Raw genomic sequence first — 72,089 nt, 5'->3', positions numbered from 1 at the left:
GTGCGTGAAAGCAAACTTTCCTACGCCCGAACTTCTTCGGGCGGGCAAGGAGCCTCACTGAGCCATTCAAGCTAACATTTTGGGGAAGAAGAAAAAATATGAAAACATTAGGGGAGCAATGCGCAAGCAGCTTGCAGTCTGTCGCTGGAGCAGTTCTGCAGATCCAATCACTGAAATTACCTTAACCAACAGTCTGCTTACCTCTCAACTGACCTATGTAGCACTAACTGACAAGATCTCTCTCAGTTCAGTGATCTAAGACAAGAGGTATGATATTTTTTAGTGCCTCTTGCTATGCACGTAGGGCCTGCTTGATTAAGCTGGTGGCTCTTATTGGCAGAGCATTCATACTCAGGGCTATATGTTAAAAAGAGGGACTTGGCAGTTTTTAAGACCTCCTGTTTTGCAGGCAGCGACTAGGGCATCCTCTTCACAGCCAAAACAGGTTACAAAATGCAAAAAGCCTAGGGAGAGTTGTCCCTAAGAATGCTGAGGCACACTGCACATGCCTGGAGGCTCATAGAAAGGCACCTTGAGAGTTACTGGCTCCCAGCCCCACATGATGATGCTGACGGCTCTGACTGGTAGGCAGAGCCTTACCCAGAGCCCTTCACTGAGTGGGGATAGAATGGGGATTTGCCAGCTCTTTGAGCCTCTTACTCTCCAGGCAGAGACAGCAGCAACCCCATAGCTGGATCATCAGGCTGCTAATTCAGGAAGAAAAGACTAGGAGAGAGGCTCCCAGAAAATGGACTCTCTCATTGTCAGAGTCTGCAAATGCTAACAAGCCTCAAGTACCAACGAGACTGAAGCCTAATATATGACATCGCAATAGAGACTTATCAATTGCAAATCTCTACCTAAGCATGCCACAGAGGCAGAGCCTGGGGTACAGAGCCACTGACCAGGAAGAGAAAAAAGAAAGAAAAAGGAAGAGAACATCTCAAAATCAAGAAAAATCCACAGACTTTATAACTTTTTCCACTTTTTTTGTTTCTTTCAACATCTTATCTCTATTATTATTTTTCTTCCACTTTGGTCCTTTTATTCTCTGCCCATCTTATTCTTTCCACTTCTTGAACTACACTACCCATAAGTGTTAAATTTCCCATTTTTTTTCTTTTCTTCTTTCTTTCTCTCTATGAGGGTTACACTTCAAAACACTTAACTCTGTCTCTCTTTTTCTTTTTTTCTTTTTTCTCTTTTTTTTCTCCCTCTGCATTAGTTTCTTCTTTCCTCCTTTACTTTTCCTCTCATTCAATCCTCAATCATGAACAAATTATTTTATTTGGGACTCAAATTTTTCTTTGTGGCATTTTGGGTGCTTTTTACTTCACTTTTTAACTCATTAGCATTCCCCCCAAACACAGTTCTCCATTCTATCTAGTTTTTGCTCCACTTAATACAATATTATTTTTTTTCTTTTTCCTGCTTTCCTCTTATCCATGTCATTATATCTCTCAGTTGACCATCACTTAAAAGCAAATCATTTTATTCTTGATCCAAGTTTTTTTTCTTTTTTTGCACTTGTGGGTCCCTACCTACTTTTTTGCCCCTTTATCACTTCTCCCCAACTGCAGCCCTATTTTATAGGTAGTTTTTGTTCCATTTAGCAAAATATAATTCACATTTATTACAATATTTTCTCAAGAAGGAGGAGAGAGTAGAAAAAAAGGAAATAATATTTTTTTCATTTTATTTTCTTTTTCTTTTTTTACTTTTTATTCTTTATTAATTCTCATTAGTACTATCAAAAAAACCACCCTCAGATGCCATTAAGGAAAGAAAATCAAATATACTGGCTCCAAAGAAAAAGATGTAGCACAGATAAATGAGGAAAAATCTATAGAGAAAAAAATATATTGGAAGTCTTGGATCTAAATGATAGAGAATTTAAAATATAAATCCAAAAAATACTCAGAGATATACAAGAAAACACAGAAAGGCAATTTAGGGAGCTCAGCAAACAACTCAAAGAACACAAAGAATATATTACCAAGAAAATTGAAACTATAAAAACAAATCAAACAGGACTCTTCAACCAAGGAACACTGAAGAAGCCACACCGAGACTGGTAGGAAAAGCGGAAACACAAAGAGGGCTTCCCAGCTCCCCGGAATGAATGGCAGCTGGGAGAGACTCAAGTGGTGGGAAGTGAGTTTAGCAGAGAGGGGAGGCTCCTGAGCCCCAGGAAAAAAGCTCCAGCCTGCAGCCCCAGAGCCCAGAAGGGGTGTAAGGACAGTATTTAGCTGGAAACGAGTCAGGATACTGTTTGTAAGAAAGAGTTTGATTTCTCAGACCCAGGATCCTTCTTAAAGGGACCACACAAAACATCTCTCTCACAACCACTCACCCAGGGCTCCTGGGGACAGGGAGAGAGGAGAGAACCAGAGTAACAGGAAGAGAGTGTAATATAGGAGGCACAGGGAGAAATATTTTGGGAGACAGCCACCCTAACCCACGAGATGAGTCACTCCCCAAAGTTGAAGTGAATATTTCCCCTGGAAACAGCAATACCAGCAAAGGGAAGCAGGAGAGCAGCCAAACAAGCTCCCCCATGGCACTCAGAGCAGAGTTGCATAGAAGGAGGGAGCTTTTGGGTCTACAGTAGTGAGTCTTAGGGTCCGAGCTGCAACGCCCCCACCCACTCGGCTGAGGGTTTGCAGGAGGGTGGGCGGCAGCAGGAGACAAAAGCGTGGTTCTGCTGGCAGGGGCGGAAGCCATCTGGCCACCACTGGGCTCAGATGTAAGCTCAATCTTGCCCGGTTGGGGAGAAAGGGGTGTGAAAAAGCGATCAAGCTCAGCTGCCGGCAGCCTGTAATCCAGCCTGTGGGAGAAGAGTGGGAACCCTGGAAAGGGTGGAAACCAGCCACTGAGCACAGGAACACAGCCTTGCCCCACCCGTGCAACCCAGGCTTGTGGTCTGATGTGGTAGCTGGCTCCTCCCACGGGGGTGGAGCCAAAAACCTAGAAGAAGCGGAGTTCCGTTACTGAGCTGAGTTTGGGTATGCAGTCCTGCCCGGTGGTAGAGCCAAGGCTAACAGCCGTTCCTTGAGTGGGCTGCACCTGCAAGGGCAGGGCAAAAGCTCAGAAACAGGCGGAGACCCACAGCTGAGCAAAGGTGGTCGCCAGTGCCCTCAGGACCGAGCATAACGTCACACATGGGGGTGGAGCAAAGGCCAAGGCCACCAATGCTTGTGCACCCAAGTGCATGATCACAGCCACTCCCGTGAAGAGAAAATGTGGAGGCTGAGAAATACAACACAAATAAACCAAAAGAAATCCGCAGAAAAGTACCTAAGTGAATCAAATATAACCAAATTACCAGATGCAGAGTTTAAAATAATGATTGTTGGAATGCTCAAAGATATTAGAACTACCATAGATGACAATTACAAAAACCTAAATAAAGAGATAACAAATATAAAAAAGGACATTCATATTATAAAAAAGAATCAGTCAGAAATGACAAATACAATATCTGAAATAAAGAATACAATGGAAGTAATTAAAAGCAGGATGGATGAAGCAGAGAATCAAATCAGCGAGTTAGAGGACACAATAAATAAAGGTACGGAAGCAGAGCAGAAAAAAGAAAAGAGACTCAAAAAGTCTGAGGAAACTCTAACAGAGCTCTGTGACAACATGAAGAGAAATAACATCCACATCATAGGGGTTCCTGAAGATGAAGAGAAAGAACAAGGGATAGAGACTTTGTTCAAACATATCATAGTGGAAAACTTCCCCCAATTAAGGCAGGAAAACATTTCACATGTTCAGGAAGCACAGAGACCTCCATTAAGGAGAAATCCAAAGAAACCAACACCAAGACACATCGTAATTAAAATACCAAAGCTAAATGATAAAGAGAAAATATTAAAAGCTGCTAGAGAAAAAAAGACTATCGCCTACAAAGGAGCCCCCATAGGATGACTTCTGACTTCTCAACAGAAACACTTGAGGCCAGAAGGAAATGGCAAGAAATATTCAAAGTAATACAAAACAAGAACCTACGACCAAGAATACTCTATCCAGCAAGGCTATCATTCAAAATTGAAGGGGAAATAAGAAGCTTCACAGACAAAAAAACAACAACAAAAAACACAAGGAATTCACTGCAACCAAACCAAGGCTGCAAGAAATGCTAAGGGACCTGCTGTAAACAGATCAAACGAAAAAAAGAATATAGCAAAAGAGGAATACAGTTTTAAAGAAAAAAACGGCAATAAACAATTACATATCAGCAATAACCTGAAATGTTAATGGATTAAATGATCCGATCAAAAACCATAAGGTAGCTGCATGGATAAGAACACAGGACCCATACATATGCTGTCTACAAGAGACACACCTTAAATTAAAAGATGCACACAGACTGAAGATAAAAGGATGGAAAAAAATATTTCCCGCAAATGGAAATGAAAAAAAAGCTGAGGGTAGCAATACTTATATCAGACAAAATGGACTTTAAAATAAAGACCATAGTTAGCGATAAAGAAGGTCACTACATAATGATAAAGGGAGCAATCCAAAAGGAAGATATAACCATTATAAATATCTACGCACCTAATATAGGAGCACCTAAATATATAAAGCAGACTTTGATGGACTTAAAGGGTGAGATCAACAGCAATACCATAATAGTAGGGGATTTTAATACCCCATTAACATCATTAGATAGATCCTCAAGAAAGAAAATTAACAAAGAAACAGCAGACTTAAAGAACATATTAGATCAACTCTATTTAATAGATATCTTCAGAATCTTTCACCCTAAAACAGCAGAATATATTAATACATTCTTTTCATGCACTCATGGTACATTCTCTAGAAAAGACCAATTATTAGGGCACAAAAGCGGTCTCAACAAATTTAAGAAGATTGAAATCATATCGAGCACTTTCTCTGATCACAATGGAATTAAACTAGAAATTAATCACAATAGAAAAATTGAAAAACACTCAAACACTTGGAAACTAAATAGCATGTTATTAAATAACGAATGGGTTAACATTGAGATCAAAGAAGAAATTAAAAATTTCCTAGAAACAAATGATAATGAGCATACATCAACTCAAAATTTATGGGACACAGCAAAAGCAGTCCTGAGAGTGAAGTTTATAGCTTTACAGGCATACCTCAAGAAGCTAGAAAAAGCTCAAATAAACAAGTTAACCCTGCATCTAAAAGAACTAGAAAAAAAACAGCAAATAAAGCCCAGAGCTAGTAGAAGAAAGGAAATAATAAAGATCAGAGCAGAAATAAATGACATAGAGGCTAAAGAAACAATACAGAGGATTAATGAAATCAGGAGCTGGTTCTTTGTAAAGGTAAATAAGATCGATGAACCTTTAACGAGACTCACCAAGAAAAAGAGAGAGAGGACTCAAATAAAATTAGAAACGAGAATGGAGAAATAACAACTGACAGAACAGAAATAAAAAATATTGTAAGAAAATATTATAAAGAACTGTACGCCAAAAAACTAGACAACCTAGATGAAATGGACAAATTCCTTGAATCATATAATCTTCCAAAAATCAATCTGGAAGAATCAGAAAACCTAAACAGACCAATTACAACAAATGAGATTGAAACAGCTATCAAAAAACTCCCCAAAAAGAAACGTCCTGGGCCTAATGGCTTCACAAGTGAATTATACCAAATATTCAAAGAAGAACTAACTCCTATCCTTCTCAAGCTATTTCAAAAAATTCAAGAGGAAGGAAGACTTCCAAACTCCTTTTATGAGGCGAGCAGAATTCTGATTACAAAATCAGGCAAAGACAACACAAAAAAAGAAAATTATAGGCCAATATCCCTGATGAACTTAGATGCAAAAATCCTCAACAAAATATTAGCAAACCAGATCCAGCAATATATGTAAAAAATCATACACCATGATCAAGTGGGATTTATTCTTGGGAGGCAAGGCTGGTACAATATTCACAAATCAAGCAATGTGATTCATCACATAAACAAAAGGAAGGAGAAAAACCATGTGATAATTTCAATAGATGCAGAAAAAGCATTTGATAAAATCCAGCACCCATTCATGATCAAAACTCTCAGCAAAGTGGGAATACAGGGAACGTACCTCAACATGATAAAGGCCATCTATGACAAACCCACAGCCAACATCATAGTTAATGGGCAAAAATTTAAAGCAATCCCCTTAAGATCAGGAACAAGGCAGGGTGCCCCCTTTCACCACTCTTATTCAACATAGTTCTGAAAGTCCTAGCCACAGCAATCAGACAAGAAAAAGAAAAAAAAAGTATCCAAATTGGAAAAGAAGAAGTAAAACTATCATTATTTGCAGATGATATGATATTGTATATAGAAAACCCTAAAGTCTCAGTCAAAAAACTGCTAGACCTGATAAATGAATTTGGCAAGGCAGCAGGATATAAAATCAATAGTCAGAAATCAGAGGCATTTTTATACTCTAATAATGAACTGTCAGAAAGAGAAATCAAGGAATCAATCCCCTTTACCATTGCAACCAAAAAAATAAAGTACCTAGGAATAAATCTAACTAAGGAGATTAAAGACTTGTACTTAGAAAATTATAAAACATTGATAAAAGAAATCAGGGAAGATACAAATAAGTGGAAGCATATACTCTGCTTATGGTTAGGAAAAATAAACATCATCGAAATGTCTATGTTACCCAAAGCAATTGATAAATTCAATGCAATAACGATTCAAATATCAATGACTTACTTCAAAGATATAGAACACATACTCCAAAAATTTATATGGAACCAAAAGAGAACACGAATAGCTTCGGCAATCTTGAAAAGGAAGAATAAAGGGGAGGTATCACACTTCCGGATATCAAGTTATATTATAAGGCCATTGTACTCAAAACAGCCTGGTACCGGCATAATAACAGGCACATAGATCAATGGAACAGAACAGAGAACCCAGAAATGAACCCCTAGCTCTATGGACAACTTATATTTGAAAAAGGAGGTAAGGAAATACAATGGAGTTAAGACAGCCTCTTTAGCAAATGGTGTTGGGAAAATTGGACAGCTACCTGCAAAAAAAAAGAATCTAGACCACCAACTTACACCACTCACAAAAATAAACTCAAAATGGAAAAAAGACTTAAATGTAAGCCGTGAAACCATAAGCATCTTAGAAGAAAACATAGGCAGTAAGTTCTCTGACATCTATCGCAGCAATATATTTGCTGATTTATCTCCACAGGCAAGTGAAATAAAAGACACAATAAACAAATGGGACTTTATCAAACTGAAAAGCTTCTGCACAGCTAAAGACAATAAGAACAGAATAAAAAGACAAACTACACAATGGGAGAATATACTTGACATTGTGTCTGATAAGGGGTTAATAACCAAATGTATAAAGAACTTGTAAAACAATATCAGGAAGACAAACAATCCAATTCAAAAATGGGCAAAAGAAATGAATAGACACTTCCCCAAAGAAGACACACAGATGGCCAATAGGCATATGAAAAAATGTTCAACATCACTAATGATTAGAGAAATTCAAATTAAAACCACAATGAGATATCTCTTCACACCAGTCAGAATGGTACTTATCAATAAAACAACACAGAATAAGTGCTGGCGAGGATGTGGAGAACAGGGAACCCTCCTGCACTACTAATGGGAATGCAGACTGGTGCAGCCACTGTGGAAAACAGTATGGAGATTCCTCAAGAAATTAAAAATCGAACTGCCTTTTGACCCAGCTATACCCCTGTTAGGAATATACCCCAAGAATACTATAGCACTGTTTGAAAAGAAGAAATGCACCCCCAAGTTTATGGCAGCATTGTTCACAATAGCAAAGATCTGGAAACAGCCCAAGTTTCCATCAGAGGACGAGTGGATTAAAAAGCTTTGGTATATATATACTATGGAATACTACTCAGCCATAAGAAATGATGCCATGGGATCTTTTACAACAACATGGATGGGCCTTGATAACATTATACTGAGCGAAAGAAGTAAATCAGAAAAAACTAAGAACTATATGATTCCATACATAGGTGGGACATAAAGATGAGACTCAGAGTCATGGACAACAGGGTTTGGGTTACAGGGTGGGAGGAGGAGAGGGAGGGGGTTGGGGGAGGGGAGGGGCACAGAGATCATGGTTTTTCAGCATTTGCCGTATTTCCCCTTTAATGTATAGACAGACAGCAAATATTTAATTATGGTGTTTCCACTATAAAGACTGCTGTCTTAGGGACAAATGCTGATGAACTATTTCAGCAGTTCCTCCTTCTTCAAAGACTTATATATGTCAACATAGAGCTCCATGTTTCATAGGACATACTCAAGCTCACTCCATGCTTCCTGGAGCTTTAGCACAAAGGAATGCCTTTTTTTTTTCCTTTCCTTTTCTTTTTTTTTTTTCTATTTTTCTCTCTTTTTTTGTTGTATTTTTCCTTTTATTTATTTATTTTTTGTATTTTTCTGAAGATGGAAATGGGAATCAGTCAGACAGACTCCCGCATGCGCCTGACCGGAATCCACCTGGCTTGCCTACCAGGGGGGAATGCTCTGCCCATCTGGGGTGTTGCTCTGTTACAACCAGCGCCATTTTAGCAACTGAGGCAGAGGCAATGGGGCCATCCTTGGTGTCCGGGGTGGCTTTGCTCCAGTGGAGCCTTGGCTGTGGGAGGGGAAGGGAGTGACAGAGAGGAAGGAGAGGGGGAGGGGTGTAGAAGTAGATGGGCGCTTCTTTTGTGTGCTCTGACTGGGAATTGAACTGAGGAATCCTGCACACTTGGCCATTGCTCTACCACTGAGCCAACTGGCCAGGGCCTAGGAATGCCCTTGTTGATCAAAGTACTCAAAAGATAGTTTTATGGAGCAACCATAACAGACCAAGCAAGTCAGTCTCATACTATTCATCACCAGAATGCTGCAGCCCGGTGTAAACAGTTTCAACTTTCTCCGGAAGCAGCACAGCAGATTGGGAAATCCTGTCCAAAGGGGTCCTATACTGCACCTTCATTTGGAGTTAACCCTCTAGGACCCCTACCAGGACAACTTTGGCAGATGGATGTTACTCATATACCTTCATTTGGGAAACAGTCGTATGTCCACATTACAGTGGATACATATTCCGGATCTATAATAACCTCTGTCAGAACAGGAGAGGCTGCTAAGCCTGTTATATCTCATTGTCTGTATGCACTGTTCTATTATTGGATTTCCTAAACTAGCTAAACTGAAAATGTTCCTGCATATGTAGCAAAAGCATTTACTGTATTTTGTCATGCTTACAATCTTTAAAGTTAAAGTATTATTTAAGTGTACTCAGCAAACATTTTAAGGTTAATTTAAAAAAAATTTAAAGGGGGTAGTCATATCCTGGAACTCCTACAGGTATACCATATCATGCTTTTTACATAAAAAAAATTACATTTCTTTTGAATGCTGATGAACGGGAGACACCAAATCTTTTTCGCCTGCATACTACTACCCTCTTTATTAGATCCAGCTAATAACACTGTTTTTTCTTTTTCAAATAGCTCCAGATATATGGAAAAGATTTATATAGGCAGATATGGATCCTCAAACCCCGCAGAGAGAGCTTCTGAGCATGGCTTTTAAGATAACTAGAGGCAGAAAAAGCCCAATAGAGATCAGGGGAACTACCAGCTTTTAGCATACACCCTTAAAGGCTCCAACACCCCAAAGGGGTCTCATAGGATGCCATCTGGGTCCTGCTTCAATACTGGAAAGGAAGGTCATTGAGCTAAAGCCTGCCAGGCTTACATGCCTCTGCTGTGAGGAAACAGGGACACTGGAAGGTAGGCTTCCCCCTCGCTCCTCTAAGGGAGGGTTCAGTCTCTTCCAGCCCTGCTCCAGCCACCTATGATCTATCCTTGCCCAAAAAGCTGGGGTTTGCCACTGAAGGCTGAAGGTGCCCAGGGCTGTTGGTCCCATCTACGACACTGTGGACGAGCCTAGGGTATTTTTTCCAAGAAGCAGGTAAACTGATCTCATTTGCACAAGGGCCACTTAACTATGTTTTGCCTGAATAGTCAGGTTTTTTATTCTTCCCTCAAAGATCTCTGTTGTGGGTGTTGATAGTCGTATTTCCTGCTGCTTTGTTTAATATATAGTGTTTCCTTTACTCCTCCTACCTCAATGCCCCACTCATATTTCAGGCTGGGACTTACTCTTAAATTAGAGTTCTCTTTCCCCTTTTCCCAACTTCTATTATGACTCTACCTTTGCCACCCAGCTTAGTGTATCCCAAGGTTCTTTTTACCATGCCACAGTCACAGAGCTCCAGGGAAAAGCAACCTGGTCTCATGTCTCCAGGCAGAGGAGAACAGAAGCTCCATATCCATGCATGCTGCAAATGGCTTTTCCAGTCTACCTGAATCATTACCAGCTACAAACAGCAGTCATTGGGACTTGGGACATGAGCTGCAAAGTATAGAATGGTGACAACAATTCCAGTGCCATGCAGACCTTTCCTGGATGTGGACTTTTCCTGGACTCCTGCTTCCTGTGACAGCTCTTAACAGACTGAACTGTGGTTGGGTTGCATTTTTCAGGGATTTGGTATGGTGATGGGCCAACTTGGACTTGGTGAACATGTTAAGGAAACTACTCTTTTATGGATTCTTGCTGTATGGGCCAAGAGTTTGCTTAAGGGCTTTTAATCACTGTAAAAAAAATAGAAGACTGGATAAAGAAGATGGGACACATATACACCATGGTATACTATTCAGCTAGAAGAAATGATGACATCGGATCACTTACAGCAGAATGGAGGAATCTTGATAACATTATGCGGAGTGAAATAAGTGAATCAGAAAAAAACAAGAACTGCAGGTTTTCATATATTGGTGGGACATAAAAGCTAAATTAAGAGACATGGACAGGAGTGTGATGGTTATGGGAGGTAGGGGGAGGGAGGGAGGGATAGGGGGAGGGGGAGGGGTACAAAGAAAACTGGATAGAGGGTGACGGAGGTCGATCTCTCTTTGGGGGATGGGTATGCAACAGAACTAAATGACAAGATAACCTGAAAATATTTTCTTTGAATATTTGTACCCTGATTTATTGATGTCACCCCATTAAAATAAAAATTTATTAAAAAAAACAAATCAAACAGATATTAAAAACTCAATTCACAAAATGAAAAATGAGGTAAAAAGCTTAGCTAATAGAACAGGCCAGATAGAGGGTAGGATTAGTGACATTGAAGACAAGCAACTTGAAGCACAAGATAGAGAAGAGAAAGACTCAAGAAAAAAAATGAGAAAGCACTACAGGAATTGTCTGACTCCATCGAAAAGTATAACATAAGAATAATAGGAATATCAGAAGAACAGAGAGAAAATGGAATAGAGAACATATTTAAACAAAAAATAGGTGAGAACTTCCCAAGTCTGTGGAAAGAACTAAAGCCTCTAATTCAAGAAGCAAAAAGAATATCGAGTTTTTTTAACTGCAACAAACCTACTACAAGGCACATCATCACGAACTTGGCACAAACCAACGACAAAGAAAAAATTCTCAAGAAATCCAGGAAAAAGAAAAATACAACATATAAAGGAAGGCCTATTAGATGATCATCGGATTTCTCAGCAGAAACTCTAGAAACGAGAAGAGACTGGACCCCAATTTTTAAAGTCCTGAAAGAGAGGAACGTTCAGCCAAGAATACTAAGCCCATCAAAGCTATCCTTCAAATACGAAGGAGAAATAAAAACATTCACAGATACAGAAAAGATGAGAGAACTTGTCATCAGAAAACCACCACTCCGGGAAAAACTAAAGATGTTTTTCCAACCAGATACAAAGAACAAAACAAAACAAAACCACAAGTAAAAGCTCCACCAAGAACACAATAAAACCAAATTACACTGTGACAATAAAAAGGGTGGAGAGGACGGAGATTAACAGTAGCAAAGGACTATGGAGTACAGAAGCTTTCATAAGATAGTGTACTACAATGAACAAGGTAGGTACATTTTTCATTACTTAATGGTAACCACCCTTAAAAAACCACCACAGAAGCACATGACTTAAAAAAGGTAGCAACAGGGGCACTGGCTGGTTGGCTCAGTGGTACAGCCTGTCGTACAGAAGTCCCAGGTTCGATTCCCAGCCAGGGCACACAGTAGAAGCGCCCATTTGCTTCTCCACCTCTCCCCCTCTCCTTCCTCTCTTTCTCTTTCTTCCCCTCCAGCAGCTGAGGCTCCATTGGAGCAAGGATGGCCCGGGCGCTAGGGATGGCTCCTTGGCCTCTTCCCCAGGCGCTAGAGTGGCTCTGGTTGAAACAGAGCAACACCCCGGAGGGGCAGAGCATCGCCCCTGGTGGGCAGAGCGTCGTCTCTGGTGGGCGTGCCGGGTGGATCCCGGTCGGGTGCATGTGGGAGTCTGTCTGACTGTCTCTCCCCATTTCCAGCTTCAGAAAAGTATGGAAAAAAAGGTAGCAACAGAAGAAAGAAGTACAGAATATAACCAAACAAAAATAAGTGATAAAAAAAGAGAAGAATCAAACAAGAATCAAAACTAACAGAAAGCAATTTATAAAATGGCAATAGGGAACCCACAACTGTCAAAATTACACTAAATGTAAATGGATTAAACTCAACAATAAAAAGACACAGAATAGCAGAATGGATTAAAAAAGAAAACCCAAATGTATGCTGCCTACAAGAAATACATCTAAGCATCAAGGATAAAAACAAATTCAAAGTGAAAGGCTGGAAAAAATACTCCAAGTAAATAACATCCAAAAAAACCCAAGTGTAGCAATATTTATATCTAATAATGCTGACTACAAGACAGCAAAAGTAATCAGAGAAAAAAATGGTCATTTCATAATGATTAAGGGGACACTGAATCAAGAAGACATAACAATTGTTAATATATACGCACCTAACCAAGGAGCACCAAAATATATAAGACAGCTACTTATTGACCTTAAAACAAAAACTGCCCTGGCTGGTTGGCTCAGTGGTAGAGCATCGGCCTGGCATGCAGAAGTCCCAGGTTCGATTTCCGGCCAGGGCACACAGGAGAAGCGCCCATCTGCTTCCCCACCCCTCCCCCTCTCCTTCCTCTCTGTCTCTCTCTTCCCCTCCTGCAGCCGAGGCTCCACTGGAGCAAAGATGGCCCCGGCACTGGGGATGGCTCCTCGGCCTCTGCCCCAGGCGCTAGAGTGGCTCTAGTCGCAACAGAGTGATGCCCCGGAGGGGCAGACCATCGCCCCCTGGTGGGCAAAGCATCGCCCCCTGGTGGGCGTGCCGGGTGGATCCCAGTCGGGCGCATGCAGGAGTCTGTCTGACTGTCTCTCCCCATTTCAAGCTTCAGAAAAATACAGAGAAAAAAAAACCCCAAAACTGACAAAAATACAACCATACTTGGAGACATCAATACACCACTGATGGCTCTAGATCATTCATCCATAAAGAAAATCAATGAAGATGTATTGGCCTTAAACAAAACACTAGAGCAACTGGATATTATAGACATCAACAAGACATTTCATCCCAAAGCGACAGACTATACATTTTTTTCTAGTGTACATGAAACATTCTCAAAAATTGACCATATGCTGAGCCACAAAAATAACATCAGCAAATTCAGAAAAATTGAAATTTATCCAAGTATATTTTCTGATCATAAAGCCTTGAAACTAGAATTCAACTACGAAAAAGAAGAGAAAAAAAAATCCAAGTGTGGAAACTAAACAACATATTTTTAAAAAATGAATGGGTCAAAGAAGAAATCAGCACAGAGGTCAAAAGATATATACAAACAAATGAAAATGACCATATGACATATCAGAATCTCTGGGATGCTGTAATAAAAGTTCATGTCACTTCAGGCCTATATGAACAAACAAGAGAGAGCCCAAGTAAACCACTTAACTTTATACCTTATAAAACCAAAAAAAGAAGAAGGAAGACAACCCAAAACTAGCCAAAGGAAGGAAAAAATAACAATCAGAGCAGAAATTAATGAAATAGAGAACAGACAAATTATAGAAAAACTTAATAAAACAAGGAGCTGGTTCTTTGAAAAGATCAACAAAATTGACAAACCCTTGGCAAGACTCACCAAAGAAAAAAGAGAAATGACTCATATAAACAAAATCTAAAATGAAAGAGGAGAAATCACCACAGACACCAAAAACATACAAAGAATTATTGTAGAATACTACAAAAAACTATATTCTACCAAATTTAGCAATCTAGAAGAAATGGATAAATTCATAGAACAATATAACCTTCCTAGACTGAGTCATGAAGAAACAGAAAGCCTAAACTGACCAATTAGCAGGGAGGAAATAGAAAAAAATATTAAAAACCTCCCCAAAAATAAAAGTTCAGGCCCAGACGGTTGTACTAGTGAATTCTATCAAACATTCAAAGAAGACTTGGTTCCTATTTTACTCAAAGATTTCCAAAAAATTGAAGAGGAAGCAATACTTCCAAACACATTTTATGAGGCCAACATAACCCTCATATCAAAACTTGACAAGGACGGCACAAAAAAAGAAAACTACAGACCAATATCTCTGTAAAATACAGATGCTAAAATACTAAACAAAATACTAGGAAATCAAATATAACAACATATTAAAAAAATAATACATCATGATCAAGTGGGATTCATCCCAGAATCTCAAGGATGGTTTAACATACGTAAAATGGTTAATGAAATACACCATATCAACAAAACAAGAACAAAACCACATGATCTTATCAATAGATGCAGAAAAGGCATTCATTAAAATACAACACAACTTTATGTTTAAGACTCTCAAAAAAGTGGGTATAGAAGGAAAATATCTCAACATGATAAAGGCCATATATGATAAACCATCAGCTAACATCATATTAAATGGCATAAAACTGAGGACTTTCCAACTTAAATCAGGAACAAGACAGGGTTGTCCACTCTCTCCAATCTTATTTAACATGGTACTAGAAGTTCTAGCCAGAGCAATCAGAGAAGATAAAGAAATAAAAATCATTCATATTGAAAAAGAATAAATAAAGGTATCACTTTTTGCAGATAATATGATCCTATACATCAAAAACCACAAAGATTCCACAAAAAGATTACTAAAAACAATAAACCAATACAGTAAGTTTGCAGGATACAAAATTAATATACAGAAGTCCATATCCTTTCTATATGCCAACAATGAAACATTAGAAAAGAAACTCAAAAAAATAATTCCCTTCATGATTGCAACAAAAAAAAATAAAATACCTAGGAATAAACATAACAAAGAATGTAAAGGACCTATATAACAAAAACTACAAAGCAGTATTAATGGAAATCGAAAAAGATACAATGAAATGGAAAAAAATATTCCTTGTTCTTGAATAGAAGGAATAAATATAATAAAAATGGCCATATTCCCCAAAGCAATATACAAATTTAATGCAATTCCAATCAAAATCCCAGTAACATTTTTTTAAGAAATGTAACAAAAAATCATCAGATTTATATGGAACTATAAAAAACCTCGAATAGCCAAAGCAATTCTAAGAAAAAACAAAGAAGCTGGGGCCATTACAGTACCTGACTTCAAACTATATTATAAAGCCACGACAAAGCAGCATGGTATTGGCAGAAAAATAGACACTCAGACCAATGGAACAGAGTAGAAAGTCCATAAATAAAACCACATATATATGGTCAAATAATTTTCAATAAAGGGGCCAACAACACACAATGAATAGAAGAAAGCCTCTTCAACAAATGGTGCTGGGAAAACTGGTAAGGCACATGCAGAAGAATGAAACTCGACTACAGTTTGTTCCCTTGTACTAAAATTAATTCAAAATGGATCAAAGGCCTAAATATATAAGACCTGAAACAATAAATAACATAGAAGAAAACATAGGTACTAAACTCATGGACCTGGGTTTTAAAGAGCATTTTATGAATTTGACTCCAAAGGCAAGAGAAGTGAAGGCAAAGATAAATGAACTGGACTACATCAAACTGAGAAGTTTTTGCTCAGCAAGAGAAACTGATAACAAAATAAACAGACAGCCAACTAAATGGGAAATGATATTTTCAAACATCAGCTCAGATAAGGGCCTAATATCCAAAATATTCAAAGAACTCATAAAACTCAACAACAAATGAACAATCCAATAAAAATAATGGGAAGAGGACATGAACAGACACTTCTCCCAGAAAGAAATACAAATGGCCAACAGATATATGAAAAGATGTTCATCTTCATTAGTTACTAGAGAAATGCAAATCAAAACTACAATGAGATACCACCTCACACCTGTTTGATTAGATATTATCAACAAGACAGGTAATAGCAAGTGTTGGAGAGGCTCTGGAGGAAAAGGAACCCTCATACACTGTTGGTGGGAATGTAAAGTAGTACAACCACTATGGAAGAAAGTATGGTGGTACTTCAAAAAACTGAAAATAGAACTACCTTATGACCCAGCAATTTCTCTACTGTGTATATATCCCCCAAACTCAGAGATTTTGATACGTAAAGACACATGTAGCCCCATGTTCATTGCAGAATTGTTCACAGTTTCCAAGACATGGAACAACCCTAAAGCCCTTCAATAGATGACTGGATAAAGAAGATTGTGGCACATATACACTATGGAATACTACTCAGCCATAAGAAATGATCGACACCGGATCATTTACAACAAAATGGTTGGATCTTGATAACATTATAAGGAGTGAAATAAGTAAATCAGAAAAAAAACAAGAACTCTTCTTCTCTTTTTTGTTTCTGTCAGTTGTTTTTGTTTGACGGTATTCCATACCTCTCTGTTTTGTTTCTTCTATTTTTAAGCTGTGTATTTCAGAGATTGTTTTACTGTGGGTGGTTTATTAAGAGAAAAATTTTGCTATGTACAAGAGCTCTTTCTCTTTTGAGTGTTTCTGCACTCCATCCTCCTTTGCCACTGCAGACTTTATTCTCTCCTCTTCTATGTTATTGCTGTCTCAGATTATTTTTTATTGTGACATTTTTTGAGCTTTTACTTGTAGTTTGATTGAATAACTACGTTGAGTATTTCCTGCAGTCGGGGTTTTCTGTGATAATTTGCTCAGTTTCTGTATGTCTGAAAAAGTTTTTATTTCTTTAATGTATATAATATTCTTGGTTGGTAATTCCTTTATTTCAGAACTTTGAACGTTTGATTCTACTGTCTCCTGGCTTGTATTGTTTCTGCTGAGAAGTTTGATGATAACCTAATGGGCTTTACTTTATAGGTTATGTTCTTGTTTTCCCTAGCTGCTTTGAAGATTCTTTCTTTGGCATTGATTTGTGACAATTTTGTTACAATGTGCCTGTGAATAGGTCTGCTTGGGTTGAGGTAATTCAGCCTTCAGTTTGCTTCTTGGATTTGAGGTTCTAAGTCTTTCTATAGGCTTGAGAATTTTCAATTCCCAATTATTTGTTTTTGTAGGCTCTCCATTCTCTTCTCTCTCTTCTTCTTCTTCTGATATACCCATTATCCTTATATTTCTCTTTCTGATGGAGTCAGACAACTGTTGTATTTTTTAAATTGATGACTATTTCTCCTATTCTTTCTGTAGCATCTCTAATTAACTCTCTAAAATGTTACTCTTTTCTTTTTCCATCTAGCTTGTTCTATTACCTAAACTTGCTACCTTTGTTTTTAATTTATGTATTGAGTTTGTCATCTCTGTTTTTAAAGTTGCAATCTCCTTGGTGAGGTGTTTGTTTTGTTTTCTGAGCTCATTAGGTTGCTTATTGGTTTCTTCTCACAACTTATCGAGTATTTTCAGAACTTCAATTTTGAATTCTTTATTATTTAACTCCAAGATTTCCATGAGATATAGATTATTTCTGGAGAGTTTTTAGTTTCTTTCTGATATACATCTCTGAGTTATATAGCCATGTTATTTGACTTCTTCTTTCATGTCACTTGAGTTAAAAATTTTATCAAAAAACAATTAAAAAGTAAAAAAACTAAAATATGATTAAAATTTTAAGAGAACTAAAAAAAAAAAAGCAAATCAACCACAAACTATAAGAATAAAGATATAAAAATAAAATAAAATTCAAAAAAATGAGAAGAAATTTTTTTTTTAAAAAAGACAAAATTAATTTTGGTTTTGAGAGGTATCTTTCAGTAGGTGTTACTATATTAGAAGATTTTCCTTTGTGATGTTTTTATACTGTCCTCGGCTGAGATGTTGCTGTTGCAATGATGTAGGCAGGGCCTCAGGTGCACTGGTGTTTGGGGCATGTTGTAAGGCTTTTACAGCTTTGGCTTTCTTGTTTTGGTTTTATAACTTTATGGCTCTAACAATGGTGATCTCAGGCTTCCAGGTGCTTCTACCCATATTTGAATATACCCAGGGACCAAACAGAGAGCTCCTTTATTCTTCAGGGCATAGAGTGGCTCTCAAAGGCTGGCTATCGGGTCTGTCTCTGCCACTCTCAGTATCTTGAGGTGAAGGAGGCAGATATAGGTGGCTTTAATCCATTCAGTGTGTGGATCTTTAAGGCATGCCTGCAAGTCCACCTTGGGTTTCTTCCTTGAATTGTAGTTGTTTGATTTGTTGAAATTTTAAGAGAACACATTAGAATAATCTCTCACACCACTATTATTCTGTCATCCAACTCTTTCTAATTCCTGAAAACTCTTTATATTAGCTTTATGTTATGCTCACCTTTACCTTCTTTAGCCTTTCCTTAAGTGGGGACTTAATTTTTTTCCCTTTGAAGCATTGTTTATTGCATGCAAAAAAAGAATAGTGTAAATTTTTAGCAAAATAAGCAATTCAAACAATTCCTGTCAAGAAAAGTATTTGTTAAGCAACAAATAAAACAAATTGCAGGCATTAGCTTTCAAAATAAAATCACTTACCCACTTTTACCTGAGAAATAGTTATACCTAAATATGTAAAAGAAGGTGCTACACAATGTTACAAAGGCACTGGATTCTTATAAAAATAACCCAAGAAAATTATTCCTAGAGGTATATATTGCAATGGTTAGAAAGACAGAATTTTAAGGGTGATAATTTTATCTAATCAGGTTTCTCCTTGTGTAACACATGGTTCAACCTACAGTGTCCTGATATGTGTCCAAATGTATATAGCAGTTTGAACTTACAGAACCTTAGAGTAAAACAGCAGGAGAAGTGTCAACATGATAATTTTGGAATAAATATTTTTACCTTCAGATATTTTGCCTTACCAAAGGAATAATCAGAAAGAATTTGGATTTTTTTTTACATTTTTCTTTATTCAAAGAAGACTTATAAATTCCTAATAAAATACATGGTATTTTAATAAGTTCTGTAGGAGATTAAAGATGAATCTGACAAATAATCATCTCTCAGAGAGTTTTCAGGCTAACCAGGGAATTAGATCTGCACATAAGTAGCCATAATATGTAGTAGAAAATGTTGTATTTATCATAATAAATGTACATATGATGTGTCATGAGAGAGTTCAGAGGAGGAAAAATAACCTTCAGCTGTGGTTTAGGAAGAAGAGAAAAAATTTAAACTTGATTTTTAAGTTAGGTATGATATAAATATGCATAAGGGAGTACAGAGTATTTCTAGCAGAGTAAGCCTTGAAAAAAGCATGGAATCCAGAAAGTGTGGCATATAGAGAGAAAATGTGCAAAGAAATATTTTACTGGATTTTAATTAAAGTAATTTACATTTAATGAGCACTTATTTTGTACCTGATACTCTGCCTGGCCCTTAACCTACATTGACATTTAATACAAATAATGTTGAGACGAAGGGATTATTATATGTTTTTAAAAGTTAATAAATTTAAATTAAGTATCACAATTTAAATAGCATACTTTTTGAGATGATTATTTTCAAATATTTTTCAAGCAATACTTATCTACATTTTTTTGTTTTAGTTTTTTTTTTTTTTGGTGGTGTCATGTTTGCTTGATTTTTTGTAACCTGTGTCCCCTTTCATTGGTGTTTATTCATTAGAAGGAGTAAAGACCTCCTTGAGTCTTTAAAGATTGGTTTTGACAGATAAATGCCTTTTGGTAGTTCATTAAACAGACAGTATTGCCTCCAGGATCACAACTAAATAGACTTGGATGCAGGTTAAGTGGCTGCTGTTGGGTCTACAGTGAAATCTGCCATTAAAAAGCCTGTTAACAGATGCACAACCATGTATGGTCCCAGCCAGTTTCCAGAGATGGCTCTTGGAGAGTCACTGGGTAGCTTCCTAGATAGGAAAGACTAGCCCCAGACCATGGCTAAAAATGGTTAGAATGAATTCACAGGGCTTCTTCAGTGTCCACAGCTGAGGTCAAGATCTCCAGACCTGTTTCCAAGAGCTTGAATAGGCATGCTACCTGATAGGTTGCCAGTCAGTCAGGACTTTCACCAGACTTGGGCTAAGTAAAGCTGGATTCCATCACGGGGCTGTTCATCATACATAATTTGGCAGAGTTTGGCTGGCCAGTTCTCAGAGGCATCAAAGAGCTTACTCATAGACACATCTCTTGCCAGGCAGGACTGCTCCCTGACTGCAAGTATGAGAGGCTAAAGAAAGATCTCAAATAAAGCACTTAACTTTATGACTTAAAAAATAGAAAAAAAACAAACTAAGCTCAAAGTTAGCAGAAAGAAGAAAATAATAAAAATTGAAGCAGAAATAAATAAAATAGACTACAGAGACAATAAAAAAGATTAACAAAAACAGATTTAAATTTATTTAAAAAAGAAAAAATGGACATACCTTCATCTAAAGTAATAAAATAAAAAAAGAGAAATCAACTAAATAAAATTATAAATTAAAGAGGATATATTACAACTAATACTAAAGAAATACAAAGGATCATAACAGATTATAACAAATAATTATACACTAATAAATTGTATAACCAAGATGAAGCAGATAAATGCTTAGAAACATAGAACTTATCAAAACTGAATCATAAAGCATAAAAACTCTAAATAGATCAATAACAAGTAAAGAGTTTGAATCAATAAAAAATTCCAACAGAAAACCCTGGCCTAGTAACTCAGTTGATCAAAGGATAGTCCTACTATGCCAAGGTTGCAGGTTTGATTCCCAGCCAGAGCACATACAGTTATCAACCAATTAATGCATAAATAAGTGGAACAACAAATTGATGTTTCTCTCTCTTCCTCTCTCTCTCTCTCTCTCATTCACTCTCTAAAAATCAATAAATTAATTTTTTTTATTTTGAGAAAGAATTTCATAAAAGAGATTTTAGGGCCTGATTGCTTCATGATTTCAAATATATAAAGAAGAATTTATGCCACTCTTTTTCAAACTATTTAAAAGATTAAGAGATAGAAATATTTCAAACTCATAATATGAGGTTAGCTTTACTTTAATATTAAGGTTAGATAGGAATGTTATGAGAAAGATAACTAGAAGCCAGTATCCCTGATGAATAAAGATGCAAAAACATTCATTAATGTACTAGCAAAATGAATATACCAACACATTCAAGAGATCATGCATTGTAATCAAGTGGGATGTATCCCTGGGATACAGGTAGATTAAACAGAGGCAAATTCAATGTGAGACAATATATTAACAAAATGAAAGATAAAAATTATATGATCATCTCAATAGATGCATGAAAAACATTTGACAGAATTCAACATCTTTTTATGATAAAAACTCACAACAAATTAGGTTTAGAAGAAATGTAGCATAATATAAAAGCCACATTGCCAATCCCACAGTTAATATCATACTTAACAGGGAAAGGCTGAAAGCTTTTCCTCTAAGATCAGGAACAAGACAAAAATGTCCTGATTCACCAATTATATTTAACATAGAACTGGACACCTAACCAGAACAATTAGTCAAGAAGAAGAACTAAAGGACATACAAATATGAAAAATAAAATTGTCTTTTATTCACAAATTACATAGTTTTAAACATAAAAGTCACTAAAGACTCCAACAATACAAAAAACAGTTGAAACTAATAAACAAATTCAGTAGTTTCAGGATACAAAATTAAAACATAAAAATTAGTTGTGTGTTTTTTAATATTCAATGATCTCTGAATTTTTATTGGCCTCCCTCCTCCCCTAGGGATGCCTCACTTCTGCTGTCTTTAAAACCTCAGAACTTTAATGTACTTGACCACCAATACCACTTTGCTGTCCACAACACTGAGAATGATGTTCTTTTGGATCGAATGTATGAAGTTGCTGTTCTCCAAGTTATCACTAAAATTGAAATCCTCCTCTTCTTCCAGCAGGTGGCAGTTGGTGGTAATTTCAGACTCCAGCTTGACATTGATGTTCAGCAGGGCCTCATATCCTTGGCCTTGGCACCAATGTTCTGCCTGTGTCTGGGTCAGCTCTGACTCCAGATGCAGCAGGATCCCACTGAGCTATTCCATCTGCATGACATAGCATGTCTCTAGCTCCTCAATCTGTTCTCAAAACTGGCCCTTAAATTTCTCATCCATTCCAGGTCCATCTCCAAAGACTGGACTATACATCTTAGCTCTGTGTCATCTCATCAACTCCTATCTCAGTGGTCTGCAAAGTGACCACTGTGGTGCTCTCTTCAATCTGCTGAGACCAGTACTTGCCTAGATCTTCTTAGTTCTTTAAAGCCTGATTGTTATACTGGACCCAGATATCCAATATAATCTTTTTTTTTTTTACAGAGACAGAGAGAGAGTCAGAGAGAGGAATAGACAGGAACAAACACACAGGAATGGAGAGATGAGAAGCATCAATCATCAGTTTTTTATTGCACATTGCAACACCTTAGTTGTTCATTGATTGCCTTCTCATATGTGCCTTGACCACGGGCCTTCAGCAGACCGAGTAACCCCTTGCTTGAGCCAGCGACCTTGGGTCCAAGCTTTGCTCAAACCAGTTGAGCTTGCGCTCAAACTGGCGACCTCGGGGTCTCAAACCTGTGTCTTCGGTATCCCAGTTTGATGCTCTATCCCCTGCGCCACTGTCTGGTCAGGCTATCAAACATAATCTTGCTGTGTTCCTGAGATTTGGAGACATCCAACTTCATGTTCAGCCCAGAGTTAGCAATCTCCTTTTGTAGACCATTTACTTCCTCTTTATGGTTCTTTCACACAAAGAGCAGCTCCTCTTTGAGAGCCTTGATCTCTGACTCCAGCTGTAACCAAATGATGCTTATGTCACCAATAACTGTTTTGAACCCATTGATGTCACTCTCCACAGACAGTTGCATGGCAAGCTCTGTTTCATTCTTGACTCTAAAGTCGTCAACAGCAAGATGGGCATTCTCAATCTGCAAAACAATGTGGGTGTAGTCCAAAGAATTTGCAATACTCTGATCCCTCAAGTCCTCAATGGTCATGAAATAATGTCCTCAGACTCTAATTTGGAACCTTCCTTCTCAAGGTTTTCCCAGATTTTGTTTTCTGTAGTCTGATTATCAACCTCTAAGCTTCTCATTTTCCCTAGGTAGGAGACCAGGTGGTCATTCAGGCAATGCATAGTTTCCTTCTCACTCTGGATAACCCTTATGCCTGTTGGACTCCGCCCACCATCCTTGAAGCCAGAGTCCTGGACTCCAGCTAATACACACACTGGTGGAGTAGGACATGGAAATCTGGAATCCTGAAATCCCAATGCCTGCATAGATGCTGGCTGTCCTTCTTGTAGGCTAAGCCTGGTAGACTACACCAGAGCCCAGGGTACAGTAGTGTGTGGAGGAGCTGGAGCAGGTACTGAAGATCATGTTCAGGAAGGAAGGTGAGAGGCAGAAAGTCAGGTTCAAATAGCCTCAGTTGTGTTTTTATACACTGATAATAAACTATTCAAAAAATTAAGCAAATCACCTCACTTGCAGTATCATAAAAAATAAAATATTTAGAAATAAGTTTAACATTAAGAACTAAAAGACATTGATGAAATAAATTAAAGAAAACACAGAAGATAGAAAAATATTCCATGTCCATGAATTAGAATTTATATTATTGCCTGACCTGTGATGGCACAGTGGGATAAAGCGTCGACCTGGAACACTGAGGTTGCCGGTTCGAAACCCTGGGCTTGCCTGGTCAAGGCACATATGGGAGTTGATGCTTCCTGCTCCTCCCCTTTCTCTCTCTCTCTCTCTCTCTCTCTCTCTCTCTCTCTCCCCTCCCTCTAAAAATCAATAAATAAAATATTAAAAAAAAAAGAATTTATATTATTAAATCATCTATAATGTTCAAAGTAATCTACAGATTCAAAACAATCCCTTATCAAAATTCTAACAGTATTTTTCATAGAAATAGAGAAAACAATCCTAATTTTTTAAAAAGAAAAGATGTATTTTATTTATTTTAGAGAGAGTGAAAAGGAGAGAAATATTGATTTGTTGTTCCACCCACCTATGCACTCATTGATTGATTCTTTTTTTTTTTTTACCTCCTAGTGTGAGAGAGAGGAGGAGACAGATACAGAGATAGGAACAGCTCAGAGAAGAACAGGGTAGCATCAAATCATAGTTGTGGCACTTTAGTTGTTCATTGATTTCTTCTCATACGTGCCTTGACCAGTGACCCTTTGCTCAAGCCAATGACCTTGGACTTCAAGTTAGTGACCAGTGGGCTTAAGCCAGTGACCTTGTACTCAACCTGGTGAAACTGAACTCAAGTCAGAGGAGCCCATGCTCAAGCCAGAGACCCTGAGGTTTCAAATTTGGGACTTTAGCTTCCCAGGTCAATGCTCGATCCTCTGTGCTACCAGCAGTCAATCTGATTGATTCTTGTATGTACCACAAATGGGAATTGAACCCACAACCTTGGCATATCAGGATGATGCTTTAACCAACTAAGCCATATGGCCAGGGCCCTAAAATTTATATAGAATTGCAAAAGACTTCAAAGAATCAAAGAAATCTTGGAAAAGAACATAGCTGGAGGTACCAAACTCCCTGGTATATAACTATATTATAAAGCTATGGTAATTAATACAGTATGATACTTCCATAAAAACAGACATATATACCAATGGACTAAGAAGCCCAGAAATAAACCTAATCTTTGACAAGGATGTCAAGAATGCACAACGTGGAAAGGGTTATCTCTTCAATAATTGGTGCTGGAAAAACAAGGTACCCACATGAAAAAGAATAAAATCAGATTCCTATATTATATCATTAACAAAAAATTAACTCAAAATAGATTAAAGACTTATATGTGATACCTGAAATCATAACAATCTTAAATAAAGCATAGAAGAAAAAAAGCTAGCTCCTTGACATTGATCTTAGCCATACCTTTTTGGATATGACACCAAAGACATATGCAACAACAAAAAAAAAATTAGAAAGAGATACTATAGCAAATCAAAGCTCTTATATAACAAAAGAAACAATCAACAAAATGAACAGCCAGCCTATAGAATTGAGTAAAACATTTTCAAACCATATATACAATAAAGTGTTAATATTCAAAATATATAAAAACTCCTACAACTGAATAGGAAAAAAATAAAACAAGCAATCCAATTAAAAAATGGTCAAAGATCATAGACATTTCCCCATGAAGGAAATACAAATAGTTAACAGATACATGAAAAGGTGCTCAACATCACTAGTCATCAGGGCAATGTAAATTAAATTCACAATGCAATATCACCTCACACATGTTAGAATGGCTATTATGAGAAAAACAAGAGATAACAATTGTTGGTGAACAGGTGGAGAAAGGGAATCATTACACAGTACTGGTGGAAATGTAAATTGTTACAGCCATTATGAAAACATTGTGGAGGTTTCTCAAATTTTTAAAAAATAAAACTTTTATACAATATAGTAATTCCACTTCTAGATATATGCAAAGCACACAAAATTAGTATCTTGAAGAGCTACCTGTACTGTTATGTTCATTACAACGTTATTCATAAGAGCTAAGGTATGATAACAACCTAGTGTTTGCTGATGAATGAATGGATAAAGAAAATAAAGTCTATGGCCCTGGCCAGATAGCTCAGTTGGTTGGAGTATTGTCCTGAAGTGTGAAGGTTTCTGGTTCAGTCCCCTGTAGAAACATGTGCATGAGCAGATCAATGTTCCTGTTTTTTTTTTTTTTTTTTTTTCTATTTCTTTCTCTGTTTCTTCTTCTCCCTCTAAAATAAATAAATTTGAAAAAAAAAATTTGGTTTTTTTCTAAAGTGAGAAGCAGGGAGGCAGAAAGACAGATTACCACATTCTTAAGTGAAACCCACCCAGCAAGCCCACTAGGGGGCAATGCTCTGCCCATCTGGGGCATTGCTCCTTTGCTACCAGAGCCATTCTAGCACCTGTGGTGGTGGCCATGATCCCATCCTCAGTGCCTGGGCCAGCCTTGCTCCAATGGTGCCTTGGCTGCAGGAGTGGAAGAGAGAGATAGAAAGAAGGGAGAGAAGCAAGGGTGGAGAAGCAGATGGGTGCTTCTCCTGTGTGCCCTGGCCAGAGATCAAACCTGGGACTTCCACATGCTGGGCTGATGCTCTACCACTGAGCCAACCGGCCATGGAAAATATAAATTTTTTTAAAGAAATTAAAGTCTATATATTTAAAATAAAATATTATTCAGCCTTAAAAAAGGTGATCAGCCATTTAGGAACAACATGGATGAACCTTGAAGATATTAGTATAAGTGAAATAAGCCAGACACAGAAAAATAAATAATAATCTCACTTATACATGGAATATAAAAAAGTCAAATTTATAGAACCAAAGAGATAAGGGGGTAGGGAAAATGGGGAGATATTTGTCAAAGAGTACAAAATAAGGTCAACAAGTCTTGAGAATATAATGTATAGCATGTTGAATATTGTTAATAATACTGCACTGTAAACTAGAAAATTGTTAAGGGAGTGAATATTCAGTCATCTCATCCCCCCCCCCCCATACATGAACATAGTAACTATGAGATGGTGGATATGTTAGTTAACTTCACTGTGGTAATTATGGAACAATGTATATGCATATAAAATCATTATATTTTACTCCTTAAACATATAAAATTTTATTTGTCAATTATACCTCATTAAAGTTGGAAAAATTTAAATAACACACTTATGATACAATGCTAATTTTTACTGAAACCACACTTTTTCTTTCTTTTTTTTTTTGTATTTTTCTGAAGCTGGAAAAGGGGAGAGACAGTCAGACAGACTCCCGCATGTGCCCGACCGGGATCCACCAGGCACGCCCACCAGGGGTGAAACTCTACCCACCAGGGGGCGATGATCTGCCCCTCCGGAGCGTCGCTCTGCTGCGACCAGAGCCACTCTAGCGCCTGGGGCAGAGGCCAAGGAGCCATCCCCAGCGCCCGGGCCATCTTTGCTCCAATGGAGCCTTGGCTACAGGAGGGGAAGAGAGAGACAGAGAGGAAGGGGGGGTGGAGAAGCAAATGGGTGCTTCTCCTATGTGCCCTGGCTGGGAATCAAACCCAGGTCCCCTGCAAGCCAGGCTGACGCTCTACCGCTGAGCCAACCGGCCAGGGCCTGAAACCACACTTTTAACATAGGTTTGTTTATCCACAGACTCTGAGCTCATTTTATTATACCACACTAGTACTCAAGTACATTGCAAAAAGGGTATAATAAAAAAATAAAGTTAAAAATACAGAAAACAAATGTGAAATCTCTTTATTTATATTTGATTATGATGATTATGGTAACAACAATTATATTGTAAAAGAAATTGGAAGCTATCTCTCTTCTAATGATGCAAAACTCTGAATCCAAAAAATAATATAGAAATTTTTATTTATAATGGCTATAAAACAAAATGGCTCTAAGTGATCCCTGTCTCCTCTTGGTATCCAAACCTGTGTGTCCTCTTGGATACTCTCCCAGGATTGGTCTATGTGACCAATAAAATATGGCAAAAGTAATGGTATGTCACTTCCGAGATCATGTTATAAAAACATGGTAGTTCTCTCTCTCTCTCTCTCTCTCTCTCTCTCTCTCATTATTCAGTCTGGTAAAAGTTACATGATGTGTAGTAAACTATTTTATAAAAATGTCTTTGCCTTGGGGAAACAAAGAATCTTGTTAATATCCACATCCACAGATTTAGAAATAAATTCTCTGGGTTGCCAGCCTTCAGATTGCCGTAGCCTTGGTGGACTACTTGATTATAACTTCATGAAAGACCTGAGCCAGAAGCTTCCAACTAACCTGCTCCCAGATTATTAACACTTATAAACTATGATTTAATAAATATTTGTTGGTCTCAGATGCTAATTTTGGGGTAAGTTGTTACACAGCAACAGATAACAAATACAGATTTTGGTAATCAGAAAGTGGGTGATGTAACATGCACGTAAAATTCATGAGTGGCTTTGGGAAAATATTAGTGCTTTCCAGAGTTCTGTTTTCATGTCAGTGGTACTTACTTTACACAGTCTTCTCTGCATGATTTTATATACTCTCATTTATTTAATTCCAAACTATATATGGATGACTCCAAATCCTATATTTCCAATGTAAATAGTTCTTCTGAGTTTCTTGTTCATATTGCTGACTTCTTACCTAGTGTTTCTATCCAATTTTTTCAATAAGCATTTATAGATAAACATGTCATTTATGGAAATTATTATCTCTACTTCCATAATTAGCTCCTTGTACTATATACTTTATCTCAGATTGTGACACTCCATTCTTCTCATTCATTCATTGATTCTAGAAAACTAAGACTTATTTTCATGTCCTACATTTAAACAATCATTTTTCCAGCCCTTTTAAACTCTTTATCCTAGTTATGTACCACTTTTGTATCTTTTCTATTTTGTAGTTTCCTCTCTTATCTGCATTATTTACTCACTAGCCCAAGCTTACCTCTATCAATTCTATTTACAACACAGTCATCAGTATTATATTTCTAAATTGCGAATATTATCATACTTATTCTTTGCTTAAAATCTTTCAGTGGAGTTGACTGGTGGTGGTGCAGTGGAAAGAGCATCAACCTGGGACACTGAGATTCCATATTTGAAACCCCGAGGTTGCTGGCTTGAACATGGGGTCATAGTCATAACCTCAGTGTCACTGGCTTGAGACCAAAGGTCACTGGCTTCAACAAAGGGTCACTGGCTCAGCTAGAACCCCCTGGTCAAGGCACATATGAAAAAGCAATCAATAAAATGAACAATTAAAGTGTCACAAATAGGAGTTGATGCTTCTTATCTCTGTCCCTTCCTGCCAGTCTGTCCTAGTCTGTCTGTCTGACTGTCACTCTTGCTGAAGAAAAAAAAGAATCACATAATTAGTTATAAATGTAACCAAGTATAGCATTTGTACATTGAAATTATAAAATGTTTTTGAAAGAAATTTAATAAAACCTAAATGAATGGAAAGACACTCCATATTTGTAGATGATGTAAATAGTTAATATTGACAAAATTGCAATACTTCTCAAGTCAATCAACACATACAATGTAATCTCTATTAAAATACCAACTTTTTTGTGATAAAGCAAGGCTAAAATATACATGGAAATTCAAGGGACTCAGAATAGCAAAATAATTTTAAAAGAGATTAGCATAGTTGGAGGCCTCACACTTTTCACTTTTAAAGAGCTACAATAATAAAAACAGCATGGTATTAGAATTATAGTAGACATATTGCTCAATGGGATAGAATTAAGAGTATAGAAATAAATCTTCATATTTACAGTCAATTAACATTTTTGAGAGAGAGCAAGAAAGAAGCAATAACTCATGTTCCACTTAGGTGTGCCATTGATTGCTTCTCATATATGACCTTACTGGGGCTTGAACCTGGGGACCCTGTCAGTCCAGCTGGTTCCTTCATGATTGAACTGGTGACTTTGATGTTCCCAGAGAATGCTATATTCACTGTGCCACTGGCCTGAGCCTACATTTAATTAATTTTCAACAAGAGAATCAGAGAACCAAGACTATTAGGTAGGGAAGTAGGTGTATTTAACAAATTATTTTGGGACAACTGGATATCTACATGCAAAAGAATGAATTTGGAGACTGTATTCATACCATATACAAAAATCAATTCAAATTGGATGAAAAGCCTACATATAAAAGCTTGTGGACAAGTCCTGCCAGGGGTGGAGATGCAAAGACCCAACTCTGGGACCAGGTGCAGTGACGCAGATCCACTTTATTCAGGAAGTAAGCTAGCTTATATACATGAGTTAAGCCAACAGGATTTTACAGTATGTTCTTCATAGCCAATGATCAGATCAGCTGAAAAGAGCAGGGAGCTGCATGGCTGACACTGTCACTTCCTTATAGCGGGCGAGCTTCCTTCCTAGGTATGCCCAGGAGGCTTCTGGGAGCTGGAGTATTCTCACAGCATTGCATCAGCCACAGCTGCAAGGAATATGCTCTGTGCTCCACCCACATCTCCCCTTTCTCTTTTAATTAAGGCCAATTGGACTTGATGAATGACAGCTTGTTGTTGTAGCTTCTGAATGCTACACATTAGGCAATGGAAGCCTAGTAGAACTAAAACAACAATAATACCTATTATACTATATGCTAATAGATTAGCTGGATTAAACAATGAGGCAAGCTTCTGTAATGTTTGACTAGTTAGGAAATAGAACGGGGGTCTTAAACAGTGGATTCCTCCTAGGGGTCAACATGTCATTTCTTTACCATTGTGTTACAGAGACCTTCTAGGTGCCATTAAACAGAGTTCTATTTTGATTGTAAAAAATAGATGTAGGTTCATGCATGCCCCCTTCCCACAAAGGTCTCAGCATCAAAACAAGAAATGGATGGCTTGCCATGGGCTGCATACTCCATATGGTTGCAAGCAAGGCATATTCCACAAATTACAACAACATGACAAATCATACAATTTCAACAATTACAGAGGTATATACTTCACCAGTCTCTGATCACTTTGAAAAAGTCACAAAATATCCTCAGCCTTCTTTCTAGCCATGGGAAAGCTTCCTGGGGCAGGGGAAGGGCCTCCAGCAAAGCCACCCCTCACCCCCACCAGGGCATTTCACACAGTCCAAAATCCGCAACTCCATCCAACAAAGGAGCCAGTGCTCACTCGGGTCATAGTCCAGGAAATTAGTCCATGCACATGAAGCCTCAGTGACCACCCTCATCCCTGCTGTCCTGGAAGGTCTTACACTTTCCCAAAGAGGAGCACATGGCAATGGCAATCAGCATTTCCATCTCTGCTCTGAAGAGCATGATGGCATCCACCCCTATGTCCCAAAATATCAGCAAACCCACTAGCGGCTTAGCAGGCACTCCCTGCCTTTCCAGCAGCCACTTGGCAATGCTGGCTTCCATTCATCCTCCCACCACAGCTGCTGCAATTTAAGTCTGTGAATCGCAACTCTGGCCCAATTCTCCTTATCCTCCAAAGATGAACTGAAAACACCAGCTTGCACTGCCAGAATCAAGGCCCAGGCTGCTGTTGCCTGCCTCTGGGAGTCAGTGGTTACTGCAGCACACATAAGCAAGAACAGTGCACCAGGGCCTGGGGGCCCATCAGGGGCAATTCTCTCAACCCACCCCACCAAAGCCTCCACATCCCCCCAGGTGATGGGGCATACATGACGGCCACAAGGTCTTCTTCTAGAACGCTGAGGACCTCTTCCCTCAGGCATATTTGATGTGGAGAAGGCCAGGGATGTGGCTTTGGATGATGAAGACTGAACCACTTAGTGGGTGCTCAATAAACCCTGTCAAGCAAGTTGGGGGATTCCTGGGATCCAAATTGTCTGAAAAACACAAGCATAACCTCTCTCTTGCATTAGAAGAGGGTGTGATCCCTGTCACTATGCCATGGCTGGGTCCTTCCAGCATCATTTCAGAGAGAGGGGGAGGGGAGAGAGAGAGCAAGAGATACAGAAAAATAGACAAGACAGACAGACAGAAAGAAGAAAGACACATAGGGGCATATGGGCTGGCCCATGGGTTTGCAGCAAAAAACAAACAAACAAACAAACAAACAAAAACATGGTGTTGGAGAAAATGGTGTCTGAGAGGCTGGGGTGGCGCATTGAGCCCCGGCAGGGAATGCAGCAGAAGCAACTTCCGCTTTTTCTGGTGGCAGAGCTGATGGAGCAGTTAGCAATTTGGTTGGTTTCATTTCTGCATGCTCAGCAGCAATTTCGTCAAACTCAGAGGCTAAATTACTTTCCTCCTCATTGGAGAGGTGTGAACAGGAAGGTAGGGGCTCCCCAGAGAGAGGGGTATCCTGTAATATTTTTGGCACTGGTGGAGGGTCCCCAGCAGAAGCACCGGTCAGGCAGGTATGTATCACTAGCAGGGCAGGAATGAGGCTGAGAGGGAAATTTTGTCCCCCATGTACTTTGGCCAAATGGACATGCTGGAAAGCTTGGGCCCAAGTATCAGAGTCCCAAAGAGGCGTGTCCCGGAGCCAAAGACTGAAACCAGAGAGGATCTCTCAGTACATACAAAGATCCTTTTCACTAACTTTAACTCACCTACTCTGCAATAGGGCATGCAGGACTCAAGCCTGCGAGGCTCGAAAGTGAGATAGAAGACTTCCCATTGCAGAGGGTCACTCACCCATCCCTTGGATGCCAGTTAGGTACCTGCCTGACATTGGGCACCAGTTGTGGACAAGTCCTGCCGGGGATGAGGACAACGCAGACACAAAGACTCAACTCCGGGGACCAGGTTCAGTGATGCAGATCCACTTTATTCAGGAAGTAAGCTAGCTTATATACATGGGTTCAGCCAATAGGTTGTTACAGCATGTCCTTCATAGCCAATGGCTGAAAAGATCAGGGAGCTGCGTGGTTGGCGCTGTCACTTCCTTATAGCAGGTGAGCTTCCTTCCTGGGTATGCCCAGGAGGCTTCTGGGAGCTGGAGTATTCTCACAGCATTGCATCAGCCACAGCTGCTAGGAATGCACTCTGTGCTCCACCCACAAAACCTAAAAGTGTTAATAGAAATCATTTTTATGGACCTGGGTTAAGCAAAGATTTCTTAGATATCACACTAAAAGGATAAAAGATAAATTTAAGAAAACAATTTTATCAAAACTAAAAACTTTGTTTCAAAGGTCATTATCAATAAAATGAAAACACTACCCTTAAAATTGTATAAAATATGCAAATCTCATTAAGGGATTTCTATCCAGAATATATCACCAACTATTACAACTCAATGAAAAGATAATCTGTTTCAAAGATTGGCAAATGATCTAAACAGATATTTCTCTAAATGAGATATACAAATGTACAAAGAAAGATACTCAACATTAATAGTCATTAGAGAAATGCAAATCAAATTCACAATGAGATAACACCTCACATTTACTAGAATGGAAATATGCAAAAAGACAGATGATAACAAGTGTTGAGAACATGGACAAATGGAAACACATATACAATGCTTGTAGGGATGTAACATGATAAAACTGTTACAGAAAACAGTTTGGTGGTTCCTCAGTAAGTTAAATATTGATTATCATATGGTAAAGTAATTCCACTTTCAGGTATATAACAAAAACAAATTGAAAGGCTATGTTCAAACAAGAACTTGTACATGAATACTCATGGTAGCATTTTTCATAGTACCCATAAAAGTAAAGACAACTAAAATATCTATAAATTGATGGATGGTGAACAAAAAGGTTATACCCATACAATGGAATATTACTTGGCAATAAAAAGGAATACAAGCTCTGGCTGGTTGGCTCAGTGGTAGAGTGTCGGTCTGGCATGCAGGAGTCCCGGGTTTGATTCCCAGCCAGGGCACACAGGAGAAGCACCCATCTGCATCTCCACCCCTCCCCCTCTCCTTCCTCTCTGTCTCTCTCTTCCCCTCCTGCAGCCAAGGCTCCATTGGAGCACAGTTGGCCCGGGCACTGAGGATGGCTCTGTGGCCTCTGCCTCAGGTGCTAGAATGGCTGTGGTTGCAACAGAGCAACGCCCCAGATAAGCAGAGCATCGCCCCCTGGTGGGCATGCTGGGTGGATCCCAGTTGGGCGCATGCGGGGGTCTGTCTGACTGCCTCCCTGTTTCCAACTTCAAAAAAAAAAGGAATACAGAGGAAGACATGATATAACATGCATGAACCTTGGAAATATAATGCTAAGTTGAGAAAGTCAGACTAAATAAATTTATATACTGTATTATTCATTTATATGAAATTTCTAGACTAGGCACATTCAGAATGAACAAAGGTAGATTAATGATTTTCAGAGGTTGGAAGGAGGTGAGAAAGAGGAGTGACTGTTAATGGGTAGAGGGTTTCTTTGGAGGTGATAAAAATGTTCTAAAATTGATCATGGCGATGATGGCACAATTGTGAATATACTAAAAATCAATTAATTGGAACTTTAAATGGGTAAAATAGACAGTATATAAATTATATTTTAGTAATGCTGTTAAAATAATACATAAAGATATATTTTAGTTCTACTTGTTCCTTTCCAATCTGAATGTTTTCTGTTTCATTTTTTTGCCTAGTTACCCTGGATAGAATCTTCTGTACAATCTTGAATAGAGATTATGAGAGCAGACATCCTTATTTTTTCTATTTTTTTTTTTAGAGAGAGATATAGGAAGGGAGACAGAGAGAGAGAAAGAAGAGAAAGGAGAGGCATCAACACATAGTTGTTGCTTCACTTTAGTTATTTATTGATTGCTTTTCATATTAACTGGACTGATGAGCTCAAACTGAGCCAGTGGCCCATTGCTCAAGCCAGTGACCTTGGGTTCAAGCCTGTGACCTTGGGTTCATGTCAGTGATCTTGCACTCAAGCTGGCGAAGCTGCACTCAAGCCGATGAGCCTGTACTCTGTAGCTGGTGACCTCGGGATTTCAAACTGGGACACTCAAGATCTCAAGTCAATGCTCTATCCACTGCTCTACGACCAGTCAGGCCTTATCTTGTTCTTGATATTTGTGGGAGAGCATTTAGTTTTTCACCATTAAGTAAAAATCCATTAGTTGTGGTCTTTTAATAGATGCCATTCACCTTTTATCAGGGTAAGGAAGTTTCCTTCTATTCTTACTTTGTCGAGTACTTTTGTTTTGTTTTATTTTTTATTTTTGGCAGAAACAGAGAGAGTCAGAGAGAGGGACAGATAGGGACAGACAGGGAGGGAGAGAGATGAGAAACATAAATTCTTTGTTGTGGCTCCTTAGTTGTTCATTGATTTCTCATATGTGCCTTGGTGGGGGGGGGTACAGCAGAGTGAGTGACCCCTTGCTCGAGCCAGCGACCTTGGGCTTGAGCTGGTGAGCCTTGCTCAAAGCAGATGAACCCACACTGAAGCTGGGACCTTGGGGTCTTGAACCTGGGTCCTTCACATACTAGTTTGATGCTCTATCCACTGTGCCACCACCTGGTCAGGCCTGTTTTATTTTCTTTATTACCATGGAAGGATGTTGAATTTTGTCAAATGTTTTTATTTTCATTTATTGTGATGATCATAGTGTATTCTATTGATAAAGTGTATTATAAAAATGGATTTTTTGCATGTTAAACCAACTTTGCATTCCTGGGATAAACTCCTGGTCATGGTATATAATCCTTTTTATATATTTCTGGGTTAAATGTGCTAGTGCTTTTGTTGATGGTCTTTGCATCTATATGCATGAGATACTGTTCTGTAGTTTTCTTCTACGTCTTTCCTGGTTTTGATATCAGGGTAATACTGGCCTCATAGAATGAGTTAGGAAGTGTTCTCTTCTGTTTTGGAAGAGTTTATGAAGAATTGGTATTACTTCTTTTTATGTTTGGTAGAATTCACCAATCTGAAACAATCTGGTCCTGGGTTATTCTTTGTGAGAAGCTTATTAATTGTCTATTTAATCTCTACTTGTTATAGGTCTATTTAAATTTTCCTTTTTCTTGAGATAATTTCAATAGTTTGAATCCTTCTAGGTGTCTTTTTATCTGTTATCTGATTTGTTGATATACAGGTGTTTATAGTAGCCCCTTATGATTATTTTTATATCTATAAGGTCAGTAGTAATGTCCTCTCATTTATTTTTGAATTTAGTAATTTTAGTATTCTTTTTTCTTCATCAAAGTAGTTAACAGCCTGTTAGTTTTGTTTATCTTTTCAAAGTAACAACTTAATTTATTTTTAATTGAATTTATTGGGGTGACATTGGTTAATAAAATGATACAGGTTTCAGATGTACAATTCTTATTTTTTCTTTAATTAAGTGAGAGGCAGGAGGCAGACAGACTCCCGTATGCACCCTGACTGGGATCCACCCGGCAAGCCCCCTACAGGGTGATACGCTGCCCATCTGGGGCTACTGCTCCACTGCTCGGCAACCGAGCATTTTAACACCTGAGGCAAGGCCATGGAGCCATCCTCAGCACCCTGGGCCAGCTCCCTTTAATTGAGTATTGGCTACAGGAGGGGAGGAGAAGAGAGAGACAGAGACAGAGACAGAAGCAAGGGGGGAGGGGTGGAGAAGCAAATGGGCGTTTCTCCTATGTGCCCTGACCAGGATTTAAACCCAGGACTTTCACATGCCGGGCCAATGCTCTATCATTAAGCCAACCAGCCAGGGCCAAGTATTGCATGTTTAAAAAAAATTTTGGCACACCAGTTGAAAATGCTGCTTAAGACAATTTCCAGACACTTGAAATTCTTTGATAGTTTTTATCAGTTTGGCTTGTTTTACTGGGAAGGGGTTGTAGGGCTCTAAATCCTTTCATCTTGGAAGTGGAACCAAAGAATATTTTTTAAAACATGTAAAGTGGTCTTATAAAATTGTTAGGAAAAAGATAAACACTCTCAGAAAAAAAAATGTGCAAAGAGCAACAGGTAATTCACTTTAAAAAATAGAAATGGTCAATTAATATGGAAAAAAATTGAGTCTATCAAAAGTATCTGAGTCAAAGATATTTAACTCAGAAGACTATTTCATTTTTCTGTTATTAAATTGTTGAAAATGAGAAGTAATACTATCAAGTATTGTCAAGCCCATATGTAAACACACACTTGCTTATACAGTTGAGGGAAATATTAATTACAATGAACATTTTAGAGGGCAATTTGAGAATATATACCAAGATTTTTTTTTAAGTATCCCTTTAAAGATTTCTATTACTAGGAATTTATCTTAAGAAAATTATCTAGGGGGTGGTTGGGAGGGAGATATATTCGGTGGGACACTTGAATCTATGTAAGCACAATGAATTAAAATCAATAAAAAAAGAAAATTATCTATAAAAAAGATATATTTTAATATAATCAGATATTTTTTAAAACATAATTTATTGGCTTTCTAGTGTCCCTTTTAAATGGATATATAGAACTTATTTAACTTTTGTATTGCTGAATATTTAATTTGTTTTGATATTTTTCAATATTATAATCAGTGTTTTGATTAGCATAGCCATAATTAGTTTTGAATATATTATTTCTTATTTCCCTAGTGTAAAGTCCTAGAGAAGAATTTCTGGCTTAGAAAACTATATACACTTTTTACTTTGGATAGACTTTGACAGATCCCTTTCCACAATAGTTATTTCACTTAAGGCTGTATGTGCTGTGTGAAAATGCCAAGTTTATTCATCATGCCCAATACTATATATTTTGTTCTACAGTTACTTTTTATCTTCTCTTATTTTTCATCTTTCTCATCTCCATTCTTCTTTTTCTTCTTTTATTCAGTGAGAGGAGGGAAGGCAGAGATAAATTCCTGCATGTGCCCAAACAGAGATCCACCTGGCAAGCCCACTATGGGTAAATGCTCTGCTCATCTTGGGCATTGCTCTGTTGATCAGCAACCAAATTCTTCCTAGGCCTGAAGTGGAAGCCATGGAGCCATCCTCAGTGCCAAAGGTCAATTTGCTCCAAACGAGATATGGCTGCAGGAGGGAAAGAGAGAGAGAGAGAGAGAGAGAGAGAGAGAGAAGTGAGAAGGTGGAGGGGTGGAGAAGCAGATGGGTGCTTCTCCTGTGTGCCCTGACTATGAAACAAACCCAGAACATCCACACTCTGGGCCAATGCTTCACTACTGAGCCAACTGGCCTAGGCTCTATTCTTCTTAACATTAAAAATATATAATTCTTTAATGTACTTTTCCAGTATTAATTTTTGAATCAGTGATGAATTTTAGAAACTTCTCCAGTGACATGCTTAGGATTCATCTTAACACATTTTCTTTTCAATATGATATTCAGGACACTGTTAAGTCATAATATAAGACTGGTTTATCACATTTTCAAATTGTATGCAACTAAGAGGAAAAGCTCTCTGTCCCACATTCCGCATTTGTTTGTTACTTCAGTTATCATAACATCTCTACATAAAAAAGCATGATTGTCACCTACAAATAAAAAAAACTTGAGCCCTGGCCAGGTAGCTTAGTTGATTAAAGAATCATCTGCATATACAAGGTTGCAAGGTCAATCCTTGATCAGGTCAATGGAAGAATCAACCAATGAATGTATGGATAGGTGGAAAAATAAATTGATGTTTCTCTCTCTCTCTTCCTCTTTCTCTTAAATTAATGAATTAAAAAATGTTTTTTAAAAATGAGAGAAAAATTTAAAACTTGACAATCAAGGAGGTTAAATCACTTAATTATGGTCACATAGTTTTAATTGATGTTCAAACTCAAGTTTGTTTGGTTGCAAAGTATGTACGTGTTCTCCTATAGTACATTTTTTACAGTTCAAAAAGCATATTTTTAGAACCTACTATTCACCATGTACTATGCTAATGACAGAGAATATAGTGCTGTATAAAATTTATATTGTCACTACTATCATGGATCTTACATTCTAATACAAATGCAAAGCAATAACAACTCAACAAGCAAAAAGTATGAATTTAAATAATGACATGTAGTATAAAAATAGAATAACTTAATGATAGAAAGTAATTTGGGAAGGACATTAGATAAAGAATCCAGCTATATCTTTTTAAAGAGATTTAAGCAAGATTTGAATAATAAAAAAAGTTAACCATGTGAAGAGCATGAGAAAGGACATTCCAAGAAGAGGAAGTAGATAGTTCCAGACTTATGATGGTTGACTCACAGATTTTCAACTTCACAGTGGTGTAAAAGTGATACACATAATAAATTACATGAGATCTTCAACACCTTATTATAAAATAGCCTTTTTGTTAAATTATTTGACCAACTGCAGGCTCATGTAAGTGTTCTGAACACCTTTAACATAGACAAGGCTAAGCTATGATACTTGGTAGTATAAATAAATTAAATATATTTTTTGACTTACAATCTTTTCAACTTACAGTGGATTTACTGGGATGTATTGTAAATCAAAGAGCATCTATAATTGCAAGTACAAAGGTCTTGACTCAGTAACAAACAGCATAATTTAGAAACAGAGCTAAGGTGATGCAGACATTTGCAATATATTCTGGCATCACAGTATCATGAACTCTTGTTTGTTTTGAGGTTTTTTTTTAAATAAGTCAGTATAACAGAATGTATGCCACTTTCTCTAGGATGTAGAATACTAAGTATAGGGTGGAGCAAAAGTAAGTTTACAGTTGTTCATATGAAAAATATATAATAATTAATAAATTATAATACAAGAATCAACTGTATTTTTGCATACTCACAACTGTAAACCTACTTTTGCCCAATGCTGTATTTGCCTTTTTAGCTTTCTTTGAAAATAAGGTATAGAAATGTGATCTTTGTAGCTTTGCCTATCTTTTTTGGCTTCTGACCTCCAGAACTGTAAGAAAATAAATGTGTATAGTTTTAAGTCACCAAGGTTGTGGTAATTTGTTACAGTAACCTCAAGAAACTAATGCAGAGAACTAAGAAAGCACAGGTTGTATCATGTATGGTCTTGTAGGTCATAACAAAGAGTGTTTATTTTACGTTGATATAAAAAATAAAAGTATTTTAAGCAGGAAAATAAAAGTATCTGCTATATGATTTTAAAACATGATTTTTGCTCCTATGTGGAGAAATTTTCTAGAATTGTGCAATATCAGAGTGAATGACCGTATACCAGTTAGGAGGCTATTGCTACAGGGTGAGAGGTATTGGTATCTTGGACTTGTATATTGATAAAAAATAATTGAATTGAGGAGAAAAAGATAAATACATAGAGTTTAAATGAAAAATGAAATGATGCAAAGCTCTCAGGAGATACTGACAGAAACCAAGTAATGGCAGAGAGATTAGTTTTAGTTGTGGAATAGCTTCTTTACTTTAACATTAATAAAATGGTAAAATAGAACGTGTATGAGAATATACCATTTGATGGTATTTTACTTTGAATATTTGAGGATGACATATTTAAAAAGTGAAGACAACTAACATAAAATAGTTTTTTCTTACTATAGACAAAAATATAAAATATACTGAGATTAAGTAAAATCCACCTTGGGTTTAGTCTCTCATGAAATACTGAGTAGATAGCCCAAAACTTGGGCTGAGGTTATAGAAACAAATCAGATGTGGAACAGAATAAATGATTGAGACCAGACTTTCAACACAAAGAGAAACACTAACAAAAGAAGTCAATTTTGCTCCATATGTACCAATAAGAATATAATATACTATCTGAAAATAGGTCTAATCTCATTGAATAATGTGCTATTTCAACTATATCTAAACTACTATTGTTATTTCTAGGAACCAAATGTAACACAGGAGATCCAAACCCATAAAATTGGTCTGATGTTGTTGCAGGAGCACCAAGAAACCACGAGAAGAACCAGATAGAACAGAATTAACCTTTATTACTTATACACAGGGTCAGCACCAATGGCAGCAGGTTAGTGAAAGCTCCATACACAACTGAGGGGGGCTGTGATTTTTATTGCTAAACCTTAGGCAATTACTTAAGAAAAACTGTTTATCTATGGGCAAGCTAGCAGATGAGGAGGCAAGAAGGCGATGGAGGAAGCATATGCATTGGTCTGTGCTGCTTTGCCTTGATAATATCTGATGATTCAGTTCCTTTGTCTTTAGTAAAACCTTAGGAGCAGTTTTATTACTCTCTCTTCTGTAACTCGCTGCCAAGATCTATGACTACAGTGTCAGGGACTGGGGAGGGGGAAAAGCCATGTCCAGTACTGACCCTACAACACAACATTACAAAGACATTAACAAACAATAATTCATTTTGAGTAGGAAAAGAAAAGATGATTAAGTATCTGGAAACCATTTTATAAGAAATAGTTGGAGAAAATGGGGATGATTAGCTAATACTGATTTTAATATATTTTAAAAAGCTATTATGGGCTAAACAGGCAGTGGCACAGTGGATAGAGCATCAGACTGGGATGCAGAGGAACCGGGTTCAAAACCCTGAGACCGCCAGCTTGAGTGTAGGCTCATCTGGTTTGAGCAAGGCTCACTATCTTGAGCCCCGGGTCACTGTCTTGAGCAAGGGGTCACTTGCTCTGCTGTATCCCCCTTGTCAAGTCACATATGAGAAAGAAATCAATGAACAACTAAGGTGACTCAATGAAGCATTGATGCTTCTCATCTCTCTCCCTTCCTGTCTGTCTGTCTCTATTAGCCCCTCTCTCTTTCTCTCTCTGTCTCTGCCACAAAAAAAGCTTTTATGCGGAAGGGTAAAAAATTCAGTCATTGTTTAAATGGGAATGATAATAATTCTGCTGAATGCAAAGTTATTTTGATAATTAAATGAGTATACTTATAAATATACATTATTATTTCTACTGTTATTAATATATTCTTATTTTTCTAGAGGGCAGAGCTTGGACCAATTATGTTAGAATAAATCATATTTCATCCAAGCAGGAAAAACAACAGTAAGTGTGTAAGTGTAGGAGATCCTGTTCGATAGTTAGAACACTGTCATTTAAAAAAAACCCAGGCAAACGTGAAGGACCCAGGTTTAAAACTCAGATGTCTACGGCTTAAAGCATGAGCTCAACAGCCTTGAGGGCAGGCTCACCAACTTGAGCGCAGGGTCACTAGCTTGAGCATAGAATCATAGACATAACCACATCATCACTGGCTTGAGCATAAAGGTCGCTGGCTTGAGCACAAGTTGCTGGCTTGAGCAAGGGGTCACTTGCTCTGCTGTAGCCCCCTGGTCAAGGCACATATGAGAAAGCAGTCAATGAACAACTAAAGGAACCACAACAAAAAAAAATTGATGCTTCTCATCTTTCTTTATCCCTGCCTGTCTATCTCTATCTATCACTCTCTCTGACTCTCTCTCTGTCTCTGTCACCAAAACAAAACAAAACAAAACAAAAAAACCTAGGCAGTGGGTAAGATTACTGCAAAGGTAATTCAGAATATATTCCCATTTTGAGTGGTGTGGGAGGTAAAACAATAACAATATTATTCCTTCTATCTTCTAAATTTTCCTGGTGGGTCAAGAGCCAAATTAACAGGGACAGAATAACAGGATAAAATCAAAGTTTAGTACATGAACACAAAGAATTCACACAGGCATGATTTTTCCAGGAAAATTTCAAAGACAACAAGGCAACACTGTATATATAAGATATTTATACTTTTAGACAAAGAAGATTTGGGGGGCACAGTATTAGATTTCAGAAGTCAGAATGGGAAATTTATAGGTAGTTGAAGAAGAGCAGAACACATAAAAGGTAAATTCTTGCCAGATAACTCAGAATAAATGGGACACAGGGAGTAGCTAGATAACAGGAACCTGCCTGAAACCCTCTTGTTTACCATACTTAATTCAAATTACACTAAAGCTACAACTTATGTTTTAATTTCTGAAACAGGTTTCTTTGTTTTAATCTCTTGGGGAAGAAGGGCAGGGTGGTTCAAAAGTTCTATCTGAGGTTTTTTTTTCTTTTCTTTCTTTCTTTTTTTTTAAGTGAGAGGAGGGCAGATGGTGAGACAGACTCTGGCATGTGCCTTAAGCTGAAGTCAACTGAGCTATTTTTAGTGCTTGGGGCCAACATTTGAACCAAAAGGGCCACTGGCTGTGAGAAAGAAGGAAGAAGAGAAGGGGGGCATGAAAGAGGAGAGAAGTAGATGTTTGCTTCTCGTATGTGCCTTAACTGGGAATTGAACTCAGTACGTCCAACACGCGGCTGACATTGTATCCACTGAACCAACCCTCAGTGCCTTTTATTTCTTAATAAACAACTTAAAATAAATATCCCAAAAAGCAACTGTGGGGTAGCAGAATTTTATCCTCTTCAGTAAAAATTTAGGCAAAGTTAATTATGGAAGTCACATATACAACTATTAAGTATTCTGCTTTAATGTTTTTAATATACATCTGGCAGAAATAATATTTTTAGACTGTATTTTCCAACTCTATTCCCTACCTTCTGCTATCTCCAACTTTAGCCCAAGAAAAAAGATTGAAATATAGGAATTGGTACAGCCACTATAGAAAACAGTATGAAAGTTCCCCACAAAAGTAGAGCTACCATATGATCCAGAAATTCCACTTTTATGTGAAATTATCCAAAGGAATTAAAATAAGAATCCTCTAGATATAACTGCAGTCACAAGAGATAAGAATTCTTAGATTTTTTTTAATTTCCTAAAGTCAAATCAAAGTAGAGGAAAATTTGCACTAATTTTACAAATGTCATTATTTGTTACTACCCCTTGGTCTTTTTTTAGCTCTCACCTGCCAGATAACACTGCTTTGTGTATCTAAAATTGTGCTTCTGAAAGACAGAAACCATGGGCCAAAACAGAAACACTAAGCTAGTGTGTTCCAAAAGGAAAATTAATTTGAAAAGCACCTGAGTACAAGTGGACTGAGACCAGCAAAGGGTGGCAGCCCCATGTGGGGTGAGGCAGAAGTTATATAGATTTGTCAAAGGGTCTCAGGAAAAGGGAACTACAGATAGCTTCTTCTGTTTGTGGTTGGGAGTGATGCCACAGTTTCTCAAAATTATTTGCACCCTGATCCAATTGTTCTTTATTAGTATCCAGCTGCCTCAAAGGTCTGAGGCAGATTACTGACTAAGGAAGTTTTTCTTTCTCCTTCAGGCCATCATTATTCTTGAGAATGATGGTGGCTGAGTAGCCATTTTATCTATCAGTTTATTTTGTCTACCAGGAGATTTTTGAGGGTAAAGCAATCTATTTCCAACTATGCCATTAAATTGCTTAAATTGCTTTATTATCTTTAAAATCTATCTCTCTCTTTTTTCTTGGTCTGAATTTCCTGATCTGTAATGTAGATGGAAAAGAAAAAAGAACTCTAGATTATGCTGTGTACCTCATGGATGGACCTTGAGAATATTATACTGAGTGAAATAAATAAATCAAAAAGATCTAAGAACTGTAATATTTCACACATACTTAGGATATAAAACTGAAACTTATGGACAAAGATAAAAGTGAAGTGGTTACCAGGGTAAGAGAAAGGGTGGAGAGGGTAGGGGGGAAGTGTGTAAAGAGGACAAATATAAGGTGACAAAATATGATTTAACTTTTGGTGCTAAGTATATAATATAATCAATGTGTTGTTTTTTTTCATCCACATTACAGATCAGGAAATTCAGACCAAGAAAAAAAAGGGGACAGAGAGAGAGATTTTCAAAATAATAAGACAATTTTTTTTTGTATTTTTCTGAAGCTGGAAACGGGGAGAGACAGTCAGACAGACTCCCACATGCGCCCAACCGGGATCCACCCGGCACGCCCACCAGGGGCGATGCTCTGCCACCAGAGGGCAATGCTCTGCCCCTCCTGGGCGTCGCACTGCCACGACCAGAGCCACTCTAGTGCCTGGGGCAGAGGCCAAGGAGCCATCCCCAGCGCCCGGGCCATCTTTGCTCCAATGGAGTCTCCGCTGCAAGAGGGGAAGAGAGAGATAGAGAGGAAGGAGGGGGGGTGGAGAAGCAAATGGGTGCTTCTCCTATGTGCCCTGGCCGGGAATCGTACCCGGGTCCCCCGCACGCCAGGCAGATGCTCTACCGCTGAGCCAACTGGCCAGGGCCAAGATAATAGGACAATATAATGACAGAGTTGATAGTAGATAACTACTCTCGTGTTTATCTGAAACCTATGTACTTTTATTGATCAACATTACCCTGTGAAATTTAATTTTTATTATTTTTTTTTATTTTTTATTTTTATTTTTTTTATAATTTTATTTTTTTAATGGGGTGACATCAATAAATCAGGATACATATATTCAAAGATAACAAGACCAGGGTATCTTGTCATTCAATTATGTTGCATACCCACCACCCAAAGTCAGATTGTTCTCCGTCACCCTCTATCTTGTTCTCTCTGTGCACCTCCCCCTCCACCTTTCCCTCTCCCATTCCCCCTCCCCCCTGTAACCACCACACTCTTATCAATGTCTCTTAGTTTCACTATTATGTCCCACCTCCGTATGGAATAATACAGTTCCTGGTTTTTTCTGATTTACTTATTTCGCTTCGTATCATGTTATCAAGATCCCACCATTTTGCTGTAAATGTTCTGATGTCATCATTTCTTATGGCTGAGTAGTATTCCATAGTGTATATGTGCCACATCTTCTTTATCCAGTCATCTATTTATGGGCTTTTTGGTTGTTTCCATGTCCTGGCCACTGTGAACAATGCTGCAATAAACAAGGGGCTGCATGTGTCTTTATGTATCAACGTTTCTGAGTTTTGGGGATATATACCCAGTAGAGGAATTGCTGGGTCATAAGGTAGTTCTATTTCAGTTTTTTGAGGAACCACCATACTTTCTTCCATAATGGTTGTACTACTTTACATTCCCACCAACAGTGGATGAGGGTTCCTTTTTCTCCACAGCCTCTCCAACATTTGCTATTACCTGACTTGCTAATAACAGCTAATCGAACAGGTGTGAGGTGGTATCTCATTGCTGTTTTGATTTGCATTTCTCTAATAGCTAAAGAAGATGAGCATCTTTTCATATATCTGTTGGCCATTTGTATTTCTTCCTGGGAGAAGTGTCTATTCATATCCTCTTCCCATTTTTTTATTGGATTGTTTGTTTGTTTGTTGTTGAGTTTTATGAGTTCTTTGTATATTTTGGATATTAAGCCCTTATCTGAGCTGTTGTTTGAAAATATCATTTCCCATTTAGTTCGCTTTCTGTTTATTTTGTTATCAGTTTCTCTTGCTGAGCAAAAACTTCTTTGTCTGATGTAGTCCCATTCATTAATTTTTGCCTTCACTTCTCTTGCCATTGGAGTCAAATTCATAAAATGCTCTTTAAAACCCAGGTCCATGAGTTGAGTACCTATGTCTTCTTCTATGTACTTAATTGTTTCAGGTCTTATGTTTAGATCTTTGATCCATTTTGAGTTAATTTTTGTACAGGGGGAGAGACTGTAGTCCAGTTTCATTCTTTTGCATGTGGCTTTCCAGTTTTCCCAGCACCATTTATTGAAGAGGCTTTCTTTTCTCCATTGTGTGTTGTTGGCCCCTTTATCAAAAATTATTTGACTATATATATGTGGTTTTATTTCTGGACTTTCTATTCTGTTCCATTGGTCTGAGTGTCTATTTTTCTGCCAATACCATGCTGTTTTGATTGTCGTGGCCCTATAATAGAGTTTGAAGTCAGGTATTGTTATGCCCCCAGCTTCATTCTTTTTCTTTAGGATTGCTTTGGTTATTCGGGGTTTTTTATAGTTCCATATAAATCTGATGATTTTTTGCTCTATTTCTTTAAAAAATGTCATTGGAAGTTTGATGGGAATTGCATTAAATTTGTATATTGCTTTGGGTAATATAGCCATCTTGATTATATTTATTCTTCCTAGCCAAGAACAAGGTATATTCTTCCATCTCATTATATCTTTTTCAATTTCCCTTAACAATGGTTTATAGTTTTCATTATATAAGTCCTTTACATTCTTTGTTATGTTTATTCCTAAGTATTTTATTTTTTTTGTTGCAATCGTGAAGGGGATTATTCTTTTGAGTTCCTTCTCAGTTGTTTCATTGTTGGCATATAGAAAGGCTATTGACTTCTGTATGTTAATTTTGTATCCTGCGACCTTACTGTATTGGCTTATTGTTTCTAGTAGTCTTTTTGTGGATTCTTTGGGGTTTTCGATGTATAGGATCATATCATCTGCAAAAAGTGATACCTTTACTTCTTCTTTTCCAATATGGATGCCTTTTATTTCTTTGTCTTGTCTGATTGCTCTGGCTAGAACCTCCAGTACCACATTAAATAAGAGTGGAGAGAGTGGACAACCCTGTCTTGGTCCTGATTTAAGGGGGAAAGCCTTCAGTTTAGTGCCATTTAATATGATGTTAGCTGATGGTTTATCATATATGGCCTTTATCATGTTGAGATACTTTCCTTCTATACCCATTTTGTTGAGAGTCTTAAACATAAAATTGTGTTGTATTTTATCGAAAGCCTTTTCTGCATCTATTGATAAGATCATGTGGTTTTTGTTCTTTGTTTTGTTGATATGGTGTATTACATTAACCGTTTTACGTATGGTGAACCATCCTTGAGATTCTGGGATGAATCCCACTTGATCATGATGTATTATTTTTTTAATATGTTGTTGTATTCGATTTGCTAGTATTTTGTTTAGTATTTTAGCATCTGTATTCATTAGAGATATTGGTCTGTAGTTTTCTTTTTTTGTGCCATCCTTGCCTGGTTTTGGTATGAGGGTTATGTTGGCCTCATAAAATGTGTTTGGAAGTATTGCTTCTTCTTCAACTTTTTGGAAGACTTTGAGTAGAATAGGAACCAAGTCTTCTTTGAATGTTTGATAAAACTCGCTGGTATAGCCGTCAGGGCCTGGATTTTTATTTTTGGGGAGGTTTTTAATGGTTTTTTCTATTTCTTCTCTACTGATAGGTCTGTTTAGGCTTTCTGCTTCTTCTTGACTCAGTCTAGGAAGGTTGTATTGTTCTAGGAATTTATCCATTTCTTCTAGGTTGTTGAATTTAGTGGCATAAAGTTTTTCATAGTATTCTACAATAATTCTTTGTATATCTACGGTGTCCGTGGTGATTTCTCCTCTTTCATTTTGGATTTTGTTTATATGAGTTCTTTCTCTTTTTTCCTTGGTAAGTCTTGCCAAGGGTTTGTCAATTTTGTTGATCTTTTCAAAGAACCAGCTCCTTGTTCTATTAATTTTTTCTATAGTTTTTCTGTTCTCTAATTCATTTAGTTCTGCTCTGATTTTTATTATCTCCTTTCTTCGGCTGGTTTTGGGTTGTCTTTGTTCTTCTTTTTCTAGTTCCTTAAGGTGAGAAGTTAAGTGGTTCACTTGGGCTCTCTCTTGTTTGTTCATATATGCCTGAAGGGATATGAACTTCCCTCTTATCACTGCTTTTGCTGCATCCCATAGATTCTGATATGTCGTTTTGTCATTTTCATTAGTCTGTATATATCTTTTGATCTCTGCACTTATTTCTTCTTTGACCCATTCATTTTTTAAAAGTATGTTGTTTAGTTTCCACATTTTTGTGGGATTTTTTTCCTCTTTTTTGCAGTTGAATTCTAGTTTCAAGGCTTTATGATCAGAAAATATGCTTGGTACAACTTCAATTTTTCTGAATTTGCTGATGTTGTTTTTGTGGCCCAACATATGGTCAATTCTTGAGAATGATCCATGTACACTGGAGAAAAATGTATACTCAGTCACTTTGGGATGAAATGTCCTGTAGATGTCTATCATATCCAGGTGCTCTAGTGTTTTGTTTAAGGCCACTATGTCTTTGTTGATTCTCTGTTTGGATGACCGATCTAGAGCTGTCAGCGGTGTATTGAGGTCTCCAAGTATGATTGTATTTTTGTCAGTTTTTGTTTTAAGATCAATAAGTAGCTGTCTTATAAATTTTGGTGCTCCTTGGTTTGGTGCATATATATTAAGAATTGTTATGTCTTCTTGATTCAGTGTCCCCTTAGCCATTATGAAATGGCCATTTTTGTCTCTGAGTACTTTTTCTGTCTTGTAGTCAGCATTATCCGATATGAGTATTGCTACACCTGCTTTTTTTTGGATGTTATTTGCTTGCAGTATTGTTTTCCAGCCTTTCACTTTGAATTTGTTTTTATCCTTGTTACTTAGATGAGTTTCCTGTAGGCAGCATACAGTTGGATTTTCTTTTTTAATCCATTCTGCTACTCTGTGCCTTTTTATTGGTGAGTTTAATCCGTTTACATTTAGTGTAATTATTGATATTTGTGAGTTCCCTATTGCCATTTTATAGATTGCTTTCTGTTAGTTTTGTGTCTTGTTTGATCCTTCTCTTTCGTTTTTCTATCTTTTGTTTTTATTTGGTTGTATTCCATACATCTTTCCTCTGTTGCTATCTTTTTTTATCTCATGTGCTTCTGTGGTGGTTTTTTCAATGGTGGTTACCTTTGAGTAATGAAAAGGGTCCCTACCCTGTTCATTGTAGCAAACTATTTTGTGAGTACTTTTGCACTCCATCGTCCTTTGCTACTGTTAATCTCCATCTTCTCCCCCTCTTTCTTTTTGTTGTAGTCACATTTTAAATTTGGTTTTATTGCATTCTTCTTGGAGCTTTTACTTGTGGCTCTATTTTTTTTTTGTTCTTTGTATCTGATTGGAGAACCCCCTTTAGTAATTCCTGGAGTGGGGGTTTTCTGATAATAAATTCCCTCATCTTTTCTGTATCTGTGAATGTTTTTATTTCTCCTTCATATTTGAAGGATAGCTTTGATGGGTATAGTATTCGTGGCTGAAAGTTCCTCTCTTTCAGGACTTTAAATATTGGGGTCCACTCTCTTCTAGCTTGTAGAGTTTCTGCTGAGAAATCTGATGATAATCTAATGGGCCTTCCTTTATATGTTGTATTCTTCTTTTCCCTGGCTGCCTTGAGAATTTTTTCTTTGCTGTTGGTTTGTGTCAATTTCATTATGATATGCCTTGGAGTAGGTTTGTTGGGGTTAAGAAAACTCGGAGTTCTGTTTGCTTCTTGAACTTGAGGCTTTAGTTCTTTCCACAGGCTTGGGAAGTTCTCATCTATTATTTGTTTGAACATGTTCTCCATTCCATTTTCTCTCTCTTCTCCCTCTGATATACCTATTATTCTTATGTTATTCTTTTTGATGGAGTCAGATAATTCTTGTAGGGCTATCTCATTTTTTTTAATTTTTGAGTCTCTTTCTTCTTCTCTCTGTTGTGCCTCAAGTTGCTTGTCTTCTATTTCACTAATCCTCTCTTCTATCTGACCTGTTCTATTAGCTAAGCTTGTTATTTCGTTTTTCAGCTCGTGAATTGAGTTTTTCATCTCTGTTTGATTTGTTTTTATAGTTTCAATTTCCTTGGACATATATTCTTTGTGTTCATTGAGTTGTTTTCTGAGCTCCCTAAATTGCCTTTCTGTGTTTTCTTGTATATCTCGGAGGATTTTTAGGATTTCTATCTTGAATTTTCTGTCATTTAGCTCCAAGGTTTCCAATATATTAAATTTTTTCTCCATAGATTTTTCCTCATCTAGCTGTGTTACCTCTCTTTCTTTTGTATCCATGATATTCGATTTTCTCTTCCTTAATGGCATCTGAGGGTGGTTTTGTTGATAGTATTAATGAGATTTAATAAAGAATAAAAAGTTAAAAAAATAACAATAAAAAAATAAAAAATCAAAAAGAGTTGTGTTTTTTTTAAAAAAATTAATAATGAAATAAAGAAAAATAAAATAAAAATTAAAAAAAAGAAAATTATTCCCCCCCCTTTTTTTTTCCTCTCCTCTCCTCTCCCCTCTTTTTTGAGAAAATCTTGTGGTGGACTGTGAATTATAACAAACAATGCCTGTGATGGAGGGCCTGAATTGGGGAAAAGTAATAAAGGGGAAAAAAAAAAAAGAAAAAAAAAAGGAAAGAAAAAAGAAAAAAAAGAGCGTATGGACCCACAAAAAGCAAATAAGGAAAAAATTGGGGTCAAGAATGAAATGATTTGCTTTTAGGTGTTGGTTGTCTAAGAGTTATGATGAGAGGAATAAGAGGAAAACGGAAAAATGGGGGGACAAATTAAAAAATTACTATTGTATTTAGTGGAACAAGAACTAGATAATATGGAGAGCCAGGGATGAGAGCACTGCTAGTGAGTTAAAAAGGTGAAGTGAAAACCCCCCAAAATGCCACAAACATAGGTTTGATTCCCAGATAAGATAATTTGTTTGTTATTGAGGTTTGAATGAGAGGAGATGTAAAGGAGAAAGGAAGAAACTAATATAGAGGGAGAAAAGAAAGAGAGTGAGAGAAAAAAAGAGGTAACCACTAAAAGAAGAAAAAAGAAAGGAGAGAGAGAGAGAGTTAACGGTTTTGGAGTGCAACCCTCATAGAGAGAAAGGAAGAGAAGAGAAAAGATAATGGGAGTTGTAACACTTATGGGTAGTGTAGTTCAAGGAGAGGAGAGAGTAAGACCGGTAGAGAGTTAATCGGCCAAATTGGAGGAGGAAAAAAAAGTCTCAAGAATGAAGATAAGAGAAACAAACGAACAAATATAATAAAATGGGATAGGTTATAAAGTCTGCAGATTATTCTTGATTTTGAGAGGTTATCTTCTTACTTTTTCTTTTTTCTCCCTCTTCCTGGTCGGTGGCTCTGTACCCCGGGTTCTGCCCCTTTGGCATGCTCAGGTAGAGGTTTGCAGTTGATAAGTCTCTATGGCAATGTCATGTATTGTGCTTTAGTCTCGTTGGCAGTCGAAGCTCAATAGCATTTATAGGCTCCGACAGTGAGAGAGTCCGTGTAACACAAGCGGGCGCCCACTTTCGGGGTGCTTGGAGGAAACTCTCACTCACTGTCTGCGACCAGGATATCCGGCCAGCAGTCTCACGCTCTGAGTGAAACCCCCAACCGCAGGGAAAAGTTGTAGCGTTGGAATTGAGTCTCACTCCGTCCCCGTGCGCGGCTTTTGCAAGGCGCTGGGGCGGCTCGAGATTCCGCTTTGGCCCACACAAAGGCCCCTGACTCTGCCCCTCTGTGCGATAACACGGGTGTGCACTGCCGAGGCACTCGGAGGAATTGCTCACTCCTTATCTGCGTGCGCAAACCAGGATATGAGGCCGGCCGCGGTTCCCTCTGAGTGAAACACCCTCCAGCACGGAAAATCTCCACCGTTGGAATTGAGTCTCGCTCCGTCCCCGTGCGCGGCTTTTGCAAGGCGCTGGGGCGGCTTGAGATTCTGCTTTGGCCCACACAAACACCCCTGACTCTGCCCCTCTGTGCGATAACACGGGCGCGCACTGCCGAGGCACTCGGAGGAATTGCTCACTCCTTATCTGCGTGCGCAAACCAGGATATGAGGCCGGCCGCGTTTCCCTGAGTGAAACCCTCACCAGCATGGAAAATTTCCACCATTGGAATTAGTTCTCACTCCCTTCCGTGCGTGGCTTTCCCAGGAAGAAATTCTCGCCCACTAACTGCGCACCGACCAGGAGACCGGGTAAAATGGCCGCTCTGCTTTTCTTTCTTTGTTTGGGTTTGGCGCAAGTGTTAGCTTGTATTGCCCGGGTTGCCACAGGATCAGTTTTTCCTCGGCTTGGATCTCCGTGCCACAGCCTGGTTCAGCCGTTTGTGCCGTGGCCTGGATCTATTCACCCCCTTTGCCCACCTCAGTTTCTATATTCACAGTTACCAGAGAATGCCGCCCTGTTTAGGTTAGTGAGGAAGGAGGAGCATTTCTTACTCCCTATTTCCTTCGGGCTTTGGTTATATATTTAGCCAATTTTTCACTCAATCATACCTTTGGGTGTATTGCGAAGCATCTGGAAGCTCCAAGTATAGGTTTTTCTGTTTCTGGTTGAAGATCTTGTTGAGTTTTGGGGGAGATTTATCGGTATCGCTTCCTACCCCGCCATTACTCTGATGTCATCTCAAAATTTAATTTTTAAATAAATTTTTTTTTACAGAGACAGAGAGAGAGAGCCAGAGAGAGGGATACATAGTGACAGACAGGTAGGAAGGGAGAGAGATGAGAAGCATCCATTTTTGATGCAGCATTTTAGTTGTTCATTGATTGCTTTCTTACATGTGCCTTGACCAGGGGGTTACAGCAGACCAAGTGACCCCTTGCTCAAGCCAGCGACCTTGGGCTCAAGCTAGTGAACTTTGCTCAAACTAGATGAACAGGTGCTCAAGCTGGTGACCTCGGGGTTTCAAACCTGGGTCCTCCACATCCCAGTCCAAGGCTCTATCCACTACACTACCGCCTGGTCAGGCTAAAAAAAAAAAGACAGGGCCACATAGTAAACCTGACAAGATCATTTGAGGCCTATACAATGGCCATGCAAACTCAGAGACCTACAGTAACCACTTAGGATGTTCTGAAATAAATTTTTTTCTAACTAAAAGCAGTTTATCATGGGTAGCCATTTTCTAGAGTGGTATTTTTCTCTTAACAAAAGTCAATGTTTACTTTAATCCAGCCTGTCTGTTGTCTTTTTCATCTACATACAATAACATACCTGATAACATGCCTTTTAAATGTAATAGTAATCTTTATCTGCCTCCCCTCAGGGCAGGCATCCGACCAGAGCAGTAATCAACAAACCCCCTCATTGTTATTACAATCATTTCAATTAACTATTAATTATCTTATGTCTGCCAATGTAAAAGAAATTTCACTATATAGATTTTTACTTTTTATCCAATCAAAAATTTCCCATAATTTTCTTTCTTCCACCTCCCTAATTTATCACCAATTTATTTTATGTAACCCCCTTACAACTTTCTCTTTGATTCTGATGTATAAAATAAGTGGTAAAGCTGCCTTTTTTCAGAGAATTTTCTCAATTTGTTAAAACTTTGTTTCCTGGCAATTGTCAACAGATTGGCTCAAATAAAGTCATAAAAATTCTTATACTCATGAACATTTCTTACACTGATAGTAAAGAAAGGTGGGAGGATGTTATGAATTAGGTAATATTTTTAACCTTTTATTAAAAATCAAAATTTAATTGTCCTCACTATTAGAAGGGTAGTGTTACTTTTGAAGAGCAAAAAGTTTAAAACTTATTAAAATTATTTTAGAGAGAGAGGAAGGAGAGAGATATATAATTTATTGTTCCAATGATTTATACATTTATTGGTTAATTCATGTATATGCCTTGACTGGGGATCAAACCTGCAACCTTGGTGTATCAAAAAGATGCTGTAACCAACAAAGCAACTCGGTAAAGGCTGAAGAGCAATTTTTTAAAGAATGCAATGATGCTTTTATAAAATAAAAGTACTGGAAAAAAAAAACCTGAAGTAGTTAAGAGCTAAATATTTTTGAGTTGAGAAACTATAAATGAGGTCGGAAGACATCACCTCTTACATTATCACAGTGTATAGAAATGTTTCACAATATTATGTATCGGGAGAGCAAGAACCACCTCCAGAGGTTTTAACTGTTCTTTTTCTGTTTGTTGCTTCTTCTGTATTATCTTCTTTGAGAGAGCATACAGAGTAATATGTAGGGGAAGCGAGTATTGTGTTGCCCAAAGAAGGTTTTTTTTATTAAGCTAGAATGGCTCAAACATTTTTAAAAATGGGGTTTAAGTATCAATATAAATTACATCAATTACCAGCATATAAATTTGAACACTAAGATTTACAATATTTATTTGTATAATGTGTTTAACATTATCCTACCATACTAGTAAAAATGTTATGAATATACTTCAGGGTTTAGAACCAATTGCATCAGGATGTGTCACTCTGGCATGTAGATTATTTTGTGCTGAAAAAAATTAAGGCCCATAAAGCTCAGGAAGAACATTTGACCTTTCCTTTTACTGCCTAAAAGAATGTAGACAAAGGAATTGTTCCAGGAAAAGCATTATTATCATAGATGTCCATTTTATTATGAACTAGTTATGATAGACAGGTAGAAACCTAACAAAGCCCATTTGACATAAGTGTAATCTTCTCTGTGTCCCATTATTTCAAGATTGCTCAATATACATTTTTACTAAACATTTATTCTTTTCATCTCCATGCAAAATATCTTACTTCCTTTCCTTAGTTCTCCAAGATATATAGGATGGGCAAAAGTAGGTTTAACAATTGTGAGTATGTGAATTTATTTTTGTATTATTATATATTAATTATTATATTATTTTTATAATTTTATTTTACATTCATTGTGGCATTTTGAGATCCTTTTGAGTTAACAGAACTATTTTAAAAATCATAACCTGTATGTCCTTTTCCATATGAAGAGTAAACCTACTTTTGCCCATCTTGTATACACCTCATTTTGCCTTACTCTCTTTAGATTTTTCAGGCTTATGTGAATTCCTTCTTCATTGGTATTAAAACTTGATTTTTTTGTTATTAATATGCTGTATTTTATTTTAATTATTAACCAGCCAGAAGAACTAAGGGAAAGTAGAAAGTTTCCCCATTCCCAACATACTAAAGGGGAGCAGAATTTGTCATCCCAGTGTGTATTTTTGTCCTAAGAATTATTTTAGGCTAATTATTTTTAGAAATAGCAAACAGAAAAATTTATGAAAACTGAGTAGAAGTTAATACTTTGTAAGAGTCATTTATATTTATAAGAGAAATCTCCATTTGAAGGGTGTCACTTTCTCTGTACCAGGAAGAGAAAGATGACTATAAATTTCTAGAAATTGTTATCAATTAAAAAGGCAAAGAATTAATCTGCATAACAACCTTACCCTTATTTACTGAGTTCTTTCTGGTAACCTTTTACACATGGGGTCCCCCATCCACAACTTCTTTTGTCTTTGGCTGGAGATGGTATGTAAGGTGGTGGTTTGGACCATTTATGGGAGCTACTAAGTTTTCTTGGGTCTCTCATGTATATAGGAGGTTTTCATATTATCAATTGTTTTTTTTTTTCTTCTGTTAATATTTTATTACAAAGGTTATCTCAGCCAAAAATTATTTTTCTCCCCTATAATACACAAACACATACATACACAGACACAAATTGCTTTTAACATGATGAATGTAGCAAATAAGATGTCCTAATGCACATATTTATATCCATCTCATCCCATCTTCAAATTCTTTGCAGCTGCTGAATCTCTCTCTACTTTTCTCCCACAATCATGCTCAAAGTGCAGCTAATCTACAATGAATAGTGAAGAGAAGAGAGTGAATTTTCATACCAGTTGTAGCCCCAAGATCATCTACAGTGAGTAAGTGATTATAGTCAGATCACTGAACTCTTTTTTCTCAGTTTCCCCTAAAGAAAATAGAATCATAGGGACCATGGAGCATTCTCTTGAGAATATAAGAAAGGTCCAAAGCTGTAGATAATTTTTATAAGTTTATTTAAGCCAAACCGACAAAAATTTCTGGGAAGCAAAATCCTAACAGATTGAGAAAATACTCTGAAGAGTGGCAATTTTGCAGTTTTTTTCTATGTGTTACAATCAAAGGAGGAGTTATAAGGAGGTTTACTTGTTATCCATCGTGGTGGATTAGGGAGGCAGGAGAAAGGAAAGTGAGGAAATCTCTGATATTGGATAAAGAGTAACTTCTTTTAAATTGGTGGGTAAAAGAGAGAGGTGGGTATAGTACATAGAGATGGTATTTGGGCAACAAAATAACAATGAGAGATTCTGTTTTTGGTGAGATATTCTTCTCTGAGGGGTCTGGAAGAAAAGAGGATTACTCTAAAAATCCAAAGGTATATTTTGGTAGTTTTAAAAAATGCAATAGACAGGCTCAGTTAAGGTAAAGATTGACTTTTATAAAGGAATATACAGGTCTAGGATATGATTACCTACTATGACTCACTTTTACTTGGGAAGTTTAATTTCAAATCATCCTATGTGGTTACTTTAGGTCTCTGAGTTTGTTTGTTTTTTAATTTTTATTTTATTTATTTAGAGGAGAGAGAGAGAGAGAGGAGAGGGAGAGACAGAGAAAAAGAAGGAGGGAGGAGCTGGAAGCATCAACTCCCATATGTGCCTTGACCAGGCAAGCCCAGAGTTTTGAACCGGCGACCTCAGCATTTCCAGGTTGATGCTTTATCCACTGCGCCACCACAGGTCAGGCCATGCAGGCCTTCCCTGAGCTTGTCAGGTTTCATCTTTGGCCCCTTTTTTTGTCCACACTCCCAAAACTTGCTAAGAGAAATTGATCTGTTTAGTACAAAGGTTGAACCATGGGGGCCATATAAATGTGCCACTCAGCTCTTATATTTCAGGGTGCATGATAGAGTGATGGCTCCCCTCCCATTGACTTTCTGGATCCATAATTACTGCCAAGATCTTACTGACCATAGAATTCACCCAGCCAATGACTGAGCATACTAAAGTAGACCCATTGTGAAGAGACATGGAGTTCCTACAGTGGGTGACCTTGGATTGAGATCTCCATTTACCTGACCAAAGCACCTTTAGACTTTCTTTTAATCTAAATCTCTTTCTACAATTTTTACCCTCCTTCAAGCCTCCTTTTTTCTCTCTCTCTCCTTTAGAGATGTAGGGTCTGAATCACAATTTAATGGCTCTCCTCCCCTTTTGCTTACTCCCCAAATAATCTTTTTGTACTTCTAATCTTGTTTTGAAATTTTGTTGTCAACACACCTGAGCCACAACAAAGAAGATTATAAATATAGAAACGTGAGCAACCTCTGGGGCAGCTTTTAAAACAATGGGAGTTGAAATGAGAGAACAAAGACTCTATCTTCCCATATTTTTGAGAAAGTTTTGTAATACATACAACAGTGGTACTCCAGGTATGGTCTATAGACACCTATGGTTCCCATGAAATTTTCAGGGCATATGTGAATAAAAATATTTTTTTCCACTGTGTTGATATTTGTACAGATCATGTAAAATCAATGGTGAGTAAACTGCTGGTGCCTGAGCACAAATCAAGGAAGTAGAGGAAGTAGCGTCAAGTTGTACAAATGGTTATTATACATTAGACTGTCATGCATTCTAATCAGTTGAAATAAAAAAATAGTTTTATTTGAGAATGTATTTTATTAAACAGTAAAGATTATAATATAATTAATTCTCCACCTTTGAATATATTTTTTAATATGCTGTATGACAAAATGAGAAGTAAACATAAAGTGTCGCAACAACAATGAACTACTCGGAGACCAGATGGCATGCTCCAAGGGACTAAAACAGCCCTGGTCAGTAAACTGAACAACTGAAGACCCATCCCCAGCCTTACTCAGATATTTATTAGCAAGTACAAATAACTCAAGGTAGCAGGTAGGAGAAGTTTTCAGGGGGTGAATTGATGTGCAAGAAATATGCTGACTCCTACTTAATCTCTGGTCTGAGAGCCTAAACATTTCTGTTACTAAATCATATCCCACTGTTTTGCTATTTCCAGCATGCACTTTTTCCAGTATGGGTCAGAGAGGTCCCTGAACTCTAGTCTGCTCAGGGCTTTTGCCCTATGGCATTTCGCTCTCTCAAATTGTTTTCCTAACTCTGCATATTTTCAGAGCATATTCCTACAATAAAGCACTTCTGAAAGCATATATGAAGTCAGATTTTTGTTTTGAGGAAAAACACTGGTGCAATTATTTGAGTCATGGAATAAAACTAGATTCCATATTTTATAAAACCCCCTTTTTTACCTGAAAAAAATAGAAAAAATAAAAACAGATTATTCAGACTTGCTTATTTTGCAGACATTTTCTCAAAAATAAATGAAATTAGCCTGTTTGGTCATATAGTTGTATTATTTTAATTTTTTTTTTTTTAGAAACTCCTATACTGTTTTCATAGTGGCTACATAAATTTACAATCCTAGCAGTGCAAAAAGTGCTGTTTGTTGATTTTTTGATGATAGCCATTCTGACAAGTGTCAGGTAATATCTTATTGTGATTTTAATTTGCATTGTCCTGATGATTAGTGATGCTGAGCATATTTTTATATGTCTAAAGACCATCTGTATGTCCTCTTTAAATAAATGTTTACTCAGGTTCTCTGCACAATCTTGAATCAGGTTTTTTTATATTAAGCTCTTTAGTTTGTTATATATTTTGGATATTAGCCCCTTATCAGATGTCATTGGTGAATATCTTCTTCTACTCAGTAGGTCATTTTTTAGTTTTTTATTATTATTGATTTTTTGGGATAAAGTTGGCTAATAAAATAATATAGGAATCAGATGTACAATTCTGTAACGTATCGTCTTTATATTGTACTGCATGTTCACCACCCAAAATCTAGTCTCCTTCCATCAACATTTATCCCTTTATACCCTCTTCTTCCCCTTTCCCCTATGATAATCACCATGTTGTTGTCTGTACTTATAATTTTCTTTCTTTCTTTCTTTCTTTCTTTCTTTCTCTTTCTTTCTTTCTTTTTCTTTCTTTTTGTTCTTTCTCTTTTCTTTCTCCCTTTTTTCCCTTTATTTTTTTTCTTTCTTTCTTTCTTTCTCTTTCTTTCTTTTGTTCTTTCTCTTTTCTTTCTCCCTTTTTTCTCCCTTTATTTTTTCTTTCTCTTTCTTTTCTTTCTTTCTTTCTTTCTTTCTTTCTTTCTTTCTTTCTTTCTTTCTTTCTTTCTTCCTTTCTTTCTCCCTTTCTTTCTTTCTTTCTTTCTTTCTTTCTTTCTCTTTCTTTCTTTCTTTCTTTCTTTCTTTCTTTCTTTCTTCCTTTCTTTTCTTCTTACTTTTTTCATTTAATTGCTTTACCTTTTCCACTGAGCCCTGCAGCTCCCTTCCTCTCTGGTGGTTCTAGCAAAGTGTATTTCTCTATCAGAGTCTGTTTCTATCTTGTGGTTAGTTTATTTTGTTAATTAAATTCTATATATGAGTAAAATCATGTAGTACTTGTCTTTTTCTGACTGGATCATTTCATATAACATACCAGTAATACTCTTCAGGACCATCCATGCTGTTGCAAAGGGTAACATTTCCTTTTTTTTTTTCAGACAAAGTGTACTCTACTGTATAAATGTACCACAGCTTTCTTATCCACTCTTCTATTGATGAACACTTGAGGTGTTTTCAAATTTTAGCTGTTGAAAATAATACTGCAATGAACATAGTGATGCATATGTTATTTCAAGTTTGTGTTTCAGGCTTTTTTGAATATATTCTTAGAAGAATTGCTGGGTCATAAGGCAGTTCCATTTTTAATTTTTTGAGGTAACTCCATACTGTTTTCTACACTGAGTGCACTGTACTGCATTCTTACCAACAGTGTACAAGGGTTACCTTTTTCTCACATTCTCCACAACAGTTGTTTTTTATTGATTTATTGATGATGACTATTCTGACTGGTGTGAGGTGATATCATATTGTGTTTATAATTGGCATTTCTCTGATGATTAGTGATGTTGAGCATTTTTCCCATATATTTACTGATCATCGGTACATTTTGAGAAATGTCTATTTAGGTCCCTTGGCTATTTTTTAATTGGATTGTTTGTTTGGTATTGAGTTTTATAAGTTCTTTACAAATTTTGAATATTAACCTGTCAGATGTATCATTGGAAAATATGTTCTGCCATTCAGTGTGTTTTCTTTTCATTTTGTTGATGGTTTCTTTTATTATGCAAAATCTTTTTAGTTTGATGTACTACCATTTTTATCTTTTGTTTTCCTTGCCCATGGAGACAGAACAGAAAAATATTACTAAAAGCAATATCAAAGATTTTACTGCTCCTGTTTTCCCTGTTTTCTTCTAGGGTTTTTATGGTTTCTGGTGTTACATTTAAGTGTTTAATCCATTTTGAGTTTATTCTTGTATATAGTGTAAAATTGATCATTTTATTTTTTGCATGAGTTTAGTTTTCTCAACACAATTTATTGAATAAACTGTCTTAATGTATTGTAAATTAGTGCCTCCTTTGTAACATATTGGTTCAGAGGTTGGGAACCTTTTTCGCTGAGAGAGCCATGAACGTCACATATTTTAAAATGTAATTTTCTGAGAGCCATACAGTGACCCATGTATGTTAGGCATTATCCAATAAAAATTTGGTGTTGTTCCGGAGGACAGCTATGATTGGCTCCAGCCACCCGCAACCATGAACATGAGTGGTAGGAAATGAATGGATTGTAATACATGACAATGTTTTATATTTTTAATGTAATTATTTTTTAATTAAAGATTTGTCTTGGAGCCAGATTCAGCCATCAAAAGAGCCACATCTGGCTTGCAAGCCATAGATTCCCGACCCGTGTATTAGTTGAACATACAGACATGGGTTTATATCTGGATTCTGGATTCTGTTTGATTGATTTATGTTTCTGTTTTTATGCCCTTATTCTGCTACTTTGATTACTATAACCTTGTAGAATATTTTGGTATCAGCATGTTACCTTCAATTTTGTTATTTCTTGTCAAGACTGCATTGGCTAACTAATGTCTTATGTGGTTCCATATAAATTTTAGAATGTTTTTTTTTTGAAATATTAGGATTATTCTGTCAAAAATTCCACTGGTAGTTCAATAGAGATTTTATTAAATCTGGAGATTGCTTTGGCAGCATTTTAACAGTGTTAATTGTGCCTCCATGAGTGCAGTCTGTCTTTCAGTTTATTTTTATTTTCTTAATTTTTTTCCTTTAATGTCTTATAGTTTTCTAATTACAGGTTCTTCATCTCTTTGGAAAATACATTCCTAGGTATTTTATTCTTTTTGATGCAATTGTAAATGATATTGTTCTCTTTCTAATGGTTTGTTATTGGTATATAAAAATATAACTGATTTCTGAATATTAATTTTATATCTGGTTACTTCACTGAATTCATTTATTAGCCTAATTATTATTATTTTGTGGGTTTTTTAGGCTTTTCTAAATATACTCTCATGTCATCTGCAAATAACGAGAGTTTTACTTCTTTCTTTTCAATCTGGATACCTTTTATTTATTTTTTTTCCTGTTTGAGTACTGTGGCTATGACTTCTAATAATATGTTATATAAAAGTATTGAAAGTGGACATTCTTGTATCTTATTTGAAAGAGAAATCTTTTAACTGGAGCAAAGCTTTTCCATCTAAACCAGTCTCCACACCTTGCTGAGTAAGAAAATACAACTGATGCAGTATAACATTTATCAAATTGTGTCTTTTTTCTTCTTCTATATGATCATTCTGTTGGCAGAAATTTTTTTTTTAAATTATTTTTATTTATTTATTCATTTTAGAGAAGAGAGACAGAGAGACAGAGAGAGAGAGAAGGGGGAGGAGCAGGAAGCATCAACTCCCATACGTGCCTTGACCAGCCAAGCCCAGGGTTTTGAACCGTTGACCTCAGCATTCCAGGTCAACGCTTTATCCACTGCGCCACCACAGGTCAGGCCTGTTGGCAGAAATTTTTGTGCACAAGGTCAGTGAAAGAACTGCATAGAGAGTTTAAAACAACTCCCTGTTGCCCATGAATCCTTGGAATTTTGGTCTTCCTCATCTATGTCGTGGGATGGGCCTGGTTGGAGGTGTTTGGTTTCTATGTGGTGCCATGTTTATGCCTATAGCACATGGTCAACTTGTTAAGTAATCAAGTCACTCAGATCAATGCAACAGACAGTGTGGAAAAGATCAACATTTCAGTATATTATTCCTTTAAATGCTTTCTGAGGAAAAAATATGTGGCTCCATCCTGGAATATTTGTGACACAAATGAATTCTACATGTCTTATGATTTGTTCATTGTGGCCTGTATGAGAGCTGGTGCCACTGTCACCTCCATGGCCTACTTCCTCATGATACTGTCTTCTAACAGGTCTTTCTTAAAAGATGCAAACAAAATTTAGATTTACTTGGATATCAAAGCAAAAAAACAACAACAACAACAGGAAATGCAGGATATTTAGTAATGGTCAATATAACAACTCAGTTCTTACACGTGAGTGTATGCCTGAGAGTTTCAGCCAACGAATTTACAGTTTTGACAAATGTTCAGAGAGTTGCTTTGCAGTAATGATGTGTGTCACTCTAAACAAACTTATGTAGAAATACAAACACTTTAATGTCTGTCTCAAGCTTCTGGGGTATATTTGTAAAAAAAATTCTGTTAGGTAAATTTTTTTCTTTAGATCAGGTATTGAAGTTTTTGTGTCAGCCATTTTAAAAAGCAATACTTTGAAAACAAATGACTATTTTTTGAAATTTGTGTTACATTTACTCTTATTATTACCAAGACAAGCAATTGAAAATATGACATATTCTGTGATATGCCAGCATCAAAGAATCTGCCCATAAATTCACACAAGCCACCTGTCCTTTGTTAAGATACAAAGAACAAAATGGAATTGGTGTGAAGTTCCATTTCAGTCAACTGACATTTGTTAAAATGTGGTTCATCAAAAATAAAGTGATTCTTACAACTGACTTTAAAAAAATTAGCTAATTTTCTCCCTCAATTTTCTAATCCAATCAGAAAACTTTTTAATGAGTTACTGTAATCTTGCTACACTTACCATTGAAGAAGCTGGGTTCAGACTCATTGACAAGCTTTCCAAAATCAATTTTACTTCATTTTAATAAAATTACTTACTTGTCATAATTCTTCTTAAGAAATAAATGTCAGTTCTGTTTTAATGAGTATTTGCTTTAAATGTTTAAGAACTTAAAATATTAAACCTAAAATTCTTCATAGAATCAAAAGTTAAAGACAGCCTACTTAGTGGAAGAACACATTCACACATGATACATCTGATAAGGGTTTAATATCAAAAACTTATAAAGAACTCAGATAACTTAACACCAGAAATACAGATAACTGAACAAAAAGTGGACAAAAGTCTTACACAGACACTTCTCTGAGGAAGACATACAGATAGCTAAGAAATACAAAATGTTGCTCAACATCACTAATCATCAGAGAAATGCAAATCAAAACCACAATGAGATACAAATTCACACCTATCAAAATGGCTATCATCAATAAATCAATAAGCAGTAAGTGCTGTGGAAGGTATAGAGAAGAAAAAACCCTTACTTACTGTTAGTGGGAATGAAAATTGGTGCCACCACTATGGCAAACAGTATGAAGTTCCTCAAAAAGTTAAAAAGGAAACTGCTTATGACCTAGCAATTCCACTTCTGGGAATATATCTGAAGAAAACCAAAACACTAATCTGAAAGAATAATATGCATCATAACATTTATTGCAGTGTTATTTACAATAGCTAAGATTTGGAAGGAACTTAATTGCTTATCAGTAGAAGAGTGGATTAAAAAAAAGTAATGGTACAACTTGACCAAGAGGTGGCACATTGATTAGAGAATCAACTTGGGAAACTGAAAACCCAGGTTTGAAACTCTGAGGACCCCAGCTTGAGCATGGGCTCATCTAGTTTGAGTGCAGGCTCCTCAGCTTGAGCACAGGGTCACTGGCTTGACCATAGAATCATACATATGATGCTATGGCTGCTGACTTGAACCCAAAAGTCACTAGCTTGAAGCTCAAGGTCTCTGGCTTGAACAAGGGGTCACTGGTTCAGCTGGAGTCCCCAGGTCAAGGCATGTATGAGACAGCAATCAATGAACAACTAACATGCCACAGCAATGAATTGATGTTTCTCATCTCTCTCCCTTTCTGTCAGTCTGCCCCTTTCTCTCTCTCTCTAGCAAAAAAAACAAAACAAAACAAAAAAACAGTTGTACATATCTATAAGAGAATAATAGTCTTCCATGTAAAAGGAAATGTTACCATTTGTGACAGTATGAATGGACCTAATGGTATTATATGCTATGTGAAATAAACCAGTAAAAGAAAAGCCAAATACCCTATGATTTCACTTATATATGCAATATAAAGAACAAAATAAACAAAGAAAACAGATTCATAAATGCAAAGACTGGTAGATGTCAGAGCAAATGAGGGTTGAGAGGGCTGTGTGAAAAAGGTGAAGTGTTTGATTAAGCAGTATAAATTGATAGTTAAAAACAGTCATGGAAATGTAGATTAAAGCATAAGGAATATAGTCAATGATATCATGATAACTATGTTTGGGGCCAGATGTGTACCTGAAGCACTGGGAAGAACCACTCTGTAAAGTATGATTTTCTAACCACTTTACTATATATCTGAAACTAATACACAATAATTTTGAATTAAAATGCAATTGAAAAAAAATAGAGAAGTCTTATCAGGTAGGAGATGGAGTGCACACAGACCCTCCCATTCCCTGTTGTTCCTTTTCTCTCCTGGCTGTTTCTTTTTTCTGCTAGTTCTCCTTTTCTTCTTCTGACTCTTATTTTCCTCTACCAGCTGTTCCATTTTGCTCCTGGAAACTCCTTCCCAATCATGGCTGCGCCTTCCACCACCGTCAGCTTTTTCCCAATCATGGCTGCTCCTTGCCCCTCCCGCAATGTAAACTGGGAACACTTATTACTTGTGTCTGCCATATTAGACTCTGGTCAGCAGCACTGGCACCCACCTGGTGGACTCCCAGCAGTTTCATCCAACAAGACTCTCTCCATCTTTCTGGAAGTGACCAAGCACACAACACCACCAGCTCTCAACCAGGCCAGCCAGAGTGACCTGCCTCCACCTCTACCTCCCCACCCTCCTGCCCTCAGCCACCACCCATGCCTTCTGCCTGCTGTACTCTTTCCCCACTTGTAGCTCACTGGCCTCTCTCCAGTCCTGAGCCTTGCCAATGCCGAGGGGGAGGGCAAGCACCGTAAAAACAAGCAAGATGGTAGAGCCAGGGGACCAGAGTCTCAGGGACTGCCATACAGTAGAATTGTGTGACTCCTAGGTCAATAGCATTGCAGCAATAGGCCATTTGGTATTGGTGCTGGTGCTTGCACAGGCACAGGGCCCTATTCAGGCAGCATGGCCCCTGGAGGCTCCTTGGAGACTCCTTTTAACTTTGGCAAGAATGAAAGAACTCTACCCTACCTCACTGGCAATTACAGTGTTCTGTGCAGAATCAGGCAGAAAGACACTTTATGCCTAGATAATGGGATTAAGGCTGTGATCAAATTGACCATGTCCATGGCTCCCCAAGGCAATATTGCACCACAAAAGCTGCTATGGTTGTGCCTGAACTGCCAGTGGACCATGGAGAAGTTGAAGATTTACAGCAGTTTGGACCAGCCAACAAACAGCCAAGACTACTTTGTCCATGACCCTCTTGGTGAGTTTTCAGAAGACTCAAGAAGTCAGAGACTGGCTCTGGGCAGCCAGCCAACTCCTTTGGACATAAAACCTCCTTATGAGGTCTGCCTAAAGCCCAGAGAGGTCTTAGAAAAGACAGACCAGGAGTCACAGCAGCTGCAGATCTACTGGTCGCAAGTACGCTAAATGGTCTGCTGCATATACTGCCAGGTAGAGACACCACTGATGGCCAATAAGGAGGAAGTTAATAAAATTGTGGTTAAATTTTGCAAGTCAGAGCACTCCCAGTTGTACCAGAGGTTAAATCAACAAGCACGAGATTATGTGCTAATGAGAATACATCTCCTGCTGCAGCTGTCTGCTGTGTTTAGTGTGAGAATGTTGTCCTGCCTACAGAGCCCTCTACAGGATCACCAGTTCATCTTCCTCTTCCTCAAGGAATATGATACCCTCTGCCAGGTTGCACGGCAGCATCAGCACCTTCACTGTAACTCTAAAAAATAAGCAATTAAATACATAATAAACTACATAATAAACACCAGTTTGAAAATCTGATTGTTTTGAGCCCCTTCTCTAGAACAACTTTCCAGCCTTGGTGTCACAAATCAGGCTAGGAGCTGCAATGTACAACACCTGCAGTGAGGATGCATATAGCACTTTGCTGCAACAGTACCAGCACTTAGAGGAGGAGCTTCACAGAGTCACTAAGATGTGGCGGGAACGCCAGAAGAGGGTTAGCTCCTACACAACAAGAAGATGACAATAAAAAAGCAAGCTAGCAAAAAAAATGAAGTGTTTTAAAACAAAGGTAATTCCTTTAAGAGCATTTAACCATTAAGAAAGAGGACAATGATGACTACATCCATTCACACATCCTCACATGTAACATCATGGACCCTCTCATCCCCAGCAACACCCACATCCACCAGCTGCCACTCCAAGTGAGCTCTAGTCCTGCTTGTCTCTCTGAGAGTCACCTACCCAATGTGTCATGGACAAGCTTGGGGTCAGGTTCCAAATCTCCCATTACAGCTCAGCAGTATCCAAGACTGATCCACACAGACAGTAGCTCTCCACCAACTTTTTGCAGTGATGAAGATGTGGCTTCATTGTCAGCTATATTTGTATTTATTCATTGAATAGCCACAACAATACCAAGGTAGTGAGCAACATATGCTCTGATACTCTGGGGGACTCAACTAGCCTTCTCCTCAGTTGTGGATTGCTCCTGTGCTTGCTGTTCTGTCTCAGCACCAACTGTGAAGGCATCTATGGCCCACAAAAGGAAAGTGGGGACAAGACTGAAGACAAAGAGAGGAGCACAGAGTACAGCTTTAGCACATACATTTGGATCTGCACCAACCAGAAGGAAGGCAAGTACTGTGACCGCTTCTGTGCATTATTCACGCACAGCTGGCCTTCCACACCAACAGGCAGAACTTATGAAGACATGAAGGAAAAGCTTAATTTTTGGCTTGCCAAGAAAATAGAACAACTTGAGAAAACAGATCACATTCAGAAAAGAAGAGTGTGGTTGATTATTGTGTGGTGGACTTGCTGCAGTTCATAAACAGCTCAGTGACCAAGCCTGTGAGCAGCACTTCTACAACTCTGGGAATACAGTATGAAAATATGCAGAGTTGAGATGACGTCAGAGTAATGGCGGAGTAGGAAGCGATACCGATAAATCTCCCCCAAAACTCAACAAGATCTTCAACCAGAAACAGAAAAACCTATACTTGGAGCCTCCAGATGCTTCACAATACACCCAAAGGTATGGTGGAGTGAAAAATTGGCTAAATATATAACCAAATCCTGAAGGAAATAGGGAGTAAGAAATGCTCCGCCTTCCTCACTAACCTAAACAGGGTGGCTTTCTCTGGTAACTGTGAATATAGAAACTGAGGCGGGCAAAGGGGGTGAATACATCCAGGTCGCGGCACAAACGGCCGAAACAGGCTGTGGCATGGAGATCCTAGCGGAGGAAAAACTGATCCTGTGGCAAGACGGGCAATACAAGCTAACACTCGCACCAAACCCAAAAAAAGAAAGACAAGCGGGGCAGCCATTTTACCTGATCTCCTGGTTGGTGCGCAGTTAGTGGGCGAGAGATCTCTTCTAAGCCCAAGAAGTGGGTGTCCGTGTTACCCCACAGAGAGGCAGGGTCAGAGGCCTTTCTGTGGGCCAAAAGCAGAATCTCTGGGCAGCCCCAGCGCCCTGGGAAAGCCGCGCACGGGAGGGAGCGAGAACTAATTCCAACAGTGGAAATTTTCCGTGCTGGTGAGGGCTTCACTCAGGGAAACACGGCCGGCCTCATATCCTGGTGTGCGCACGCAGATAGGTAGTGAGCAATTCCTCCGTGTCCCTCGGCAGTGCGCGCCCGTGTTATCACACAGAGGGGCAGAGTCAGGGGCCTTTGTGTGGGCAAAAGCGGAATCTCGGGCCGCCCCAGCGCCTTGCAAAAGCCACGCACGGGGACGGAGCGAGAGCGAATTCCAGCGCTGCAAATTTCCATGCGGTTGGGGGTTTCACTCAGAGCGAGAGACTACTGGCCGGATATCCTGGTCTGCGCGCAGATAGTGAATGAGAGTTTCCTCCAAGCGCCCCGGAAGTGGGTACCCGCCTGTGTTACCAGACAGAGTGGCAGAGTCAGAGGTCTTTGAGTGGGCGGAAAGCCCGCCTGATTATGCTAGCAGCTCTGACTGACTGAGCCTTACCCAGAGCCCTGTGCTGAGTGGGAATAGAGTAGGGAGTTGCCAGCTCTTTGAACCTCTTACTATCCAGGCAGAGGCAGCAACAACCCCATAGCTGGATTATCAGGCTACTAATTGAGGAAGGAAAGACTAGGAGAAAGGCTCCAGGAACAAGGACTCTCTCACTGTTGGAGCCTATGAATGCTAATGAGCCTTGACTCCCAACGAGACTAAAGCACAATACATGACATTGCCATAGAGACTTATCAACTGCAAACCTCTACCTGAGCGTGCCAAAGGGGCAGAACCTGGGGTACAGAGTCACCGACCAGGAAGAGGGAGAGAAAAGAAAAAACAAGAAGATAACCTCTCAAAATCAAGAATAATCTGCAGACTTTATAACCTATCCCATTTTATTATATTTGTTCGTTTGTTTCTCTTATCTTCATTCTTGATACTTTCTTTCCTCCTCCAATTTGGCTGATTAACTCTCTGCCGGTCTTACTCTCTCCTCTCCTTGAACTACACTACCCATAAGTGTTACATCTCCCATTATCTTTTTTCTCCTCTTCCTTTCTCTCTATGAGGGTTGCACTCCAAAACCCTTAACTCTCTCTCTCTCCTTTCTTTTTTCTTCTTTTACTGGTTCCCTCTTTTTTCTCTCTCTCTTTCTTTTCTCCCTCTATATTAGTTTCTTCCTTTCTCCTTTACATCTCCTCTTATTCAAACCTCAATAACAAACAAATTATCTTATCTGGGACTCAAACTTATGTTTGTGGCAATTTGGGGGGTTTTTACTTCACCTTTTTAACTCACTAGCAGTGCTCCCATCCCTGGCTCTCCATTTTATCTAGTTCTTGTTCCACTAAATACAATAGTATTTTTTTTAATTTGTCCCCCCATTTTTCTGTTCTCCTCTTATTCCTCTCATCATAACTCTTAGACAACCAAACCTAAAAGCAAATAATTTTATTCTTAACCAAAATTTTTTCCTCATTTGGTTTTTGTGGGTCCATACCGCTCCCCCCCCTTTTTTTTTTTTTGCCCCTTTATTACTTTTCCCCAATTCAGGAACTCCATCACAGGCATTGTTTGTTATAATTCACAGTTCACCACAAGATTTTCTCAAGAAAAAGGGCAGAGGAGAGAAAAAAAGGAGGGGGGGATAATTTTTTTTCTAAATATTATTTTATTTTTCTTTATTTCATTATTAAATTTTAAAAAAAACAACACTTTTCGATTTTTTATTTTTTTTAGCTTTTTATTCTTTATTAAATCTCATTAATACTATCAACAAAACCACACTCAGATGCCATTAAGGAAGAGAAAATAAAATATTATGGATACAAAAGAAAGAGAGGTACCACAGCTAGATGAGGAAAAATCTATGGAGAAAAAATTTAATATATTGGAAACCTTGGAGCTAAATGACAGAGAATTCAAGATAGAAATCCTAAAAATCCTCCGAGATATACAAGAAAACACAGAAAGGCAATTTAGGGAGCTCAGAAAACAACTCAATGAACACAAAGAATATATGTCCAAGGAAATTGAAACTATAAAAACAAATCAAACAGAGATGAAAAACTCAATTCACGAGCTGAAAAACGAAGTAACAAGCTTAGCTAATAGAACAGGTCAGATAGAAGAGAGGATTAGTGAAATAGAAGACAAGCAACTTGAGGCACAACAGAGAGAAGAAGGAAGAGACTCAAAAATTAAAAAAAATGAGATAGCCCTACAAGAATTATCAGAATCCATCAAAAAGAATAACATAAGAATAATAGGTATATCAGAGGGAGAAGAGAGAGAAAATGGAATGGAGAACATACTCAAACAAATAATAGATGAGAACTTCCCAAGCCTGTGGAAAGAACTAAAGCCTCAAGTTCAAGAAGCAAACAGAACACCGAATTTTCTTAACACCAACAAACCTACTCCAAGGCATATCATAATGAAATTGACACAAACCAACAGCAAAGAAAAAATTCTCAAGGCAGCCAGGTAAAAGAAGAATACAACATATAAAGGAAGGCCCATTAGATTATCATCAGATTTCTCAGCAGAAACTCTACAAGCTAGAAGAGAGTGGACCCCAATATTTAAAGTCCTGAAAGAGAGAAACTTTCAGCCACGAATACTATACCCATCAAAGCTATCCTTCAAATATGAAGGAGAAATAAAAACATTCACAGATACAGAAAAGATGAGGGAATTTATTATCAGAAAACCCCCACTCCAGGAATTACTAAAGGGGGTTCTCCAATCAGATACAAAGAACAAAAAAAAAATAGAGCCACAAGTAAAAGCTCCAAGAAGAATGCAATAAAACCAAATTTAAAATGTGACTACAACAAAAAGAAAGAGGGGGAGAAGATGGAGATTAACAGTAGCAAAGGACGATGGAGTGCAAAAGTACTCACAAAATAGTTTGCTACAATGAACAGGGTAGGGACCCTTTTCATTACTCAAAGGTAACCACCATTGAAAAAACCACCACAGAAGCACATGAGATAAAAAAAGATAGCAACAGAGGAAAGATGTATGGAATACAACCAAATAAAAACAAAAGATAGAAAAACGAAAGAGAAGGATCAAACAAGACACAAAACTAACAGAAAGCAATCTATAAAATGGCAATAGGGAACTCACAAATATCAATAATTACACTAAATGTAAACGGATTAAACTCACCAATAAAAAGGCACAGAGTAGCAGAATGGATTAAAAAAGAAAATCCAACTGTATGCTGCCTACAGGAAACTCATCTAAGTAACAAGGATAAAAACAAATTCAAAGTGAAAGGCTGGAAAACAATACTGCAAGCAAATAACATCCAAAAAAAAGCAGGTGTAGCAATACTCATATAGGATAATGCTGACTACAAGACAGGAAAAGTACTCAGAGACAAAAATGGCCATTTCATAATGGCTAAGGGGACACTGAATCAAGAAGACATAACAATTCTTAATATATATGCACCAAACCAAGGAGCACCAAAATATATAAGACAGCTACTTATTGACCTTAAAACAAAAACTGACAAAAATACAATCATACTTGGAGACCTCAATACACCGCTGACGGCTCTAGATCGGTCATCCAAACAGAGAATCAACAAAGACATAGTGGCCTTAAACAAAACACTAGAGCACCTGGATATGATAGACATCTACAGGACATTTCATCCCAAAGTGACTGAGTATACATTTTTCTCCAGTGTACATGGATCATTCTCAAGAATTGACCATATGTTGGGCCACAAAAACAACATCAACAAATTCAGAAAAATCAAAGTTGTACCAAGCATATTTTCTGATCATAAAGCCTTGAAACTAGAATTCAACTGCAAAAAAGAGGAAAAAAATCCCACAAAAATGTGGAAACTAAACAACATACTTTTAAAAAATGAATGGGTCAAAGAAGAAATAAGTGCAGAGATCAAAAGATATATACAGAGTAATGAAAATGACAATACGACATATCAGAATCTATGGGATGCAGCAAAAGCAGTGATAAGAGGGAAGTTCATATCACTTCAGGCATATATGAAAAACAAGAGAGAG

General features: G+C 37.6%; 2 pseudogenes; one reads left to right on the top strand and one right to left on the bottom strand.

Annotated features, from left to right (window-relative positions):
* Positions 1-22,090: 22,090 nt before the first annotated feature.
* LOC136317718 (keratin, type I cytoskeletal 18 pseudogene) lies at positions 22,091-23,715 on the bottom strand (annotated as a pseudogene).
* An 8,224-nt stretch (positions 23,716-31,939) lies between these two features.
* On the top strand, positions 31,940-62,573 carry LOC136317717 (neuronal membrane glycoprotein M6-b pseudogene; annotated as a pseudogene).
* The last annotated feature ends 9,516 nt before the right edge of the window (positions 62,574-72,089 follow it).

The sequence above is a fragment of the Saccopteryx bilineata genome, chromosome X (genome assembly GCF_036850765.1).
Source record: "Saccopteryx bilineata isolate mSacBil1 chromosome X, mSacBil1_pri_phased_curated, whole genome shotgun sequence".
NCBI classification, from domain to species: Eukaryota; Metazoa; Chordata; class Mammalia; order Chiroptera; family Emballonuridae; genus Saccopteryx; species Saccopteryx bilineata.
Note: the sequence above shows the minus strand (reverse complement) of the source record. Positions and strands in the feature narration are given on the sequence as shown.